The sequence below is a fragment of the Vicia villosa genome, linkage group LG2 (assembly GCF_029867415.1).
Source record: "Vicia villosa cultivar HV-30 ecotype Madison, WI linkage group LG2, Vvil1.0, whole genome shotgun sequence".
Classification (NCBI taxonomy): Eukaryota; Viridiplantae; Streptophyta; class Magnoliopsida; order Fabales; family Fabaceae; genus Vicia; species Vicia villosa.
The window spans coordinates 12,348,067-12,420,155 of NC_081181.1; the positions used below are offsets into that span (position 1 = coordinate 12,348,067).

Below are 72,089 nucleotides of genomic sequence, written 5' to 3' on the forward strand. Positions count from 1 at the left end.
CTCGACTATCAATGGTAGAACACGCTTAGGTCATGCAATTTCAATCAAAATCATCCAGAAACGATCCCCACATGATAACAAAGCATAACACACAAACAATTTCACGCAAAAACACAAGGATTAGCCTAATCGATTCAAAGTTCAGTGCGACTTACCAGGGCCTATATGGAGGTATTCTGGGGTTGTTGTTGAAGCGTGATGATCCAGATACGTTCTAAATGCTCCAGGGAAGCTTTTGAAATCTTCAAATCCCTTGGAGAAGCCCTAAATCCTTGAAACCGAAATCCACTTTTCTTGGTAATTTTTGTGCTCTTGCAAGTTCTTCTGTGGCCAGAGTTGCGTCCCCTATTCCATTGGCTTGTGTTTAGTACTTATAAAAGAACATAATTAGGTTAAAAAACAATGCCCAAGGTCCTTGAATCCAATCTTTCCAAGTTTGTGGAATTGACTTTTTCTTTGAATATAATCTTTCTATTTTGGCCAAAACCTCACTTATTCTTTCTCAATCCAATTGTCACGAAAATTTCCATATATTTTGTCATTAATATTAATTGGAAATCACCAAAATATATTTTCCAACAAAATATTTGATTTTCTTTTAATTAACTTATTTTAAATCATTAAAAAATGAAATAAAATTATATATTAATTAAATAGAAAGTAAAATTTGTGGCATGGGGTTTGGGTAACTTGTGGATCAAGTTTGAGTTGTAAAACATGGGCCCATTTGTAAAATTTCTCAATTTGAAACTTCTTTTTTCACATTTGGTCCTCAAAAATCACTCGACTTTGATCGATCACATCTCACTCAATTTTTAAGCTATGAGGGAGTTCTAATACTTTTTGGAAACCTCAAGAGGTCCTCTACAAGCAACTTTGGAACATATTTTTCATTTGGGGCTTTTATCTTGATCATATCCTCTTTGACAAAAAACTGCTTTTGGAGGATGCCTGAAAAGGACATGTAATCTTTTGCACTGTATCTCTCAAATGAATCATTTCTAGCCCTGGCTTGTGAGAGACAAATTTGTAGATAATCCAATTTCCTTCAACATAGGCTTTGAGTGGGGAATTTTTTATGTTCCATGTGAAAGTTATGCCCAGTCAAAGTTGGGTTGACTTTCTCCTAAGAAACCCTAATTTGAACCTTTGTGTATTTGTTCATCTCTGAGTTTCTATTAATGGAATCATGATCAATCTTTGATCAAATGATGGTTGTACTTCACATACTAGATGTTGACCAAAATTGGGAAGCTTTGACTATGCTCTGGTGATGGTTGACTTTTTAGGTCAAACCAGTTGACTATGGATCATCTTGGACTTTGGAGTGAGTGATCTTTGGGACTGAACCTTGAGCTTTGCATTATTGTGAATGGAATATGGGAGGGCAAATTTTGGGGTATGACACAGTGGGTGTGGGAGCGAGGAAACGGTCTCCCATCTATTTTTCGAATGTCCGTTTTTTGCAGGTATATGGTACTATGTTTCAAATTGGATGGGTATCTCAACAGCATTGCATAACGAGGGAATAGATCATCTTCATCAATTTGAAGGACTCATTGGTAGTGGAAGAGCATTCATCGAAAGGGTTAGGGTGATTTGGTTCGCTTGCATATGGTGCATTTGGAGGTCAAAAAACGAGAAGATATTCAGAAACAAGGATATCAATATGATCAATATGGTCGAAAATGTGAAACGATGGTCTTGGAATTGGTTGAAAATCAAATCAAGCAGCATACATCACAATTTTACCCTATGGTATCCAAATCCTAGAGTTGTTCTTGGCTGCCGCGATTAAACCGATATGGGCTCCCTTGAAGGAGGACTGTCTTGCAACCTGATCAGCAGTTTGCAGCAGCATTTAGTTTCATAATCAAAGCTCCCATTCTGGTGCGGTTTAGAGTATTGTACTGGGGGCTGATTCGAAAGTTGTTTCTGTTTTGAAAGCTGTGTGGAATTCTGGTGTTTCTAGTATTGGTAGTTTTTGAGTTAAAGAGTCATCTGTTTTTTGCAGCCCATTTTCCATCAGCTCAAGTGAGAGTTACGCTGAAGTGGGGTCATCTGATGTTTGATCTGGAGAGGTTGGAATGTTGTCGGCCTTCGGTAATTTTGGTGATAGCAGGCATATGGCAGCATTGGTGTTATTCTGCTAAATTTGAAACCATTTGGATGCTGTCTAATTTTGATGTCAGTAGGATAGGAGTATATTTTTCCTTGTTGTTTTGCTCTGTGGGTGGGTGGATAGTAGAATGTATTATTTTGCTGTTTCATTTGTGTATGTGCAGGGTGGGTAGGTTCAGCAAGTTCCAAAATAATACTGTATCTTGTAGCTGATGTTGGAATTCTCTTGGCATATCTTGTGCTGAGAGTTCTTTCTTTTCAATATAATTTTGCCTTTTCCAAAAAAAAAAAAAAACAAAATTATAGGGGCGCTACAAAGTCAAAATTAATAAAGGAATGTAATTTCTCATAAATAAAATATACAGTAGAATAAAATCAATTAATTCCCCTGAAATAAAATTAATTGATATATCTATAATTTTAGCAACTAAAGAGTTTGATTGAGGCATTGAAATTAAAATAATGATATAGAATTTTTTTTTATATTATTGATCTCAAAAGTAAGAGTGAAACATTACCTTAACTAGGCAAATAAGATAATGATCCCAAAATTAAGACTGAAGTCGAATCTTTAGCAACTCATGAAATTGTAAACTTTGAATTTTTAGTAGCCATGAATATTTGGTTTGAATTGTTAACTGTTGTTAATGAAATTAACAAAAGTTTGCAAAAAAAAAAAAAGACATGCGTATTGATGTGGCTATAGAACTAGTAAAAGGTTTGATCAAGTATTTGAAGAAATATAGAGAATCTGGATTTGTAAATGCTAAGGTTAGTGCTGAAAAGATTGAGAATGAAATGGAGATTGAATGTGTGTTTATTCAAGAATCTCAAATTAGTAGAAAACAACATTATGATGAAAATCCATCTTAACCCACACAACCGAATCTTGAGTCTGTTGAAGAGTCTTTTCGAAATCATTATTTCTTATATATTATAGATCAAACAATTGGCTCACTTGATAGAAGATTTTAACAGTATAGCATATATGAAAGTATTTTTGGATTCTTGTTTAATATTGAAAGGCTTAGATCGTTATCTTATAAGGGCTTAAAAGCATGTTGTAAACATCTTGAAACTTGTTTAAAACATGACGATTCTCTTGATCTTGATGGTGAAATTTTGTTTGAAGAATTGAAAGTTATTAGAGAAGTTTTAACAGTTGAATCAAAATCAAACTATATGATATTGAGTTTTTTAAAGATTTTTAATTGTTTTCTTAGTGCAGGCATAGATTATAGAGTAATATTGACTATTCCTATCAGTGTTGCATCTACTAAAATAAGTTTTTCTAAATTAAAATTATTATAATCTTATTTGAGATCAACTATGTTGCAAGATAGATTAAATAGTCTTGCGTTCATTTCAATTGAAAATAATATTTTGAAGAACCTTGATTATGAACAAACTATTAACAATTTTGCAACAAAAATGCTAAAAGGATGATATTTAAATAATTTTAAAAGTTTGGTCAATTTTTTTATATGAAAAAAGACGGGATCAAGAAGAAGAAGTCTCTTTATAGTGGTTTATGTTTTGATATAGTATAAACATTGATTTAAAGATTCATATTTCTATTATTTTTGCACAATATCAAATGAAAATGTGTTTTTTTATCCAATTATTTCATTTATCCTTATGTATTTATTGTTAAAAAAATTATAGGGGCACCACTATTTTGATTCGCCCAAGGCATCCAAATTCAAAGGACCGGCCCTGTTTACTAATAGTTAAATAATATATTATTAAAGCATGGTGAAAGTTGATAACAAAATACACAAAAGAATCTATCGGAAAAACGAGTGTCAAGTCAGCAAAACAACAAATGACAAAAAAACACCCAAAAAAAACAATCGGAAAAATGAGTGTCAGTCAGCAAAACAACAAATGACAAAAAAGCACAATAAAACTAAAAAGAAACAACTACATGCAGCCACAACAACTAACCCAACATACGAAAACAAAGAAAAAATGCTCCGCATCTACTCAAACAGCGAGACACCACCCAATCAAAACCAAGTTAAAGCTCACACAACAAAACCACCAAAAACATACCAAAATCTCAAGAAAACAACAATGATATGCTACTGAATCAGCCGCAAGATAAAGTTTTAAAGCGAAATCGTAGAAGGATAGAGAGTTTAACTACAAAACCATCAAAAGCATACCAAAATCTCAAGAAAACAACAATGATATGCTACTGAATCAGCCGCAAGATAAAGTTTTAAAGCGAAATCGTAGAAGGATAGAGAGTTTAACTACAAAACCATCAAAAGCATACCAAAATCTCAAGAAAACAACAATGATATGCTACTGAATCAGCCGCAAGATAAAGTTTTAAAGCGAAATCGTAGAAGGATAGAGAGTTTAACTACAAAACCATCAAAAGCATACCAAAATCTCAAGAAAACAACAATGATATGCTACTGAATCAGCCGCAAGATAAAGTTTTAAAGCGAAATCGTAGAAGGATAGAGAGTTTAACTACAAAACCATCAAAAGCATACCAAAATCTCAAGAAAACAACAATGATATGCTACTGAATCAGCCGCAAGATAAAGTTTTAAAGCGAAATCGTAGAAGGATAGAGAGTTTAACTACAAAACCATCAAAAGCATACCAAAATCTCAAGAAAATAACAATGATTCCTTATTGAATCAGCCACAATATAAAGTTCTAAAGTCAATTGATGAAGGATAGAGAGTTGAATTGGGCTTTGTGATGAAACCAACTTCACGCAAAAAAAAAAAAAAAACTTCTACCCTCCATCTCTTTCACATTTGATAACGAACCACTGAAAAACTTATATTTACAAACAAGCGAAAAACTTATTATTACAAACAAATTAGATAATCCACACCACAGTGTATCAAATTATAATATATTTACCCTTAATTTTAGCCTTAGGACTTAGAGAGAGGAAAAACTTAAAAACAAATCTAAAATTCTTTGGAAGAACCGATTGCACCCCTAACCACCTAAATATCCCATATCAAACACTAAAAACCAAACTACAAGTCAAGACCTCGTGAATTTAATTAAACAAATTGATATATCTCCATCACTAATACCCCAAAAAAATTGCATGTTATTACTAATAGTCACACAAAGGAATGATATTATTATGAATCAAGTAGCAAATACAATTTGTAGCGACAGTTGTACAAAAGAAGATCACAATATTGTTCTTACAAAATTTACAACGGATGAGATTAACAAACTATGTTACAATACTTCCAATACCAGTCAATCAGTGCAGTGATATACATGCTATGCTGCATATGAAAACTAACATTACCAAATTATCCTCAAATTTCTAAAGGCACACCTTAACAAGATAGTTTACAAAGGTGGATCTTTTCATCGAATCAATCTTCAAAAATAATTAAGTATCAAAGAAGAAAAGCAGGCTCACTGATGCTACCATTAAAATTAATCTTACAGCTATCAGGAAAATGGAAACCAGCCTCATCAAGGCCAGCCTTTGTAATATGTGGGCATGATCTCACATCCAAGTATTCCAGGTAACTGCATTTACTCGCGAGAATGCCCATACCAACCACGGTGATCTTCGGACAATTACTAGCTTTCAAAATCTTCAAACTCAAACCAGGTTCCTCGCTGCTTATATGATGAAAAGCAGTATCTGTCACCTCTTCACAGCAACCAATGTCCAGTGCCTCGAGGTTTCTGCATTGACTTAGAATACAGCTCAATGAAGAGTCAGAAATGTTGAGACACCAATCCATCCTCAAGTTTCTAAGGTTGTTTCTACGAGCAGTAGCCAGAAACTTTATTGCGTCGTTGGAGACATCCCGGCAACCACCAATGATCAAAGTCTCCAGATTATCACAGAATTTGGCCAATGATAATATAGTTTCATCCCCGATTTTGTAGCAATCTAACAATTTCAAAGTCTTAAGAGAAGAAGAACTAGCCCTACAAATACTGGTAACCCCAACATCACTGACATTACTGCATCTATTAATGTCTAAAAATTTGATCTTCCGGCAACCACTTGCAAGGTTTATCAGTCCATTGTCAGTGATACTTGTGCATCCTTGCAATCCCAACTCTTCTAAATTATGACAGTTTTTGGACAGTGCTTCTAGTATAGTATCCGTAACAAATCGGCACCCAGTAAGATGCAATATTCGCAAGTCACAACAGCCTTTGGCAATGGCGGACAATCCCTTATCAGTCAGCTTTCTGCAGTAGGATACATCCAATGATTGTAATAAGGAAAGACCGTCACCAATAGCTTTCATCCCAACATCCGTAATTCCTGCATATTAATATTAACACACATCAAAATGCCCCGTTAATCCCAATTTGAATTTGAATAATTAAAGCAATAATAAGAGTTAAATATAAATGGCAGCATGCAGTCCTCAATCATCACCTGTCACTCATATTAGATAACATGACAATCATACAACATGCTACCCACATAAATTTGACAACATTCTTAATTTAGTCCTCTCTCCATATTTACAAATGCAAACAAAGAGTAATGGGTTGCACTAGCGTTTTAAGGGACTCTATCCCAAAATACTAGTCCTCAAGTAGGAGAATCCCCTGGCTGATAAGCTTCATTTCTTAGGTGAAACTCTCAAATGTGGACTTATAATAACACACCACAACTTGAGAATCGATGCCATGCAGCTTTCACTCCACAACACTTCACTAGAAGACATTTCACTCAATTTTCTCATTGATATTCCATCCCTGTTCATAAACCCCTCGAATAGTCCCCTTCCGGAAAGTCAGACTATCAATGAAAGCATCAAGATTATGAGCATAAACCTAAAGGGAAAACTCATCCCAAAAATACTAGCCCATTAGTGGGGAAATACCTTGGCTAATAAGTGTATGTTTGGTTTAGCTTTTGGAAGAGCCAAAAACAATTCTAGAGGTGTAAAGTTGATTTTAGATTGATTTTGAAGTGTTTGGTTCTTCTAAAGTAGAATTGATTCTGCCTCCAAAATTTATTCTACTTGAAGCTAGAATTTGTAACTTTTGAGTTTAAATGTGACTTTTACAATGAAACTTACAATTCGACTCACTTCTAGATAAATTTATCCAAACATAAATCAATTTACTTTCCACTCACTTATAGCTAGAATCAATTTTACATAATCAATTCATTCAAAATCAATTATTTTCACCGCAGAACTAAACACACCCTAAGTTCACTTCTTAGGTGAGACTCCCCAATATGGACTCTTAACAAATAGACCCAATGAAGCAATTGCCTCAAGAAGCTAGTGAAATTCAAATCCCAATCCGAAACAATAAAACAATAAGATTTCAAATCCAACACAGTTATCAAATCAACAAACAAGCAAGAACAATAATAGAGAACACCTAAACCCCTAAAATGCACAATTACTCACAATCAGAGTTCAGAGAAATGAAAAAAAATGAAAAATGAAAACAGTTTATTCACCTTTACAGTTATGCAAATTGAGGATCCTCAAGCATCTAAAACCATTCGCAATAACAGCAAGATCCGAATCAGTAACCCCGGGATAAAACGAACGAGAAACAGACTGAGCAAGGTCCAATTCAACCAAGCGCGTGAACCTATCCGCCATTTTCCGTAGCAAATGAGGACCGGCGCGTGCGGCGAGTTTCTTCCTCTCGGTGCTCTGCAACCGAAGCCATCGCTTACATACCAAACCGAACGTTTCCTTGTCTTTGTCGTTATCGAATCTCGCCAGAATCGAACGAAGCTCGTCGTCCGTCAACGCTTCGTTTATGCATAACGCTGATACGCGATCTTCTGTTGTTGATTTGGAAGACATTGATGCAGAGTAAACCCTAATCCCGCGATTTGGGGTGGTTTTGGCGATTGGGATTACTGGCAAAACGACGCAGTTTTAGTTCAGAGATGTAATAAGCACTGAATGAATGATTCAGTGTTGGAGAAAGTGAATGATTGTCTACGGTGAAGTGTAAAGTACGCGAGTTGGAAATTTAGAGTTGAAGTTAATATTGCTCTTTCTTCGTCACACGTGTGCATTTGGTTAAGGTGTCATTTTATAATTTAAAAAATGCAAAAATTATATATTTTATTATAGATTTAAATTCTTTTTTTTATCTCTCTATTTTGTTTTATTTAAATTTTTAGCATATGTGTGATAAAAATAACCGCTAACTGATAAGTTACGTGATAGTTGATAGTTTATAGCTGATGACCGATGACTGATGATTGATAGTTTATAATTTATAGTTAATAGTTAGGACTTATAGCTATTGAAGAGTAATTCATATTTAGAAGATGAGCATCAGAAGTTATGATGTGGGCTGATCTTCTGATGGTTACTCAGAAGATAGTGTTGACCAGAAGTTCTACCTTCTGGGTCCGACTAGCTTAGCTATCTAGTTAGTAAGGGTACTTTAGTATTTGTTAGTTTTGTACTGTTTGTACCTTTAGACTTGTTCACTAAGTTTACTCTATTAGGGCTTATGTGGCAAGATTTTCTTTGTATAAATAGCCTTGTAGTAGCTATCATTTAAAAACAACACAAGTAGTAGAATATACAACTTTATTCTCTCACTCTCTTTGCGCCTTTATTCCTTTTGTTTATTCTCTTTGTTATCAGCTTTCATTCTCGTGCACCAACAATTGGTATCTAGAGCTCCGATTCCAAACACAGAGAAACACGAGTGAACGTGAGTTTGTGTGACTGTGTGATTGATTTTGTTTCCGGGAAACAAAGTTGTGTTGAATCACATTTTTCTTGGTTGTTTGTGGGTTGGGAAACATTGTGTGAGTGTGAGTGAAATCTATTTTTTCTGCACAAGTTTAAAGATGAGTGGAAGCAACTTGAATACCAAACTTCCAGTTCTTGATGGTAAAAACTGGAATAGATGGATGATTCAAATGCGTGTATTATTTGATGCTCAAGATGTTATAGATCTTGTCACTGAAGGATATGTTCCGGTTGCAGCGGATGCAACGGAAGAACAAAGAGAAGCGCAGAGAGAAACAAAGAAGAGAGATCAGAAGGTGTTGTTCTTCATCCATCAGTGTATGGATGTGAATGTGTTTGAGAAGATTGTTTATGGTATGACGTCAAAGGAGGCGTGGGATATACTGGTCAGGTGTTACGGTGGTGACGTATCAGTAAATAAGGTAAAGCTTCAATCCCTAAAAAAGCAATATGAGAATCTCAACATGAAGAACAATGAGAAAGTTTCTGAGTATATCTCTAGAGTGATTTTGATCACTAATGAGATGAAGGCTTGTGGAGAAACCCTTTCTGAACAAGTAATCATAGAGAAGTTATTGAGGTCACTTACTCCTCAATTTGATTATATTGTTGTATCTATTGAACATTCTAAAGATCTGGAAACCATGAGAATAGAAGAGTTGTAAAGCAGTTTAGAAGCACAAGAGTTGCGTCTGATTGAGAGAACTTCTAAGAGAGAAGTTGAGCAATCTCTGAAGGCTTCTTTTGTCAAGAAGGACCAAAAGCATAGACGTGGTGATATATTCCAGAAGGAAGCCTCAACTTCTGATGAGAAGAGATATCAGAAGGGAAAGGATAAGAAGAAAGTTCAATGTTACTGTTGCAAACAGTTTGGCCATTTTGCTAGAGACTGTTTGGCAAACAAAGGAAGGAAATCAGAAGAAGCAAACATAGCCAGAGATAATTTAGATGATGAACCTGTGCTATTGATGGCTTCAGAGTCTAACGGAAGATGTTTGTCAGTGTGGTGGTATATGGACACTGGGTGTTCAAATCACTTGACTGGAAACAAACAATGGCTGATAGATTTTGACTCTGAAAGGATGACAAAGATCAGATGTGCTGATGACAAGTACCTCTATGCAGAAGGTATGGGAAATGTCAAAGTCAAAGTGAAGAATGGAAAGACTGTTCTGATCAAGGATGTTTGGTATGTTCCTGGAATCAGAAGCAATCTGATGAGTGTAGGTCAGCTCATTGAGAAAGGTTTCTCAGTTGTTATGAATAACAATCTCTTGAAGTTGTATGATTCCAATCAAAAGTTGCTTATGCAATCTGAACAGGGAAGCAACAAAACATTCAAGGTGAATGTAGAAATAGCTCAAACAGAGTGTCTGAGTGCTGAAGGCTCAAAAGGTGATAGTAAGTTGTGGCACAAGAGGTTGGGGCACTTGAACTATAGAAGCCTGGGGTATCTAAGTTCTAAGAAGCTTGTACATGTCATTCCAAAGATTGTGAAGTCTGAGAAGTCATGTGAGGTATGCATGAAAGGCAAACAACCCAGATTGCCATTTCTATCAGAAGTTACTCCAAGAGCAAAGAATGCTCTTTGAATAGTGCACTCTGATGTGTGTGGACCATTTCCAGAACCTTCACTTGGAGGAAATAGGTATTTTGTGTCTTGATCCGCTGTCGCGCACGGATCAAAAATGAGTATTTTGAAAATATAGTGTAACGGTAACGACAACTCGGATATCGTTCTCACAAGGATTCTTGTTTCGTTACTAACTAATATAAATAAAATTGGGGGTTTATGGTTTTAGAATCAATTTATAAAACAGAGTAAAATAAGTGATTATCAAAATAAGCTAAACGGCTAATCCTACTTGTTCGGGTTCCGACTTATCATCGGTTATAATAACACCAATCCCTAAACGGCTTCGATCCTATTCGATTATGAGATTAATCAGACAAGCGCTTATCAAAATCATACGAGTTATGTTCCTGTTTACCGAATTAAGCAAACGGTTAAGAATATGACGAGTTAACGAATTAAGCAAACGATAACACGCAATTAAATTTAGGAACATGCATACAATCGAATTTAATCAATTCTATCCTATGAACAACAATCGAATTAAGCAAACAATTGTAATCAAATTAAGCAAATGATTTCATAGAAAAGAATTGAACAGAAATCGAATTTAAATTAGTATTAGAATAACCTCAAAGCAATGGAACCCATAAGCAGTAGGATTTGCCTTCGGGAATTAGTTCTTCATTCTAATCATGAAACCAAAAGTAAAATTTGTGGCAAAAAAAGGTTTCCTCTATTCTAGCGGCTGCCAACCCTTATAAAACAAAATAAGGTTTTCTTCTCTACTAACTCAAACTGGGTCAAAAACATAACCCAAGCCCATAAACTAATAATCCAAAACTAATTAAAACTAATGCTGCAGCTTCAAACGAAATTCTGGAAAATATACGCTCCGAATCTGACTTTGACTCCAACACGAAAGTTGTAGCTCTTTCTCTTAGCTTTCCGGCGATTATTAGAACGCCTCAATCGGGTTCACGGAGCTCCACTTATGATCATTTTAGTGCAGACTGCTAATGCTGAAAATTAAGTGCGAAAATCAAATAAAGGAAAAAATAAACTAAATTATAAAAACACATTAAAATAGAAAAATAACCAAGGTAAAGTAAAGAAATGCCTAAGTAAAAATATAGGAGAATGTGCATAAATATGCACTGATCATGTCTTTTGTGGATGAGTTCACAAGAATGACATGAATAACACTTATCAAGTTTAAGAATGAGGTGTTCACAGAATTCCAGAAGTTCAAGGTGAAGGATTAGAAGCAGAGTGGTCAGAAGATAAAGATTCTCATAATGGATGGTGGAGGTGAGTATAACTCTAAATAATTCCAGAATTTCTGTGATGATAATGGAATTGAGCATGAGGTTACTGCTCCTTATACTCCTCAACGCAATGGTCTGGCTGAACGAAGAAACCGTACTTTGCTTGATATGACGAGAAGTATGCTAAAAGAGAATAAGCTTCCTCACAATCTCTGGGGAGAAGTTGTTGCTACTGCAGCATATGTGCTCAATAGGTGTCCAACGAAGAGGCTGGAGGAAATTGTTCATTTAGAGAAGTGGACTAAAGAGAACCAAAATGTTAGTCATCTGAAGGTCTTTGGTTATGTGTGTTATAAACACGTTCCAGAAGCTAGAAGGAAGAAGCTGAGTGATAGGAGCAGAGTGATGTTATTGGTGGGGTACCACAGTACAGATGCATACAAGCTCTATTATACAGAAACTAACAAAGTTAAAGTCAGCAGAGACGTTATTGTGAAAGAATCAGAAGTTTGGGATTGGAGAGAGTCTCAACCAACTTCTGATGTAGAGACAACTTTTGAAGAAGAGATAGAGTCAGAAGATGAAGAATCTTTTGAAGATGAGTCAGATGGTGAATCTGATCCAGATTCTGATGATGATGCAGAGTCTGGTGGTAGTCATGATTTTGGAAGGGAAAACTTTCAAGATGTAGAGTCTGGAGGACAAGCTCTAGAGATGGTCATGAAGTTGGTGACTCTGGAGTAGGTGACTCTAAAGTAGCTCAAAGTCCACAAAAAGTCAGAACTATACCAAGAAGGTTTGCAGATTTTGACATGTTGCAGGACACAGAAGTTGACTCAGAGGAAGATATCATTCAGTGTGCCATGTTAGTAGACTCTGAACCAGTGGGTATTGAAGAAAAGCTCAAGAAGAAAGTCTGGTTGAATGCCATGAAAGAAGAACTTGAGGCTATAGAAAGAAACAAGACTTGGAAGCTGACAGAACTTCCAAAGAAGAAGAAATCCATCAGCGTCAGATGGGTTTTCAAGGTAAAGTTGAAGCCAGATGGATCAGTTGGTAAGCACAAAGCAAGGCTAGTGGCCAGAGGTTTTCTTCAGAAACCTGGACTAGATTACTTTGAGGTATTTGCTCCTGTAGCTATACATGAAACAATCAGACTGGTGATTGCGTTAGCTGCAAACAGAGGATGGTCCTTGATGCATCTGGATGTAAAGTCTGCATTTCTGAACGGTCCATTACAAGAAGAGGTATACGTGTCACAGCCCCCTTGGCTTTGTGAAAAAGAATCAGGAAGGGATGATGTACAAATTACACAAAGCTCTGTATGGATTAAAGCAAGCACCCAGAGCTTGGAATTTGAAAATTGATTCATTTTTCAAGAAGCAAGGGTTTCAGAAGTGTGAGATGGAATATGGAGTCTATATGCAACATTCAGGAAGCAATATGATTCGGTTGTGCCTTTATGTTGATGACATGTTGCTTACAGGGAGTTGTCCAGAAGATCTGATGAAGTTCAAAAAGGTGCTGATGAATGAGTTTGAGATAACAGACCTTGGGAAAATGTCATATTTTCTAGGGATGGAGATTCTGTACTCAGAAGATGGTATCATTCTGCATCAGCTAAAGTATGAGTTAGAACTTCTGAAGAAATTCAAGTTGGAGAATTGTAAAGATGCTGTTACACCGTCAGAAACGAATCAAAAGTTGGACTCTGACTCTGAAGGTGAAGATGTTGATGCTACGATCTTCAAACAGCTGGTTGGTTCTCTAAGGTATTTGTGTAATACTAGGCCTGATATATGCTATGCAGTTGGATTGGTTAGTAGCTTCATGAGTAAACCTAAGTGGTCCCATTACCAAGCTGATGTCAGAATCTTGAGGTATATCAAGGGAACTCTGAAGTTTGGCATATTGTTTACTTCGGGGAGAAAGGAAGAATCAGAGTTATTGATTTACTCTGACTCTGATTGGTGTGGAGACAGAGTTGATAGAAGGAATACCTCTGGATACTTGTTTATGTTTCTGGGAGGTCTTATTTCTTGGAGTTCCAAGAAGCAACCTATTGTTGCTCTATCAACCTGTGAAGCTGAGTACATCGCAGGCGTTGTAGCTGCATGTCAAGATGTGCGGCTTATAAACTTATTAGAAGATCTGAAGATTAGAGTGAAGAAGCCTCTGTAGCTGATGATTGATAACAAGTCTGCAATCAATCTTGCCAAGAATCATGTGTTACACGGAAGAAGCAAGCATATTGAGACTAAGTATCATTTCTTGAGAAGCCAAGTCCAGAATGGAACATCAGAGGTTGTGCATTGCAGCATCCAGAAGCAGCTGGCAGATGTTCTGACGAAGGCAATCAAGACGGATCAATTTCTGCTCTTAAGGAATGGAATTGGCGTTGTCAGCTTTGAATGAAGAATATGAATTAAGGGATGGTATTGAAGAGTAATTCATATTCAGAAGATGAGCATCAGAAGTTCTGATGTGAGCTGATCTTTTGATGGTTACTCAGAAGATAGTGTTGACCAGAAGTTCTACCTTCTGGGTCCTGCTAGCTTAGCTATCTAGTTAGTAAGGATACTTTAGTATTTGTTAGTTTTGTACTGTTTGTACCTTTAGACTTGTTCACTAAGTTTACTATATTATGGCTTATGTGGCAAGATTTTCTTTGTATAAATAGCCTTGTAGTAGCTATCATTTAAAAACCACACAAGTAGTAGAATATACAACTTTATTCTCTCATTCTCTTTGCGCCTTTATTCCTTTTGTTTATTCTCTTTGTTATCATCTTTCATTCTTGTGCACCAACAATAGCGGATAAACTAATTGGAGTGTTAGTTAAAATCAGCGGTTCAACTAACTTATAAATGTAAATTGACATAAAATATATTTAATACATAACTATTTTATTTTAAATTATAATAAATTATAAAAGATAAAAATAGATTTTTGTTAAAATAATAAAGATAAAATAGAAAGAAAAAATGATAAAGTATAAGTTATAAACTAAAACGCTATTTGAAATAATGTATGGAAAATAAACTATAAGCTAGTAAAATAAGTTATAAATTCGTGATGAAAAGACAATTATCAAACGGATCTAAATTGTCATATAAATTTATTAATTATAAACTATAAGCTCAAAATTGTGTCTTACCGAACAGAGGCTAAATACCTTTTTAAGTTTTTTTCAGCTTTTTTATCCCCCTATTAAACTTTAATTGATTTTTTTCCTCCTCATTTTAGACGATCTTGTAATTGAGAAACTGATGTGGCAGCCATTTATTTGAATTAAAAATTTTAAAAAACATTTATTTTAATTTTGAAATAGTATTATAATTTTGAAATAGTATTGTAATAATATAAATATTAAAATTTATTTAAAAACAAAAAATCAATCCAGTTGCCCTAATTTCGCAGCAGTAGCTCGCCCTTCACTTTCGTGTTACCACCTATGCGGTCTCACCTTTTAAAGTTCACGACGAATTTCCCCATTATTAAATCCAACCATTTTTCTTCGTTCTCAAATCCCACCATTAGTGCCTCAAATGCAACCATTTTTCTCAAATAATCATGTCCCAATTTTCCCAAGGAAGTTGCCGCAACAAATATATGTTCATCTTTGGCGAATGTAGATGTGGTTTGGATGCACCGTTGATGACATCATGGACCGATGCTAACCCAAGACGTCGTTTCTATGGGTGTGGAATGTATAAGGTGTTAAAGCTTTGTAACCCATCTATTTCAAATTTCCTTCTGTTTGATTTGAAAGTCACATTTCTTCTGTATTCTTTGTAGATTCAGGGACACAAAATGTACAATCATTTTGTTTGGTACGATGAAGAGATGACTCAAAGAGCAAAAAAGTTGATTTCTTTGTTGAATGAAAGGTTAAGTCTAGAGAAAAATAAAGTCAATGAATTTAAGCTCAAAAAGGATGAATTGATGATGAATATGAAGTTTGTGAAAATGCACTTGAAGTTTACAATTGGGATGAGAATTGTGTTGTTAACGGGACTAGTTGTAACATGTGTAATGAAGTAGGAATTATCATTGTGATATAGATTTTGAAACAACCATGTTGTGCTGTTGTTGTTTAGTTGCTTATGTTTTTGAAACATCCTTGATGTAAACAATGTAACCATAAATTATCAATGAAAAAAATTTGTTCCAAATTTGTGTCAACTATTATATGCCATGTCAGTACTGGTTCAATGTTGTTTCATGACAATGAATATAAGCAGAGCATATAAATGTTTCATGATAGTATATGCCATGTCAAGCCATTACAAGATGTGTAATGTGATACTAGTTACATTAATAAATTTCTATGGCACTGTTAAATTCTAAAGTCATTGTTACATTGCTAGATTGTTAAATTTCTATGGTACTGTTACATTGTCAAGCCATTATTTGTTTGATAAGCCATGTTAAATTCCACTAGCAGTGTGCTCTATGGAAAAATTTAAGCCACGTTAAATTTCTAGGCCATTACAGGCCATGGCAAAATACAATTCATGTTAAATTTCTAGGCCATTACAGGCCATGGAAAAATACAAGCCATGTCAAATTTCTAGGCCATGACACTAAATATAAACCATTCATGGCAGTAAAATATAAGCCATTCATGACAATAAAATATAAACCATTCGTGATTGTAAAATATAAGCATTGCGGACTATTTTTAAAATAACACATTGCAATAACAGTTTCCATTACAAGGCATTTTGGCATATGCCATTACATCAAAGTATCATTGTCATATCGTCAAAATAACATCAAACTACCTAGGGCATTACAGTTGCCATACTATTGTCATATCATCAAAATAACATCAAACTACCTAAGGCATTACAGTTGTCATACTATTATCATAAGTTAAACTATTGTTGAGATGGTTGGGTAGGGGGGGTGCTCGTGATGAACTTCCAATTTCTATTACATTTGTCTCCTTCTTTCCACCATTTTTCTTCTTGTTATTTCCATCTTTGGGATGGCCTTGTGAGCAGCCTTCTTTCCCTTACAACTTCTCTTATTGTAACTCATTGTTCCATACTTATGGCATGAGGGTTTTTAGTCTCATCATTGACTTTGTTTTGCATCTTTTTGAGACGACCAATTTCCCTTCTCATCACTGGTGGGTTGGTTGTTACTTGGTCATCAAGAGGCTACAATTGCGGCCCATTAGTAGGAAAGATTATGTGTGAGTATTTCTTCTTGAAAGTAGTCTTCCTGCACAAATAATGTTAATAATCAATACATGTGTTATGCATATGATGACAAGAAAAATTAAGACACAAATGATGTAAATGTATTAGTGATGTCACAAACCTATAATATTTGGAGACATATTCTTCTTGTTGTTTATTGTTATACCATATGCAAGATATGGTATGACCACATGGAATTCCAGTTAAATCTCATTTCCTACATGCACATGTCTCTTGTTTAAGATTGATAACATATGTTTTGTTTCCATTTGTCACACCATATATGGCCAAATCATCATCGCCATGCCACGTAGGTGTCCAATTTTCAGCAACTTTCTTGTCCTTTTCAATCACTAATTGTATTCTAGAGCAAATGCCACTATTATACTTACTTAATGCATCCTTCTGACTAGTAATCCTCTTAGTCAAATATGCTTAATCCCTTCTAACATAGTGATGATTGGTTTATCTATATATTCTAGAATTGCCCTATTAAAAGCCTCACACATGTTATTTACCTGTAGGTCACATTTATAATAAGTCTTAAACTGTGAGCTCCTCTAGTATTGTGTAGGGATATCCTTCATTCCCTTCCAAGAAACTTAATTCAAGTTTTTCATCCTTAGCATTATAGTATTATTAATAGTGATAAGTTATAAACTATATAGTAGAAATAAAAATCATCAAAATAAATGGGGTGTTGCGAGAATCGAACTCACGACCTCTCGCACCCGAAGCGAGAATCATACCACTAGACCAAACACCCATACTTTTTCATAATAGATTTAAAAATATCTAACCTAAAAAACATTTAACACAAAATATTTTTAATATATAAATAGTCACTTTAATTAGTATGGTAAGTCGGTAATGAAGGTGATTCTCAACTCTAAACTCGGTTGGCATAATGTTGGTGAGATTTCCAAAATATTTATTTGTTGAATTATCATGATTAAATTCATTTAATGGAATCAATAAACCATATTTGGTTGTATTGGTATAGTGGTTTTTGACTTATGAAAAAAATTTAGAATTATTTATTCCTTTAACTAGATAAATTTCAAAAATAATAGCCAAACAATGTGCTTGCTGGATTCTAACAGGCGACCATGGCCTCAAGGGGTGTATGAGTTTCAATAGAGTACTACTAAAACATTGCAACATTTGGTTATGTGTTTGAACACCAAAATAGATAACAGTTACAAATGACCAGTAAAATTAAAAGGTTGTTTCCCTTCACCAAGTGGCATGAATTTCTCAATAAATAGAGATAATTTTTGGACTTAAAGATATACGAAAACAATGTATTTTAAGAGCAAAAAATTATACTCCCTCCGGTCTCAATTATAAGCAAACATTTAATTTTTAGATTCATTCAACAATCAATGTATTTAGTCTAATAATAGACTAAATACATTGATTGTTGAATGAATCTAAAAATTAAATTTTTGCTTATAAATGAGACCAGAGGGAGTATCTAATTAATTTCTTTATTTTTCTAGTGCACGAGAATACATGAGAAAACTTTATTCGGTTAAATATCGTTGATCGATATGCTTAATGTGAATGTGCGATTTATGTTAAGGTTTCCAAAGTATCCTGAAGGGGATTCACCAATTAACTCATTTGCATCTAATTTTCCTAAATTGATAGGGGAGAATTGAACCTAAAGTTTAGTGTAAACACACTCTTTGAAATTTATTTTGTGCAACTTTCATCGTACCGTTTTCGTCTTCTTCTTGTCCATGTTTTGCAGCGGACCCCAACACAATATCTAACATATAACATGTCAATAAATGATACTTCACTTTTTCTTCTTGGAGTTGAATTCGTATACTAATTTCCATGACAATGATGATATGAGTCATGATAATTAAATGTAATTGGTTAGGGTAAACAAATTTGTGGGTATAATATTAGAAATCTGATGTCTGAATCAATTATCATCGAATTTCGTTTGGTTTAGTCTTTGCCCGAGCTCAAAAATTCTCAACTCAAACATTATAGTTTAGTTTGAATTTGTCCAAATCACTAAATGAGTATACTTCAAACTCAAACAAAACAAAACTTTAATGTTCATGAATCAATGATAAATATGTACTGTGGTACAGAAGTAGAGATTTCATTATAACATTAATATTTTTATACATATTCCATTCTAAAGGAATAATAATAATAATAATAATAATAGAGTATTTGATGATTATTTTTTAAAAGATGAATGCAAAATAGGGTATATATCAAGATATGATGGATTGTAATTTAATTTTAGCATAGTCATTGAAATAATTTTTCTTTAAATTTTAAGGGAGTTGCTATTTTCATCCTTAAGCGTGTTTCCCCACCATCGTGAAAAGTCACGATTGTCTTCAGGATCTGGAGATGCATATTCGGACGCACCTTTGTAAGCCATTTCTCAGATCAAATTGATAAGGCACTTAATTATGATCAAAATTGTATCCGTATATGCATCTTCGTATGCATAAAAGGTACGTCCGAATATGCATCTCCATAAATACTATTTAATAAACAATTAGTGGATGGTTTGGAGATGTATATTCAGACACTTTTGTTTCATACCCTCGCGTATAGACCCTTTCCTTTCCTCCTTCTTCATTTTCTAAAAACTTCTCAAAACAAAATATTCGAGCCCTCAAGCATTCAAACTTCTCATCCATTTATTCAAGTTTCTACCATTTGAGCTTTTTCTCCTCCTTTCCAACAACTCATACATTCAAGCTTCTATTTCTTATGAATTTGATTCGGTAAATTTTTCAAAATTCTATCTCTTTTTATATTTTGATTTGTATTTAGTGGTTTAAACTACATTAGTTGTTTTAGGTACATTATATAGCAGTGTAAACAAAATTGGTAGCCTACAACAACAACATGCATTGACATATTTTTGGAGGGTTAGGGAAGCAATGACGTTTCTGCCATAGTTGAGAATCACAACTTTCTTCGGAGATGCATCTTTGTATTTTCTCTGAATTATTTTTAGAGATGCATTTTCAAATTTGACTTTGACTGAAATTTGTTTTTTTTTTTGGATTTTGTGGATTTTTTTCATGACATGTTATTTTTCTCCATGTTTGTTAGTAACACATGTGCAATGGTTGGAAATAACACTAGTAGAATTACGCTCGGTCATGTGTCCCAAACCGCGTCGATACAATGTGAAAGGCTGCAGTCAGGACCACGAGGTCACAAGTTGATGATAACTCGTTGGATGGTTTGCAACACCGAGGTTCTAAACCATTTGATTATACTTCTCATAGCTGCCTCTCTCAGGCATCTAATTCACAGGGCCACGAGTCCTCAGATGATGCAGCACAACATGAAGTCCCCAAAACCCCTGAAGCCTAGGAGAAAGCCATTGTCGATGGCCCTTTATAGAGTCATACAGGAGGCCCATTTGTCACTTCTTTATTTCATGTCTATGCAGAATATGCTTCTAGGAATGATTGGAAATTAGAGGTATATTTATTTTCTTTTGCAATACATATTATTTTCAACTAATAAAATCATTGCTAATGGTGATATTTTATTTTTATAGGAGCGTACGAGTTTAAAATCGGTAAACCATGACATGGAGATACTAGAGTTGAAACAACACACTGTTGATTGGGTTGTTGATGTTATCCACTATTCAGATCTTGTCGATTTATGTTCTGCTGCATACATGACCATAAACCACGATATACATACGAATTTTTCAGAGAGGTGGCATTCAAAGACGTCATTTTTCCACCTGCCTATAGATAGGATGACCATCACCTTGGATGACATCTTCTTATAAGGATATGATTATTAGGCAACGGAAAGATCGATCGAGAGGAGGCCGTTGAAATGATGGTCACCCATTTAGCGGTTGACCCAGCTAAGGCCTCAAAGGAGGCAACTGACACACGAGGTACTCATGCAAGATTTAGTTTTTTGGAAAAGCTTTATAAAGAATATTTGTAGTGGCCCATGGATGTCGAAGGTGATGATGTGTAGGTTGAGTACCACCGGCAGTGTGCATTGAGGTATTACCTCTTGTTCCTGGTTGGCATGTTCATGTTTGTGGAAAAAAGTGCAACATATATCTAAGTGATCTACCTTAAGTACTTTATCGACTTAACAACGATTTATGAGTACAATTAGGGGGCGCCTATTTGGTATACATGTACTCAAAACTAGGCGATGGTTGTTTGTGAAAGACAAAGCAGATGACAGGGAGTTGCACGTTACTTACGATAATTTACGGTTACTAATATTTTCATAATTCGTTTGTTACACCTATTATTAATATTGTATATGAACTATTTTCAGGGATGAATCATCTCCCATCTCCCTCGTATCACCGGGTGGAAAATTTTGTTTTCCCACAATGAGGATTGACCACATGCTGCTTCATTTACCCCGTACAAGGGAAATAATACAGTCGAGCCATTCAAAGTGTATCTTGATTATCATGTGCCAAATGATGTTTTCTTCTGCTCATACAAGGGTCACCGCGAGACACGTTTGTTGGAATTCATCGCCTGATACTCCAGATGGCTAGTGTAATACATGTGGGCGACGGGGTGGGGAGTGGTTGATGGTGTAACACCCCTTTTCTAACCCCAAATAATTACAAATATTACACAAAGTATAATATGCATACAATAAAAGGGTGTCACATGTTATTTTCATCACGAATGAAAACCTAGAACAACCATACAAACATGCACCTGATCATTTATAACACAATTGAACTTATTGGTTTCATAAATAATGCATATCGCATGCAGAAGAATTATAACTCAAAACATTTCAATGAACATATTCCATACTATATTCATCTACCAATCTCAAACAACATTCAATTATGCTAAACTAAATCAAAATCTAGGCAACATAGCCTTTAGCAACATATCCAAATATCATATCAAATTTGAAAGGATAACTACATCCAAATAATCCAAAACATGAGTTCAAAAAGACCCTCCCAAGTGTTACATGACCAGAGCATTTGACTCTCTACCTAATCAAAGACAAAACCAATGCTCCTCAGCTATATCCTCGGACAAGCTACTACTTGTCGGGACCTGCACGATATCACGATGAACATCATTCAAACAAAAGGGTGAGAATTCAAACTATTATAGATAAACATAATAATGAGAAATGCAAAACACAACAAGAGTACATTTCACAAATTCATCACTCTTCTCAAAACATGCTTTCATTTACCATATATCAAGGTTAATATATTTAGCTCAATCAACAAGGTTCCATTATTCAAGTAATCATATCCAATTACCAAAATCATCCATTGTAATCCAATAATGAAATACACTAAAGTTTACAATATCAATTCACAAACAATCCACATATATGCATATCCACCAATAATCATTCCACACAATTATATCACATAATCACACACAACACAATTCACACCGACACGTACGACCCAAGTGTGACTTTGTGCGATATGCATGTGGATCCCTCTGTTATCCTTTTCGGAAAAACCGATTGTCATTTTCTACAAAATAGATAACCACCTCAAAGCCCCATACTAGTTAAGCTTTCAAACCTCATTCGGCGTTAGGTTAAGGACAAGCAAATAATCTTCACGAGATTACCTGACATTGCCACTTTCAAAGACTCATACTTGTGTAAGTGTGTAACAAAACAAGACTCATGCATTTAAGATGATCTCTACCTCTTAAACTACACAATCACATCTTTCCAACATTCCACAACATACACAACATGACTCCAAACCAATCATCAAAGCATCAATTAGCACTTAACAATTCAATCTCACATATCATGGTTATCATATCACATAATACATCCATGAATATTAGTCACAATTACTTCATCCATAACACACATACATAATTACATGTTATCCACATTTTTAACATCATAATTAAACCATTAAATGCCATCAATTCTATCCTATCACATAGATAATAACATTGGCTTCCAAACGCTCCAAACGGCGCATAAAAAGGAGTTACGGATAAAAAGATATAACATTTAGAAGTTTCATAAAATTTACACAACAAAGTTCACTCAGCGGCCCTCTAGCGCACAAACTAGAACTAAAAACAGAAAGTTACATTTCCAAAATCTCTCTTAGCGGACTCGCGAATTTTAAAAATTGCTCCCAGGCTTCGTTTAGCGGCCAGAGCTCACTTAGCGGGCACGCGATTATGCAGAAAAATTGCAGAGAACTCGGTTCTGCGAAATGGCACTTCCACACCTTAAAATCACTTTCATACAATGAGAAATAGCATTTACAACCAGTATTTAGCATCTATGATCAACGATCTATACTAAAAACATGTTTAATAGCACAAATCTCATGAATCTAGCATAAACCCTAACATTTTCAAATCATGAAATTGAAAGATGAAGAGATTATACACAAATAAAACATATCATTACTCAATCATATACACCTATATTAATTTGGATTCTAACCCTTACCTCAAGTCAATCTCCTCCTCTCTTCAAGAATCTCACAATCCTCTTTTGTTTCTCTTCTTTCTCTCCTCTCCTCTAGCCTCTTTTATCTTCTTTCTATCTTTCTCTCTTTTTCTTGTAATTAGGTTTTCTCTCACAAATCTCTACTCACTCTATTTTGTGATATTGGGCTTAACCCACCCAACTACTCTTTCTAATTAATAAGGCCCATTAGCTAAAATCTCATAATATTACTAATAATCCAATTTATCAACTTAGCACAAAACTCAAATTAAATAAATATCATACCAAATATTTAAATAACATGAACAATTAGTAAAATATCAAATAACACTAATTAAATAAAATAGCTAATAAAATCGGGATGTTACAACTCTCCCCCACTTAAAAGATTTTCGTCCTCGAAAATTACCTCAAACGAACACTCCGGATACGATTCCTTCATCTTATCCTCGAGTTCCCAAGTAATATTGCCATCAGCTACTCCTCCCCAAATCACTTTCACTAAAGCAATTTCCTTACCACGAAGTATCTTCACTTCTCGATCCTCAATTCGCATAGGAGATGTATCAACCGTCAAGTTATCCTTTACTTGAACATCATCTAATTGAACAACATGCGATGAATCCGTAATGTACCTCCTCAATTGAGACACATGGAATACATCATGAAGATTAGAAAGCGACAGTGGCAATGAAATCCGATAAGACACTTCACCTATCCTCTCGGAAATCTGACAAGGACCAATAAAATGCAGCGTTAACTTACGCGATTTCAAAGCCCTACCAACACCCGTTACCGGCGTAACTCGAAGAAACACATGTTCATCCTTCTCAAATTCAAGTGCCTTCCTCCTCTTATCACGGTAACTTTTTTGACGACTCTGAGAAGCCTTCATCTTCTCTTGAATCATCTTAATCTTATCCGTAGTCTGTTGAGAAGAATTAATATAAGAACTTTACCTATAATGAGAGTTGAGAACTTTTAATAATAATCATAAGATTTAAATTAATGACTCAGATTTGCTTCAGATTTTAAAATATTTATTTAATATTTAGGTGAACAAGATATTTAATATATATATATATATATATATATATATATATATATATATATATATATATATATATATATATATATATATATATATATATATATATATATATATATATATATATACAGAGAGAGAGAGAGAGATGGGGGATCAAATTACACCTGAAGAGTTACACTCGCGTGTAACTTCATTTCGAATAAATATTTTTTAAAATCAATCGTTGGATTGAAATATAATATCATATATATCATGCCTATAAAGTTTAAGATTAATCTATAATGATTTACTAAACCATCAAGATATCCAAAGATTAACATTAAAATGAACTTTCATATAACGTTGATTTTGATGTAACTCAATAACATAGTTAATCATTATAGATAAATCTCAAATTTTATAGGTATGATCTATATGATATTATGTTTCAATCCAATGATTAATTTAAATAAATATTTATTTAAAATAATGTCACTCGTGGGGTAACTCTTCGGGTTTTGATACCAGAGCAGTTAGGGCGTTAATGATAATACTAATATTAACAAAAAATTGAATAAAGGTGAACATAAAGGTAGAGATAGTGTAAAATATAAAGATCATATCAGAGATAATGATATATATATAATTAATAATAGATGTGGAAGAAGTGTTGAAAATATTGAAAGACATGATTTTATTTATGCAAAATACTTACAAAGGATGGCAAATCAAGCATTCCAAGTTCTGAGACTGAAAACTCGAATGCCTATTACAACATACAAATGATCCTTTTATAGGCAAGGATTCACACAGACTTGAAACTATTATAAACTTGAGCATAAAATTTTAAAACAGATAATGATCCACATGGCCTGAATAATTCAAATAAAACAAAAAACTTTAATAGAGTAGAGATAATAATTCAAAAGTGAGTCTGAATGGGAGATAATGGAGGCCAACAAGGGGGGCCGAAGTTGTCCTTTTGCTTTTATCTTCAATATAATTGATCTTATCTTCAAGTAATGCTGACAAGAGTAATCTCCATAATCTTATCTGGAACTTATCTTCGAAATAATTGAATGTTTTATGGAATTCGAATTATCAAAGGCCTATAATTTCATATTAGTCATCTTCACTAACATTTTTAGAAGTGCTAGAAGCACTATCACTCAGATAATACAGTCATAGCCTCGAAGCAGCAGATAAAGAGGCAAGTAATTTTGATCGATCTAACAAGAAATATGTATCTTCTGGAGAGATGGCCTTTTCTTTACAAAGACCGGGATGAGACTTGAACCAAGTATCTAATCTTGATGGAGAAAGCAATTATGGGGTAAATTTTGACCATTATTTAATAGAAAATTTCTTTACTAATTGAGTGGAAGAGGACCCTTCCCATAATGGTTAAGTAGAAAAGGTCCATGATGAAATCCACGTAATTCAAAAACAACACAGAAACATAATAAAGACTTATAATGAGAACAAATAGTTTTTTTATAATATTGTTGAAGGCCTTAGAGGCATAATTAGAAAATATTTCTAAAATTGGCGCAACAATTTGGAACCACTGAATATACCAATTAGTGAAGCTTAATGCAATATCTTTGTTAAACCATATAAACCAAGTGGGGTTAAAAGGTTCAACAGACAAAAAATTAAACCAAGCATCCATGTAATCAAAGTAAGAAGAGTACTGTGAATTAAAAGTTCTAGAAAAAGATTTTAATTCTAATGGAGGTTGTTTCCAATCAGAAGGAGATAAAACCTTATTAATTTTGAATTTAGAGAACTTAATTTTAGATTTATCAACCTGGTATGTCTGATGGGTAAAAGTAATAGACTCAAAATCAACCTTATTAATTTTTGTTTTATTTGAATTATTCAAGCCATGTGGGCCATTATCTGTTGTAAAATTTTATGCTTAAATTTATAATAGTTTCAAGTCCGTGTGAATCATTGCCTATAAAAGGATCATTTATGTGTTGTAATACACATTCGAGTTTTCAGTCTCAGAACTTGGAATGCTTGATTTGTCATCCTTTGTAAGTATTTTGTATAAATAAAATCATATCTTTCAATATTTTCAACACTTCTTCCGCATCTAATATTAATTTTATATATATCCTTATCGTTGATATTATCTTTATGTTTTACACTATCTAATATTAATTTTATATATATCCTTATCGTTGATATTATCTTTATGTTTTACACTATCTTTACTTTTACGTTCACCTTTATTCAATTTTTTTGTTTAATATATATAGAGGAGAGATATATTTACTCCAAGAATAAGTTATTATAACTTACTCCACATCTTGACCATTTATTCTTTTCAATCTAATGGTTAAAAATAATAAGTAATCAAATGTGGAGAGAGAAAATTATTCCTTATTATTTTAACCATTAGATTGAAAAGAATTAATGGTTAAGATTTGGAGTAAGTTATAATAACTTACTAGTAATTAATATTAACCATACGATTTAAAATCAAATGTCTCAGATTTCACTCAAATTTTAAGAGACAGTAATTAATAGATAGATTTTAGTTTAAATACATATCACATAAATGCATATCTGAACATTGATTTAAAATTGTATAGTTGTTATTAAAAGTTTTCTTTTGATACGTCTCTTTATATATACTCCAACCAAAGGAAGTATATATTCAACATTACAATATTAAAATTGAAATAGTATGTAAACATATTATAGCATATTCTAGCATATTAAGTAGATTATTCTTTAATATAATAATCCAATATAATTAATATTCTTTATTTAGCATATTAAGTAGATTATTCCTTAGAATAATCCTTTATAATTAATATCTTTACTGCATCTTTTTTTTAACGGAGTTCTTTATTGTATCATTGCCTTATACAACAGAATTTTTAAGGTACATTCACTCAACACACAAATTTGCAACAGAGATATACCGAATGTAACATTATTTACAAAAGAAATTTGCAATTTGCAATGCCTTTCATTTGCACTATGAATGAATTGGTGATAACTTGTCAGTGAACAATTATATGATCCCTTAAAGGGGTGGACTTTTGAAAATCCTAACCATCATCAATGAATGGGAGTGACTAATCTAAAAAATAATATAAAAAAAAATCAAAACCTATATGCTTTATGAGTGAGCCAAGCAATGAATTAGTGAGTTTTACTATGGTCATCAACACACTCCTCTAAAAACTGATTGAGCTGAGAAGTATACAATTTCGGGTCATTTCGAAAGTGGTCAACATGAGGTGAAGAGACAAAATTGCAAGCCCTCACATCATGTCCAGCCTTACGCTGTGCATCGACAAACGACTCCACTGAATCGGCCGGAATAACTCTGTCCGCAGAACTATACATGTATAATTGTGGACAACCTGGTTGCTTTGTAGATAACATGCTCAAAACATCAGAAAGCCTCCTGCATTTGGACAAGATTATCATAGTTAGGACCATTACTATTCATATGAGAAATTTCTACATAATGATTTGTTTTTCAATAGCTAATGCAAGATTTAGGAGTCATTACCTATTCACTGCAGGAAGATGCAGAACGACCTCGAAAAATTTCTTTAGTATTAAAAGCAAAGCTGCTTCTGTTGGTGCAGGTTTTAGAAAATCTTCATTGCTGCCGATTGATACTTTAATGCCAGTCTCATCGGTGGATACACGTCCTTTTGTAGCTACGCTATTCTTCTTGAGAAATGCGGCAGAGAAACCCGAGGCCCAGACCTGAAAAGATAATCAATAATCAAATAATTAACATCAGAATCTAGCATAAAAGTTTACCATTTTTCACAAAACCGGTTAACATTACGAGCTCTAGAGAATAAAATAAACAGCATTAGACACTATATGCACAACAAATGACAGTGTTCACCAAGTCTGAAAATCGCTAAAGCCTTTACCTGTGGATCGGGATTTGCAACAGGTGCAGAATCTACAATGCAGCCCCGAATCTTTCCCATCAAAGAAGGGTCTTGCTTTTGAAAACGTTCTAAAATAACACCATACCTGAAAACATGCAAACCAAAACACTCAAGCAACAGAAAAACGAAACCAAGGATAAACAAAAACACAAACAAAATTGTACTCACGTTAACCATCCGGTGTTACTGAAAGTATGAAAAACAAGATTCTTTTCATTCTCCTCTTCTAACCAATCGGCCAAGTGATCCACAAGCATGTGAACGTTTTGCTCCGCTTTTCCTCCAGGCTGATAACTCATTACTTCAGCCATCGGAAACGTAAAGGTAATGACATGATATCCCTTCGAAGTATACCATTCTGCATACTTCTTTAAATGTTTCTGCTTCGCACCTAACCATCCAAGCAAAACCACCACCGTCTTCGATTTCGCAGATAAACCACCAATAGTATTGGGTTCAGGCAAATGCCATTTATACATGAAATCATTAGTCAAACCAGACGCACCATTCGAGCAAGCGGACGACGACCTCAAAAACCTAGGTAATTCAGCCGAACGATACAAACTCTGAACAACCGGCGATGAACCAACCGAAGAAGAATTACACAAACTCAACCCCGAAACCGGAGCACGAAACCTCACATTCGGAACCGGAACCCGAATTTTGTTGACAAAATACAACTGAGCAAGTTTTGAATCAGAAATACTATTAACCAACAACAAATGTGATTCCTGCAAAGAGCTATAACTTGAAGAACATTCCAAATTGGAAGTGGAACAATCCCGAGACGACGATCCAAGGAACGAAAACTTATCAGACGCATCAGTAGAGAAAGATGCAACAGCAACCGCAGCAGCAGCCACAAGAGGTCTCTGAATTGGTCCAGAAAAATAACTCATTGCAGAAACCTTCAACCCTTAACCCTTAACAATATCACAACTATCAACAAACAAAAAACCGCTCCCTTATCTACAGAGAATAAAATTGGCAAGACCCAGAATGAAAATCAAGTGCAAAAACGAAAATTGCTTGCAAAGTTGAATGCTTTAAGGGTAAAGAAAAAGAAGCCAATACAGAAAAAATAAAGGGTTGATGAGGGTATAATTGGAATCCAAAAAATTAGGAGAAACGCAACAATTGATAAATAAAACGCAAAGGAAAGAATAATGATAAGAATATTCTATTGAATTGGTACCTGAATGTGAATGGGGGCTGTCAACGAAAACGACACAAGGACGATGTCGTTTTGAGAAGACAGCCCTGTTGGAAAAGCGTGTGAAGAAACAAACAAAGGAACAAACGAGGAATGCTTCACCAACCCAGAAACAAATTTGTTTTCTTTCTTTGTTTATGGATGGTTGGAATAAAAGGGAAGAGTTTAGGAATAGGTATTTTTCAAATTAAAAAAGGTAGTTATTTGGTTTTTTTTTTTTAACGTAAAAAATTGCGAGAATTTAGAAATTATTATTCCTATTATATGATAATAATATTTGGAATTTTGTTTATTTTTTGATTTATTTATTGTGATAAAGTGAATGGGGCAATTAATTTGATACACGCGTCTTTTGAACCGTCCAACGTGACGAATGTGAAGTCTGCTGTTGAGGTCCACCGAGTAACCGAAAAGTGTAAGGTTCCGAATAAATGGGGTACTGGAAAGACGATTTTACCCTTATAAAACATGCTAGTGGTAATTGATCCATAAATTTTTCAAAAGATGGACATTGCACCTTCTGGTCGGTGTTATGATTAATTTTTATTTTTATTTTTATTTATTGATTTATTAATTGAATACAATTTAAAGTCTTAAATATGAAGTTTGATCATTAATCGTTAGTTGGTTTAGTGGTGATTGATCTTGAATTTGGTAGGGAGTACTATGGTTTGATCCCTCTCAAAATTTAGTGGTAATATATTTTATGTATTTTTGGTTTTTATTTTTATTTTTCTACTCAAAATTCAGGAAAAAAAAACTCAGTTTTGATAATGTTATTAGTGTTAAAAAGCCTGATCAACTCTTAATAATTTATATATGATATTAATAAAAGGGTAAATTAGAAATATATTTTTAGGCTTGGGAACAACTTCTCTACCCATCATAAAAAGTTGGGTAATGTATCTTCAACCAATTACAAGTTTTCATTTAATTTTAACACATTTAATTAATTATAAAATAGTATAATTTTTTGTTGTTTCCAAAAAAATTTACATTAAGGTAACTTTACCCAACTTTTAAAGTTGGGTAGATAAGAATTCACCTTGAATAAAATAAGTACCTACCTCTCAAATTAATTATTTTCAAAATTCAGAATTAAAAAAAAGCCCTGAGAAAATAAAAGGTAGCATTGAATTCAAATTTCAAAATCACTTAAAAGATAAAAGATGGAGACTAAGATGACGTTTTTCCATTCTTTTGCATATTGCATAGGTTGCCATGTCTGACCTTGTAATACAAAAATAGAAATAAAAACCAATAATATATATTAGTCAAACTACAAAGCGTCAAAGCCTCCTCTCCAACGTGTTCGGACTAAAAAACTTCCCACACAAAAAAGATGGTCCACGAAGTCACAAAGGCCCAAAGATAAGGGTATTTGTGTCCAAAGTGACATTAGGATGACGAAGAGTATAAGTAAGACCTAGCAAGCAGACTTGGGCCCTCCTTAAAGAAGAATCCTAATATGAACACACACACAAAAAGATGAAGAGAAAAGAATGATCGTTAGATAACAAAATAAATTATATCTTGTCGCTGGACAATATGAACATTCTTGATAAAGGCCAAAGAGAGAGAAACCCTAAGAGAATTTTTGTAAAAAAAAGGCTACATGCATCAAATCAGGTATATACAAAAATTCTCTTAATAGCTTTATACATGTTATCTTTAATGATCACTAACTTGAGCATTAAAGTATATCAAGTACCCCCTAGCATACCAAGACGCGCAGAAGACCACTCATCCATATGATCAAAATCAAACCATTATATGAAGAGACTTCATAACCGGAAGGAACATTGGCGGCGTTTGTGTGAATGTGAATAATTCGAACACCTTATCAAAACCTTCATGGAATGATGAAATCTGGGAAGAGACCAACTCGTATCCTCAACCGTCCCCGGTCCATGTCAACGGCGGTCGTAAGAGCTAACCCTTATCAAGAAGAGGGACTCATTGTTTCCTTTATGTTTTGAAGAATAAAATCTAACAACCTCAAAGACTCGAGATCCCTGCACCTCTCCTGAGTAAAAGAGAGGTTTTATCCCCTAATGTCACCTAGATAAATCCACCTAGGGAAGGCAATAAAATGGTTCTTAACAAACCCCTTGAAGGTTAGTTAGCCGATAGTGAAACGAACATGTTGTTGAGAAGTTTATTTGTGACAATAATAGACAATCAAAAATTTAGAAACCTGTAGAACGAAAAATTTTAAGATGTGTAACTTATTTGTTCTTACCATAAAGGATGAAGTCATGGCTTGGTTTAAAAGGCTTAGGAATGAATTTATCTAGTCATTGGGGGAACTTTATAGTCGTTGTTCACCATACTTTACAACTTCTAGGAGGCATCTTAAATCAGTGGATGGTTTGGGATCCATCATACAAGAAAAAGAAGATACGTTGAGATCCTAGATAGAGAGGACTAACAAAGAACTCATACTAATTAAAGGAAATAGTGATAAAATGAAGAATATTTGCTTAGTCTTAGACTGCAACCGATATCCAAATTTACTGAAAGTGTCATAATAAGTGACATATTTACGTTAAATTCGTTGGCACTTATTGACTTATTTTACTAAAAATCGAAACAAAATTCCCCAAATTTATCTATAAAAAGTAAGAAAATACATGTTTGGACTTTTCTTGTATGCGTTGATAAAAAAACAGATGGAAAAAATACCGGAAAACTACGATTCAGCAAGCAGAAATCAGGCCAAAGTAAAACCCCGAAGAAACAAGGCTTGTTAGGCCCAACATAGGCATGGTAGGCGCTGACATATTCATATGGCACAACCAGTTGTAACTATTTCATGGAAAAGCAAGAGTTAGCTCGCTAGTCGAAAGAGGTGATGCGTTGGGCGAGCAAATGCAGCCAAAGCCACGTGACAAACATGCAAGCATTTCTTGTTGAGGAAGAAAAGATGGCTGGGCAAAGTAGGTCAGAGCAAGGTAGGCATTCTAGTAGAGAAGGTGATGCGCCTATCAAGACGTAACCTTTTTTCCTATAAATAAGAGTTTTTAGTTTGATGTAAAGATTTTAGTGGATTGAGGTAGTACATGATTAGACTAGGTTCACTTTGGTGTACAATAAGATTATAAGAGAGGGAGTTTGAAGGAGGAAGCACTACTCAAGTGACAGGGCATATCTCACTTCCAAGACCGACTTCTCGAAGTTACTCGCGATTACTCTAACCATGAGAAAGCGTGGTTAAAATCTCTTTGTTGGGAATTATATGCAGTCATTATATTCATATACTAAATAGGCCACGATGCTCTATGTAATTCTACTCATGCTTTAGTATTGATGACAATTTAATCTTAATGATTTTTTAAGCTTTGCTATCTAAAATGTGTTTTCATGGTGTGACATAATATCAAAAGGTGCTTGTCATTACTAGATCCAAGATAATCATCTATTAGATACTAATGCCTAGAGATATGGTTAGGTTCAATATTCACACGTACTATAGTATGGATTGATGTGAAATCTTGCTGCTTTATAACAGTTGAAACTTAATATTATGTGTTGGTTAATAGTCTGATATATCAGCTATTGCGTAATGCACTGATCTCACAATGTTGAGACTGAAAGGAGATACGAATGAGAGCAACATGCGGTAATATTAGTAGCTAGGTAGATGGGCATATTAATGGCATATGGATGTGCATGATAAATACGTAATGAGAAAATCTATCCCTAGCAATTTTTCTCACTTTTAACATCGAAATATCCATTTTACTTTATGTTATATATAAAAGTTAATAAACTTAAATTATTAACATTTAACTTGTCAAAAACATGCGTTTCATAAATAAGAACATTACACCTTCTGGTCGGTGTTATAACTAATTTTTATTTATTTATTTAATTACTGATCATTTATACTGATATCTTTAAAAATTGATTTTTTATTTAGCCTAAATATCCTTTTTCGTCCCTTATCTTGTGTTCGGGGTCCAGTTTGATTCCTTAACATTTAAAAATACCGTTTTGATCCCTCAACTTTTCAAAATCTATCACGTTAGTCCTTTCCGTCCATTCTGTTAGTCAAAGTCAATTTATAAGACTATGCGGCACTAACATCCACTGCCACGTGGCTCAGGCGAATTTTGTCATTGATTAGTGACGGAAAAAACCGTCACTAAATTTTTTTCTGGGTTTTAATTATGTTCTTCATCTTCATTCCTAATTTTGGTCAAATTAAAAATGTTAGTAAAACTTAATCAAACAACACAATGTGAGCATATGAACGGGTGTACTAAGATACTGCAACCAGAGACCATTATATTGTCAAAATTAGAATCACATATAAAAAACAAAACATAAATTCTTAAGGATCTAAGAAATTACTAACTATAAATTTGTCTTTAAAAAATGTAGCAGTGATGTAGATCTTTCATCTTGAACAAGAAGAAACATCTTGAATATCACAAAATCACACACTAAAAAATAGAAAAAGTAAGAAGAAGTAGAAACATCTGGATGCATATCCATGGCGTTGCAAATCCATGGCGTTCATAATCAAATTTAACTTGATGCAGAAATTTTGGTTGAGGCTTTTGAAACTTTATAATAACAAGCATCATAGTGACTGTGCGGTGAGAGAAATTTTGGATTTGAGAAATTTTAGGGTTTTTTTTAGATTTATAAATTTATGGGTTATAAGAACATGTACCGTATTATTCTTTGTGTAATTTTAATCAGATTGAGACAATTAGGTGGGTGTTATCTTGAACTGATGGGTGTGAAGGATCTCACATTAGCTGATGTAAAAATTCATATGCAGGTTTGGATTTATTTTGTATCTATCTTGGTGAATGAAATTGTGAGACGGTAACCAATGAAGATGAAACAAAAGAAAAAGTAGTGAATGAATAAATGAGATTTTGAATGAAGATGAAAGAAAACGAAAATTGTCTATGAAGATGAGTGAATGAAATTTTGACACTCATCTACAATTTGAAAAATAATTTCAGATTTGAGATATTGAGAATTTTTGGGTTTGATGAAGGAGATGAATAACGATAATAAAAGATTCAAAAAATAGTTGTAATGGCCGATTTTTCGGAAGCTAAAATGGTAAAAAAAATTAAAGGTTATTCCTCAACACTAAATTGACGCCGTTAGTGAAATTTGAACGGAAAGGACTAATGTGATTCGTTTTGAAAAGTTAAGAGATCAAAACGGTCTTTTTAAAAGTTAAGGGATCAAACTGGACCCCGAATATAAGATATGAGACGAAAAGGGTATTTAGCCTTTTATTTATGATATAGTCTTATTTATATTTAATTTGACCAATAAAATAACGTTTTATTATTTGACTCGGGAAATTAAATTAATGCAATATAATTTACAATTTGCAACCATTTCAATTAAAATAAGATGGTACTCCACTATATTATTTTAATTAATTGCACTATTCATTGAACAACTCTTTAAAATATTTATATTGTATTAAATAAATTAAAATTCAATTGAATATAATTTAAAGTCTTAAATATGAAGTTTGATGTTATTATCTATAAAATATTTTACATATTTTTGGTTTAAAACCCTATGGTATTAAACTACATATTAGTAATGTATAAAGACCTTAGTAATATATAAAAGATGTTGGATTTGGTTGAAAATATATATGTTGAAGAAATCTCACATTGTTTAGTTTTGTGAAGGAAGAGAGAGTCTAAGGTTATATGTAAGATTCAAGTTCTTCGTTATAAGATGCAACAGTCAAAAACACTTTAACCTTGTATTTGATTTTCTTTATTCTCTTATGTTTTTGGAGGGTGTGTGTGTACTGGAGGCCTGGGTATTTGAGGGTATATTATGTGTTGTAACAATTTTCACATAGTGTTATTCTCTGGTTGTCTATTGACAACAGTCCTGGTTTTTTCTCCGATTTTGAAGTTTTCACGTTAATCTCCTATGTTGTTATTTTGTTCATCTTTTTTCTCTATGTTTGTTATTTTTTCCAACAATTGGTATCAGAGCTTCTGATTTGATATGGGGATAGGAGTTCTGAGTATGCTCTGTGGTTGCGGCTTTATTTGATCTTTTACATCAGAAAAGAAGGGTGGTGCTATGAAAGATTTGTCGAGTTGCAGTCATAAGTTTCGCTATGCAGTTTTTGGATTAGAGAAAATTGATGGAAGAATTATTTTTTTACTTGTGGAAAGTTCAAGTCAAAGATGCGTTGATAAAATTAAGAGTACACAAGGTGCAAGATTATGTCGGTGGTTGAAGAGCTTCTTACATCATAAGTTTTAGTTTTTAAAACTATGATTGTCGGTTAAGACAATGTGAAAATTCTTGAAGTGGTGTAGCTTCAAGTGACTATACTTTTTATGGTGGAGTATTATACCCATAATCTTCGAACTAAGGACACTTTAATTAAGGAAAAGCTTGTTGTACCACTAGGCCAGGCTCGGTTTTGTTGACTTAGTTTCCTTCTATAACTACTTATTTAAAGACTACAACCATTTTATATCGATCACCTTACAAAATCTTGACTATTATTTTTATTATTATTATTATTATTATTATTATTAGAATTTTGGAATAATAATAAAGAGTTAAAAGGTAGTGCACTGACAATGTAAAACTATTTTACACTGTCATCCAATAGGGAGTCATGAATGTCCCATGTCATTAAAGTTTTTTTAAAATAAAATAATATTTTAATTAGATGCATGGTGGTGATTGGTTGACAGTGTAAAAATATTTTACACTGTCAGTGCATAACCCCTTTTCTCAATAATAAATGGCTGCAATATTATTACTATTATTATTATTATTATTATTATTATTATTATTATTAGTATTATTACTTTTATTATTATTATTAATATCATTAGAATTGTGGAATAATAATAAATGGTTGTAGTATTATTAATATTATTATTAGTATTAGGCTAAATTACAGTCCCCCTATTTTAGTCAAGTCACGAAATCAATCCTCCTATTTTATTTTTAAACAGTTTTGGTCCCTCTTTTTTATTTTTGGTCAAAAAAAAGATGACATGTAATTTTTTTAAAAAATTGGCACGTTTTAAATGATGTGGACACTACCAACTCATTTACCCCATTTTACAAGTCATTTTCTTTTTCTTATATTTATTGATTTAACTTATAATAATTAAAAAACTAATAAATAATAAAATCAAAATCAAAAATCAAAATAATTAAAATAATAATTATTATAATATAATAATAATAATAAAAACAAAATATCATAATTTTAAGGAAAATTAATTGAAAGTAAAAATAATATTGTGTAATTGTTTTATTTTGGCAATCTATATAGGCCCACAACCTAAATTGACATTTATTCAGAATCTCAAATCATATATCACTATTAACCTCATATTAATTTTATTATTAACATATTATATTACGTTAATAATTATTTTTTCATATGATCACCATATGGAACTTAAAAACAAATCAAAATTGATAACTTCATACAGAAAATTATTTTTTCCAGTAGAGATGATAAGATCTCTGCACTACGTTTCAATCAAATTTCATTGTCAATGAATGGACACTCTTGTCAATATAGGTTTCTTCAATGATTTTTTTGGAAGTCTTGAATCCAAGATCAAATAATTTGCAGAAGCGATTTTCAAAGGTCTCTTTCTCTCTGCAGATTTCTTCGAGCATCCTTCAATGGCTTCATTGGAATCAAATCATTTACATAAGCAATTTCTGCATGCCCCTTTTCCTTTGCCAGATTTCTCGAGCATAAAAACACTTTGAGTTGCTTCGGATAAGTTTTCTCAGTTTATTCAACCATGGTAGAATCCAGGTCTGAATCTGAATCCCTAAATCTCAAATGCTTATTCCAAATCCAAATTCTTTATGCATAAAACTTAAATCTGAAACTCTAAATCTCAAATTCTAATTCCAATTTCAAATCCCTAAAACCCAAATCAAAATCTGAGATATATAAAGAATTACTTTAAAAAAAAGGAGATAATGGAAATAGAAAAGATAGTTAAAACAGAAAAGAATTGTTGAAGAAGAAGATAAAAAAAATTTCAGTGATGAGAGAGAGAATAAAGGTTGATGAGGAGTTTATCTTTTGCTTATCGCGTTCATGTTCTGTCTCCAGAAAACTTTTCACTTTAATTTTTAAATTTGATAAACATATTATTAATAAGTTTTAATTTATTTAATAAATAAACAAATTAATAAAATATCATGGAAAATGATTATTAATATTTATTATGCCAAGTCATCAACATATATGCCAAGTATTTAAAAAAACATTACACATCAGCATTTTTTAGTGAAAAATAAGTATGAAGGACTAAAAGTGTTAAAAAAATAAATGAGGGGACTGATTTCGTGAGTTGGACAAAATAGAGGGACCAAAACAGTAATTTAGCCTTAGTATTATTACTTTTATTATTATTATTATTATTATTATTATTATTATTATTATTATTATTATTATTAGTCTTATTATTTCTATTATAATTACTATTTTAATAATTAATAATAATAATAATAATAATTATTATTATTATTATTATTATTATTATTATTATTACTATTATTATTATTACTATTATTATTATTATTACTATTATTAACATTATTATTATTACTATTATTATTATTAGTATTACTAGAATTTGGAATAATAATAAATCGCTGCCGTATTATTACTATTATTATTATTAGTATTATTATTAGTATTATTACAATTATTATTATTAGTATTATTACTATTGTTATTTTTATTGTTATTTTTAGTATTATTATTATTATAGTATTATTATTATTAATATTATTACTATTTCTATTATTATTATTATTATTATTATAAGTATTATTGTTAGTAGTAGTATTATTAGAATTGTGGAATAATAATAAATGGCTACATTATTATTATTATTATTATTATTATTATTATTATTATTATTATTATTATTATTATTATTGAAGTAGTTAAATAAATAGCTGCAGAAGGAATGAAATTCAACAAAAATAAGCATGGCCTAGTGGTATTGCAAGTTTTTCTTTAACAAAGGTGTCCTTAGTTTGAATCTTGGTGATGAAAAAGGGTATTTTCTTCCTTTTTTCACTATATTATTTTTTCTCCGATTTTAGAATTTCCACATTAATATCTTGTGTTGTTATTTTATTCCTTTTTTCACTATATTATTTTAATTAATTATACTATTTATTGAACTGAACAACTAAAAGTATTTATATTGTATTAAATAAATTAAAAATTCAATTGAATATAATTTAAAGTCTTAAATATGAAGTTTGATCCGATATTAGCTATAAAATACTTTACATATTTTTGGTTAAAAACCCTATGGTATTAAACTTCATAGTAGTAATGTATTAAAACCTTAGTAATATATAAAAGCACCCTACAACTAAATGCAAACTCAAACCTAAAATGTAACATTAATATTGGTCTAAACTTGGGGTTTTGTTTCTTCTTCATCCTCCTCTATTTTAGGCGCCAAATAGAATCTCACATAACCCATCTCAGCAATCTTGTACTCAACAACAACTGGCATCTCATTTGACAGACTGATGGTAACCGAGCTTGATAGAGGGGTTGCCTTTGTAAAAGAGTTCATGTATCTCAGACCAAACCGCAACGCAACAGGCTCATTCATCTCTATCACCGTAGCTTCTTCAGGCTTGTCCACATTAGTATTCCCCCTGCAAACAATATTTGCACTTCCAATATCTCCTTTAGTGGAAAACTTAACACCCTCTTTAGAAACCGTAATCACAACAGTATCACCAATGGTGCTTAGATCTTTGCAAACCCTAGCGAACTCAGCAGATGGCATTCTAACAATGGCATGATATTCAGCCTCCGGAATTCCTAGGTGTTCGCCATCAATGTCCATCAGCTTCATCGTGAAGTCAGAAATCTTATCTTGCTTAGGGCTTTCAAACATGAAGGTCACGGTGTCGGTGTCGGTGTCACTGCCATCATCAGCCTTGATGGTAATGATATCATCATTCCCTGCGAACTTCAATATCTTAGCCATGTTGTTGAGATTCATTCCCATAGAGAGGTTACGGTCACATCGATAATGCTCAAAACCCTCCGGTTTTAGAAGAAGCGACACCAAAGCGACATGGCTAGAATCCATGGCTTGAAGGGAGAAACCAGTAGAAGAACAGTCGAAGTTTGCATCGTTCACCAACTCCTTGATCGATTCTAGAACTTTCTTGAGAAGTGAACCTTGGACTAGACGGAGTTCCAACATCTTGATGGCGGATATGAATGAATAGGGTTTTGACTTTTGACGGTTATGGTTTTGAAGGGAAAACCAAAATATATAGGTTTTCAAGTCAAGTGGCGCCTCAAACAAGTCTCAATGTAAATTGTAAACTATACAATAATGAAATATTATTACTTCATAATCTTGTCTTGAAATAATAATGGTATTTAACCGTTTATTTTAGTATTTAACAGTTTTTATTTTAAATTTCAGCTAATAATACAATCTTATTTAAAGATTTTTCAAATCAAAATTCTAATAATTTAAATCTTATTTAAATTTTACCAAAAATTAAATATTTTAAATTATTTAAAAGTATGTAAAATTAAATTAATAAGATTTAACAAGTCAAAAACATTTGTCTCGTATCAAAATTTTGTATTGTTCATAGGTGTGCCCAAATCCACACCGGTTCAAATAAAAATCACATATCGATATAAAAAAAATCGAAAACCGTAAAAATTATTTGATTCAGATTGACTTTTTAAAACCGAACAACGTGTATATAATTTTATACTAATTTATTTATTTTTAATATGATATGTTATTTAATTTTTTATTTGCCGCATAAAATTAGATCGGATCAGATTGAATTTCTTAATCAAATATACAAAATTGAACCGATAAATGAATCATTTTTTTTTAGATTGGATGACTTTTTAACTCAAAATCAATCCAAATCAAACTGTGAACACCCTAAATGTTTATATGATTTTTTATTTTACACTTTTAAATTAGTATCAAATTAAATTTATTTATTATTTAATAATTAATATATTTAATTTATATTTATTAAATACAAAAATGATTTGTCGAATTAAAAATATTTTTTTTAATAATAGTGATATCTTACCAATATTCATGTATTTTATAAGTAAATTTTATGTAAATAAAAATTAACGTGATTAATAAAAATATAATAATGTAACAATAAAATTTTAGGGTTAAATATATTTGTGTTACTCAAAAATATTTTATATTTCACATTTAGTTCCTCCAAAAAATTTATTCAAAAGTTTATCTTTCTAAAACTTTACATCCACACTTTTGGTTAGGGGTGGCAAAACGGGTCCGTCGGACCAATTTGCTCACCCGCCAAAAAATAGTGAATTGGTTTGGGATTTTGGGTCCGCCGCCCGCTAATGCATGTCTCGCCAAAACCCGCCGCCCGTCTAAGCTCGTCTCGCCAAAACCCGTCGCCTGCTAAAGTCTGTCTCACCTATTCGTTAAGTTCGTCTCGCCTTAAATCCGCTCTTTTTCAGTTAATTCCAGTAATTTAAATTCTTGATGGTTTTATTTTATACATTTATTTGTAAATATATGCAATATTTTTTAGGTAAAATTTGTTTAAAAAATGCTTTATAAAAAATTGTTCTAAAAAATAAGTGAACAGTTTAATTGATCGGTAAAAAAAACTATTAATCTATTAAAAAACTGAAAGAAAAATAAATAAAAAAATAGGCGGGAAGGACTTTTATGCCCATTTTACTTGGCGGACTTAAGGCGGAGGAAGCAGTCCGTTTTGCCACCCCTACTTTTGGTCCCTTACGTTATAATTGTCGTTAATTCAGTTGATATGTTGTAAACTGTTGATAATTCTATCGTTAAATTGTAAAAATTGTTGTTAAGTTACAAAAGGACCAAAAACATATTATCTATTTAGAACGAACACAAACATATTTAACCCAATTTTTTAATATAAAAAAGTGTATTTTATTATATTATTTAAAATAAAAGATAATTTACAGTTTATTTTTAACAGTCATAAATATTTTAAAATTTAGTTAAAAAATAGTTATTATTGAACTTTGTCCATTTGAAAATTTGATACTATCCACGTTGGTCATAAAGTGTATTAGAGATTGAATTTTCTCTCTCAAGGCGATTACCGGCTAGGCTCGATGTTTTTCGATTATGGTTACGATCAGTCTTTTTGGGAGGCCGTTTTCTTTGGCAAAGACTCAATCTAAGATGGTTTAAACTCCTAATCTTCGAATTAAGGACGTGATTGGATTGTTTTGAGCTAGATTTTGCTTTGTAGGGCTATGGCGCGGGGGCGAGGTAGGCCAAAGAACAAGCTGACTTCGCCATGGATTCTAGCTACTGTTTTTCAACAGAGTTCCAAGAAACACACACTTCAAGTCTTTTTAAAACCTCCTTTTAACTAACAAAACACATAAAATTGTTTTCAAGCCTTAGACAGTTGATTAAAAATCTATTAGCTTCATTAAAAGAAATTGTTTAACTATCTAATTGATTATATCTTAAAGCTAATCAACTAGAAGAAGAAAAATAGATTATTAAATTGATTATGATAGTGTCTTAATGGTTGATAATAATTCTCTATCCAAACTTTCCTAAATGGGCATAAATAATCAATTATTTGAGGTATGTAATAGATTAGATGAGTCAACTGGCCCATGAGGCATTTTCTTTTTGAGTCAATTCTTCTCATATATAAAGGAGGCGTCTCTCCTCTTCATTTTACACCAGAATTCGATTTTTCTCTAACTCTTATCATTTTATCTCTCTTCTCTCTCTCTCTCTCTCCAAAAAATATTTTTACCAATGTTGCCTTAGTGTCCTGTGAGTAAAAACTACTTTTGAGTTAGAACTTGTATTGGTGTCATGCCATTGTTGATACCTTCAAGAGTGTTATACTCTTGAAGAATAGAGTTTGGTTCTTAACATTAGTCTGAAAAAATTTAGTTCGCTTATTGAGATGAGTCTGTAAAATCTCTAATTGTTAGCTTAACCTGTAAAAAGGCTTTATTTTGGTTGGAGATAAGCAATTGTAAAATCTCTAGATATGATTGTATTAGAGGTTCGTTGGTATAACTTATGAAAGATCTCAAAAAGATCTCTTGCGGACATGAGTAGACCAACGTTCGACTGAACATGGATAAAGCATTATGGCATCTCTCTAACCATTGTCTTTTATTTTCTATCATTTACTATAGCGTCTTTACTTTCCACTACTTTTCACTTTAATCCTAATACTAATGCAATTTGTTGTTTAAATAATAATGTTAAGAGAAATGATAGGGATACTCTTTGATGATAGAGTAATTATAGGAGATATCAGTTTTATATAGCTTTATTATAGCTTTATTATAGGAGATTTACATACCCAAATTAACTAGGGTTGAGTTGTATATATTCCCATACTGTATTCTTGAAATCACAGCAAATACAATTAACGATACACTATTTTCCAATTCCCACCTCTGTTAAATACCTTCTGTTAATATGGTATACAAAGCATAGGTCATCGATCCCATTTTTTTTTTTGCAACAGCATACCTGCTTGTCTATCTGTCCCTGCTCTGTACAAACTCAGTCCTACATTACCCTGTTCATCTCTGCATCATGGAGCAAACTCAGATTGTTAAACCCATTACAACCACCTTGACCGGACCAAACTACAATCTTTGGGTTCAAGGAATGAAAAGCTTTCTGATCGGACGCAAGCTTTGGCGCATCGTCACCGGAGATGTCGTCAAGCCAACTCTAGAAAAAGATGAATCTGCTACAAAATTTGCTGAGCGCCTTGAGGATTGGGACAGTAAAAATCACCAGATCATCACGTGGATGCGCAACACATCTGTACCGGCTATTCACATTCAGTTTCATAACTATGATTCTGCAAAAGAAATTTGGGAGTTCTTGAAAAATCGCTATCAAACCACTGGACTTGCACACTATTATCAGTTATGGACCACACTTCACAATACCAAGCAAGAAAAAGGTCAATCAGTGAATGATTTTCTTGCTCAAGTCCAACCAATTTGGCACCAAATATCTCTGGCCAAAATCAGTGAAGACCATCTTCATCTCATTCAAGTCCTTATGGCTCTTCGGCCCGAATATGAAGCCGTACGAGCCTCACTGTTGCATCGAAATCCGCTTCCATCGTTGGACACTGCTATTCAAGAAATCATTTTTGAAGAAACACGTCTGAATCTAGACAAAACTCCTCAAATGGATGTTGCCCTTGCAACTACTCGATTCACACACCAGAAATCGAATCATCATCCTTGTAAGAATTTCCATCGCATCGGTCATATATTTGCTAACTGCCCTACTATAAAGTGTAGGTACTGCCATGGTATTGGTCACATTCTTGAACACTGTCCCACACGACCTCCAAAACAAAATCGTGGCTTCACCAAATCCAAGAATGTTCCAAATTCTGGATCTTCCTCCATCTCTGCTGCTGCCACTGAGGGTTCGACTGTCATTACTATGAGTGATATTGAAGCTTTAATCAAACAGGTTATGTCTTCCAACACCTCTTCTGCCATGTCTGCTACTCACGGTAATTCTCGTTGGTTTTTTGGTTCTGCATGTAGTAATCATATGACTACTGATATTAAATTATTGCCTTCTGCGACACTAGTCTCATCTCTGCCACCAATCCACACAGCCAGTGGCAATACAATGAACATCAGTCATACCGGTCGTGTATCCACCTCAAATCTCACCCTTCCTGATACATACTACATTCCTAACTTGAAACTTAATCTTATTTCTATTGGTCAATTGTGTGAACAAGAACTTAATGTCTATTTTTCTCCCTCTGGTGTTCAGGTACAGGATCCACAAACGAAGCAGATCATTGGGACGGGTCGCAGGGTGGGTCGGTTATTTGAGCTACAATCTCTTCACCTTCCTAAAGATCACATCTCTGCTGCTACTATGAATACTCCAATTCATCAGTGGCATTTTCGACTCGGTCACGCCTCCGCAAGCAAAATTCAACCTCTAATATCTCGTGGGTTATTAGGATCCACAAAGTTTGAGTCTTTTGATTGTTTACATTGTAAACTTGCAAAACAACCTGCTTTATCCTTTAATCATAATTTTTCTATTTCAGACAGTCCTTTTGATTTGATCCATTCAGATATTTGGGGGCCTTCTCCCATTTCTTCAATAAATGGTTTTCGTTATTTTGTATTGTTTATTGACGATTTTTCTCGCTTTACATGGATATATTTTTTGAAAAATCGCTCTGAATTACCTCAAATTTACATTTCTTTTGCTCATATGGTAAAAACACAATTTTCTTGTGATATTAAGATTCTTCGCACAGATAATGCGATGGAATATCGTGAATCTTCCTTACTTCAGTTTCTCAGTCAGCAAGGCATTATGGTTCAACGTTCATGTCCTCACACCTCCCAACAAAATGGTCGGGCTGAACGAAAACACCGTCACATCCTTGACTCTGTTCGTGCTCTTCTCCTCTCAGCCTCATGTTCGGAGAAGTTTTCGGGGGAAGCAACTCTTAATGTTGTCTATACAATTAATCGACTTCCCACCATAAATCTTCAAAACTTATCCCCCTTTGAAAAATTGTTTGGTAAGTCTCCTGAATATTCCATTCTTAAACCTTTTGGATGTGCTTGTTTTGTTCTCTTGCAGCCTCATGAGCGCACCAAATTACAACCGCGTGCTCGCTTGTGTTGCTTTCTTGGTTATGGCACAGAACACAAAGGATATCGCTGTTGGGATCCAATCTCCAACAGATTGCGCATCTCACGTCATGTTACCTTTTGGGAAAACACCATGTTCTCCTCTTTTTCTACATTTCATCATTCTATTAGCACTGATTCATTTTATTTCACCGATCCCTCAGTTGAGTTGTTTCCAAACTCTAATGCAAATAACTCTAATGACCTTAATACTCGTCAGTCCTCACCTGCTCCTACTGAAATTGTTCCAGAGGTTGAGCTCAATACTAGTCCGCCCTCACCTGCTCCTACTGAACCTGTTCCGGATGTTGATATTGTACCTGCATCTCGTCATTCCACCCGAGTAAGTAATCCACCTTCTCGTCTTAATGATTACCATTGTTACTCTGCTATTAAAACTCTTCATGAGCCTTGTTCTTATCGAGAGGCAAGTACTAACCCCATTTGGCAGCAAGCTATGGCTGAAGAAATTCAAGCTTTAGAAAAGACACATACTTGGGAATTAGTTGATCTTCCTCCAGATAAGATTCCTATTGGATGCAAATGGATCTACAAAATTAAAACTCGCTCTGATGGAACTGTAGAACGCTATAAAGCTCGCCTAGTAGCCAAAGGGTACACTCAAGAGTATGGGATAGACTATGAAGAGACATTTGCTCCAGTAGCTCGAATAACATATGTCCGTAGCCTCTTGGCCATTGCTGCAGTTCGCAAATGGAAGTTGTTTCAGATGGATGTCAAAAATGCCTTCCTTCACGGTGATTTGACTGAGGAAGTATATATGCACCCTCCTCCAGGTTATCATTCTCCTCATAAGGTCTGTAAGCTTCAAAAAGCCTTATATGGGTTGAAACAAGCTCCTAGAGCTTGGTTTGCCAAGTTCAGTTCTACTCTAACACAGTTTGGTTTTATCTCTAGTCCACATGATTCTGCTTTATTCACTCGAAGAAGTGATAGTGGTATTGTAATTCTGCTTCTTTACGTAGATGATATGATCATAACCGGAGATGACAAGACTGGAATCTCAGCATTACAACAATATCTCAGTCAACATTTTGAAATGAAAGACCTTGGTTCCCTTAGTTATTTTTTGGGGCTTGAAGTTTCCCAAGACTCAGAAGGCTATTATCTTTCCCAGGCCAAGTATGCCTCTGACTTGCTTTCTCGAGCAGGCATCACAGACTGCAAGACTGAATTGACACCATTGGAAGTCAACTGCAAACTCACACCACTTGATGGTTCTCCTCTTGAAGATGCCACCCTGTATCGATAACTTGTTGGTAGTCTTGTTTACCTGACTGTCACTCGCCCTGACATTGCATATGCTGTTCATAAAGTCAGTCAATTTATGGCTGCTCCTCGGTCATCTCATTTCTCTGCAGTTCTTCGTATTATTCGCTATGTTAAAGGTACTCTTTTTCATGGCTTACGCTTCTCTGCCAATTCATCATTGGTCCTATTTGGATACTCTGATGCAGATTAGGCAGGTGACCCCATCGATCGTCGCTCAACAACAGGGTATTGTTTCTTCTTAGGAAGCTCTCTTCTTTCCTGGCGTAGCAAAAAGCAAATAGTTGTTGCCCGATCAAGCACAGAATCTGAATATCGTGCTCTTGCTGATGCTACTTCTGAGTTACTTTGGTTACGATGGTTGTTAAATGATATGGGCGTTACACAATCTTCTGCTATTATGCTTCATTGTGATAATAGAAGTGCTATCCAAATTTCCCATAATGATGTTTTTCATGAACGCACAAAACACATTGAAATTGATTGTCACCTTGTACGCCATCATATTACTAATGGTACCATACGGTTGATTTCTATTCCTTCTGTGGATCAACCGGCTGATATTTTCACCAAAAGACATAATCCGAAGCGCTTCAAAGATTTATCAAGCAAACTCCAGTTGGCATCCACCATACCAACTAGAGTTTGAGGGAGGGTGTTAAGAGAAATTATAGGGATACTCTTTGATGATAGAGTAATTATAGGAGATATCAGTTTTATATAGCTTTATTATAGCTTTATTATAGGAGATTTACATACCCAAATTAACTAGGGTTGAGTTGTATATATTCCCATACTGTATTCTTGAAATCACAGCAAATACAATTAACGATACACTATTTTCCAATTCCCACCTCTGTTAAATACCTTCTGTTAATAGTTGTTTAAATAATAATAATAACTTAAATTTAATCACAAAATTTCAATATGACAACTCAACTCCTCTTCTTGTGTTTGAAGAACATATGATAGTCAAATGGTCTAGAAGATAGTTGAATAGACCATTCCCTAAAGACCAATTTCAAAAAACGTTTATGTATCATGCATCAAAAATGTCGTGTTTTAAGTTTTCTAACTTGTAATTCAAGGCACACATATTTTAACTCTTAACTAACTTATGCATGATCAAAACACAATGAAATGAATCAAATCTTACTTATTGAATGTAAGGAGTGACACAAGGTACAATCTATAACGAATGATCAAATTACAACCAAATTAATCAAAGCAATAACTTAAATTACAACAAATCAAAAAATGTTTTAAGAACATCAAAACACAGATGAAAACGAGCGAGCATAACATTTTTACAATTCACAATTTCAACAAGAGCCCAAAGATAAGAATATTTGTGTCCAAAGTGGCGTTAGGATGATGATGTTAAGGGGGGCTTTGAAAAATAAGAAGAATTTGGTGAAAAGGATAAAAAGATTTTGGGTAGGAGGGTTTTGGAGGGTTTGAGTTTATTTATAATACCAAAAACCCCATAAAATGGGGAAACTCAAAAATTGTATTGAAGGAGGGTTTTGAAGGGCTTACATAAATTTTCCAAATATCTTTTAGGTTGTTATAGTATTCTGAAAATTAAAAATTTAGTAATGATAATGACTCTTTTATCATTCTAAACAAAATCAATTTTTCAAAAAATGTCATATATTTTTCTATATTTTTTTAAAATTTCATTTTTGGAAGCCCTCCCCTCCCCTCTAAACTCCCAAACATAGCCTTAAGGAGTGGAAAACCGTGGGAAAAGACCAACTTGTAACCTTAATCGTCGTCGATCCATAGGAAGTGCACTCGTAAGAGCAAATCCGCATGAAGTAGAGAGTCTCACTACCTCTTCCTCAGTTTGAAGAATAAGTACATACTTGTAACCTCAATCGTCGTCGATCCATAGGAAGTGCACTCGTAAAAGCAAATCCGCATGAAGTAGAGAGCCTCACTACTTCTTCCTCAATTCTGGAGAATCATATCCAACAACCCCACGAAGAGTAGGATATATGGACCAAGGTCTGTAAACAACCCGTTTAACCCACGACCCACACGATTTTTGGACCATTTTTTAGCCATTTAAATTGTCTCGTGTAGGTTTGACCGTGGATTATGAGAGTTTAATCCACATATTTATGGATTTCTTCGTAACAGTTTAATTGTCACTAATTCAATAGTTCGTGAATTAATCAGTTTCAAGGTTGGATACCAAACAACAACAACAACAACAATCAAACTTTATCCCACATTGAGATGGGCTATGGAAACCAATTTTTTTTTTTTAAAAGTAGAATTGAACTCAAACTTCAACATCACTTAAAAAATGGAGATTAGAGTGGATAGACTATATAACAAAGGGCCATCAGCAAGAATCATTATATATTTATATTTTAATAAAAAAAATAGATTGGATGATAGGGTCATATATATATGAACTATACAAATTAAAATGATATTAAAAAGTTGAAGAGATTGACCTGAAAACATCTTCATGCAGCCATGCTTGTTAGGTAAAAGTAAAATAGATAAAAGGCTAATTTACCAGACATAGTTCCTCCAAAGTAAGCACAATTACTTTCAGAGAGTAACCTAAGATTAATACATCTCAATTATTAATAAGAAAATCAATATCTGATATTTTAATCCATTCATAGTTTGTCATGCATGTAGAGGTAACATCAACTATTGATTTATTTGCAAACAATTGATCTCATTATACCATTAAAGTTCTAAATCTAATAGCTAAATAAATCCTAATTTAAAGTGATAATGTAACCGGAAGCAATCAAACTATACCATGGTTTACCTGAAATTTGACTGAATTTGGTGGTACAAGTAAAAGACCAGATATCAAATTATGCTTCATTAAGCCTGCTCCAGAAATGATGCACCCACATTCAAGGAATAACATTCTTGATGTGTTCCTATCAATCGGACAGAATGCTTCAAAACCATTATTGTCCCCATGAATAATCCCCACTTTTTCCACCGGATTTATGTTTCAGTCTTATATCCGTAATTGTTATACCTTTTGAAGCAGCTTTGCACATATCATAAACCGTTAAGCCAGCAATTGACACTGCTGTCATTGCTTCCATCTCAACCCCAGTTTTTCCCATTGAAGCAGCTTCCCCTTCTATTGTTACACTAAAGTCCTCATGATTCAATCTCAAATCAACTTGCACGTGCGAAAGACCTATGTTATGGCACAACGGAATCAAGTTACTAGTTTGTTTTGCAGCAGTTATGCCAGCAATCTTCGCTACCGTAAGCACGTCTCCTTTTGCCATCTGATTGGCTGATACCAAATCAAACACCTTCTTTCCAAGAACTACTTTGCAAACAGCAGTGGCGGTTCTCTTACTACTTTCTTTCGGAGACACATCCACCATTTGAGCTTCTCCTGAATTTCCAGTATGAGTCAATTCAAAAGAACTTTTAGTTTCACCTATGCTTCGAGATGGCACATGAGGTTCGCTACTCGCAGGACTATTGCTTACAGAGGTAGGTAGTTCATCTGGTGGAAGTTCCCCAAATACAGATTCCATTTCCTGAAACAAAATAAGCAATTTAACATTGATTACGATAATTTTACTAGAATATCTTAGCACAAATAAGTTAGTAATAGTGAACTTCAAAATAAAAAATCACACCAAAATTTGGTTAGATATTACTCACTTCACGAATACTTAACTATGAAGTCCAGACACTAGAAACAAATGACATCGACACTGACACGTGGACATCAGTAATAATTTTAAAAAATTAATTAATTAAACGCAATCAAGTGTTGATGTCAGTTTTGGACACGACACTCACACGGACACACTGCTTAGTGTACCTTATTGAGTTCTTGAATGGAACTTGCATAGTCATGGATAACAGAAGAGCTGAGGAACCTTTTCGATAGAGGAAATGCAGCACCAATTCTTCTAAGAAACATTCTGTTAATTGTTCTATAAATGTAAGAAAAGGAAAATTAATCAAAATGCAATTGCTGATATTCAATTCAATTTCCACAATACATCCTTGGAAACTGAATTGTAAACAAATTCTGAAATCATAAAACAAAAGTTATACAAATTGGATAAAAAAAAATTCAGCAAGTAAACAATGCTGGCAGTGGAAACTATGGTTTTAGATTACAAATCAGAAAGAATTGCATAATCGGAAGAACAAAAAGAAGAAGAAAACGTTACCTGGTGGTTGCAACGGTGTTTCGCCGGTGTTGAACGGAGGTGGTTGTGTTTTGCCCCTTCTCTTGTCGTTGCGGTAAAATTTGAGTGAGTTAACTCAACTGGATAGGCAAAGACGCTCGGAGGTCAATTAAGTAAAAAAAAAAATGGATACTTTGTTTTCTATTTACACCCCCTGCATCCCACTTGCACCATATGGCGCAAATTATTTAAATTTTAAATACACTTATGACCTAACTCAGATTATTAAATTTTCATTTGCTATAACTCAGAAGATTTAAATTTTTATTTGCTACTTTGTGAAAATCTAACTTATGTTATATATACAAACTATTAATAATACAAACAAGTATTTTAAAGGTATTGTTTAGAAAATTCAAAGAATTTTTTTATTAAAACTTGTGTTTTTATTACATTGAAAAGAAATTATTTAACTTTTATGATTAATTCACTTGTTTGAAAATCTTAATAATATACTTAAGATACTTGTTATCGAGATTTTATTTTTCAAAACTTTTTTTTAGTCTAATCCGAAATTAGATATTATAAAGTTGACAATATGGGACACAACAAAACTAGGTTGTACAAGAACACGTTAGTGTTGACTGCAAACTCTAACTCGGTTCCTAAATTGTTGTTGGAATTTTATTCATCTCTTGGGATTTTACCGTACTTACAAAAGAATTGCTGCAAATTTGTTTTGATTTGGAATGAAGAAACAAATTGTGCTATTTGTTCAAGCTTGTGATGTTTGCCAAATCTGAAGGTTATGAAGCAGTGATGGTAGCAGTTGATAAGTTGTCCCAATATAGCATTTGTATTCAGCTAAAACTTTTGTTGAGGTGTTTGGTAAGGAAATCATAAGATTGCATAGAATTCCAATGTCAATTGTGCCAACTGAAATATCATTTGATCGTGCTGGTAACATGCATGAAAAATCAAGTCCATCGCCATCGAACCGATAGTGAGTTTGCTGTGGGTGATTAGGTATTTTCGAAGCTCTGACCACATGTGTAGGCGAGTGTGGAGGTGAGAATTAATTCAAAACTCGCTCCATGCTATTATGGCCCATACCAAGTGATTGAGAGAATTGTAGTTGTTGCTTATAAGCTCAAACTGCCAAACGCTGCACAAATCCATCCAGTTTTTGATTACTCTCTACTTAAGAAAGCTATTGGGAATTATGAAGTTGAAAAAGATTTGCTTACTGGTTTGGAAGGGGAGTCAGGAGGATTGCGGGAACCTGTTGAGGTGCTTGCTGACAGGAAAATTACCAAGGCAAGGGATATTGTGAAACAACTTCTGTTACGTTGAACAGTAAACCAGTTGATGAAGCAACTTGGGAAGACGAGTTCGTTATGCGAAGCCAATTTCCTATGTTTCGACTTGAGGACAAGTATGTTTCTCCATAAGGAGTATTGATAGAATCACAAGACCGAAAGATAAGAATTTCATTCATCCATAAGGTATAATTTATAATCACTTATATCAGCTCTAAGACTTAGAATTTCTATATGGGACAGATAAGATAAGAATCATCTGTAATTAAGTAGATTAAGAATTTAAATAGAAACATGATCTAAACTGAATCAAGTGCTTGAATCGCCAAATTCAATATGCAAGTACTGCAAATTGTGAGTACCAAAAATATCACTCTGACCTCCGTAATCTGTTTCTATATGCACAAACTTGCTGTCAATAATTACCCTACATAGCATAACATTTTCTTGACCAAGTAAAAGTGAACACTTCTCATATAAACCTTCCTTTGGTGCTAGATTCAATAAGCATGATTTAGGAGCAGACACCTTATACTGGCCAAAGCTGAACTTTTCTCGGTCAGTGCTTAGTAATACGAGACGATGCGGTCTACCCAAAAGCTCCGAGACATACCTCACATCTCCTACAGCAAGGGCTTCGCGGACGCGAGTAGATGAGACCTGTCCCCTCTCTTTGGAACCAGTACTGGAATTTATATTTGCAGAGTATTGGTTCTTGTCCATGACAGATTTTATTATGTAAGCTTCCATTCCATACTCCTCACACAGCTTTACTAACTCCAATGCATCTCCAGCGGCTTTATATCCAAATCGGTAGTTCTCGCCTGCAAGAATTTCCAGTAAACATCTATTACTGTTTATATGAGATGAAATTGGTAATAGAATAAACCATGCTAATGTTCCTATTCCGGAAAAATAGAAAATACCAACAGATTATGATGATGTAAACGGGTATGGTGTAACTTGAGAAGATAAAAGGAAAACCGGTGCAACTTATTTACCTGCAACAACTCCGCGCACTTTAAGTTCTTTGGATAACTTCTCAACAAACTGCTGTGGACTGAGATGCCTAACACTTGAAAACTCTATCTGAAACTCTTCTGGGACTGTGTTACTACAATGTGGAATCCAAGATGATAGAACACGTTTTCGGTCACATTTAGCAACTATTGGAGCTCTGTTTGGGAAACATTTGACAAAGTACAAGGTGAATAAGAAAAAGATGATGGTGCCACAAAATCTTCAGCAACATAGAGAATCAAAATGAGTTAAGAGTTCATATATTTGCTAGAATTATGCCAATTCAAAAAGCTATTTTATCAACTATAAGATGGGAAAATGGTGCATATTAATATATAATCAATTACCCAAAAAACGATGACCAAATTTTTTTAAAAACATTATTCAATACTCGTAATCATAATTGTATTTCTTGAAGTAGATTGTTAGTAAAATATTGATTGCATAGGTACTCTTCCTGGAGTAAATTATATTGCAATACAACGGCGAATTTCCAATGAACTTCAGTTTTCAGGATTGTATAATAGATGTCTTAGTAACTCAACCTTAATGTGAGATTAAATTTACCCCTTCATACTCAATAGAGTGAAGGTGTTGGAGACTACATTGAAGGCAACTCAAATGCCACAGTTAGGCGGGAGGGGCAGACCGCAGTGAAAGCGGAACTTCCAACATACACCCTCATGCTCAAGCCCAATGAGCCTGAAGTGTGGATGCTACAATGAAGACAGACCAGCTACCGCTATTAGGAGGCTAGGGACGGACTGCAATAAAGACACAAACCCCTACCTTGTGGCAAAAGACCGTAGAGTTTCTTGCTATGATATCATAATAACAGGCTCCATCTAAGTTTATATTTAATCAATATTTTCCTACCATATGTTTATGAAGTGGCGTAATAATAAATGAAGGGTTACTAATCTGAAGCTCAAATTACAAAAGAAGAGTTACTAATCCTTTTAATAATGTGTATACATGTGATCTACACTTTATTACATTCTATTAATGATATCATACAGCAAAATGAGGAGCATTAGCATGAGCTCAGTGCATAGCAGTGGCTCAGTGCATCAGGGGCAGGGCAAATCTACAAATTTTAGTCTCAAAAGAAAACTTTTCTCATATTCATAAACGAAAGCAAGAGTCAAACACATTTTCCAGGCATATGAAAAAATAGTATAATAAACCTCATAATGGGCTTGATAATGGCATATACTGTGTCATACCTATTTTCCCAACCAAGTACCTTTGCCATGCCAACAAATGATAAAAGAAATGGAGGTCCAGCCCTTGATGCTTGAATTGCAAGTTCTCGATGACCTATGTGCAGAGCATCAAACTTTCCCAATGCTACAACTCCACCTGGCAGTAACATTATAGCATCAGTATTAGAACTATATAACATACAATGATAACTTCCAAAGTAAAAATACACCATTTTGCAAATGTTATTCTGTACTAGTTCCCTGAACCACACAAGCAAGTGATACAAGCAAGTGATACTAGTTTCACAAATAAAGCAAAAAATCTGCATACATTAAGTTGAGAGTAAAAATAGACCATAAACAACAAACAACAACCAAGCCTTATTCCACTAAATGTGGTCGGATACATGGATCAATTTTCGCCATAATATTCTATCCAGGATCATGTTACTATCCAAATCATTAATCTCGAGATCTTTCTTAATAACCTCTCTTATATTCTTTCTAGGTCTTCCTCTTCCTCTAGTTGTTTGACTTATCTCCATCTCGTCTACTCTCCTTACTACAAAATCTAGAGGTCTTCTCTCTACATGCCTAAACCACCTAAGTTTATTTTCCACCATCTTCTCTACTATAGGCGCTACCGCTACCCTAACACTCTCTCTAATATTTTCATTTCCAATGTTATTCTGTCTAGTCTTACCATACATCCAACCCAACATCCTCATCTCTACTACACTATTGCACAAAAAATCAAGGAACAAAGAAGACACTCAGCTAAAAAAGAAAAGAAATCAAACAACACGCCCTCCTCCTATGAGAAACTACAATGACAAACTTGATCAAAAATCAGTTCAGCAATATAATCACATTTCCCTCCAACCAAAATCGATACTCTTAAAATTGTCAATTGGCCGTTACATAATTGTACATAGATATAAATCATATGATAAAAAGGCAAAAGGTGAAAGAGAAAACAAACCTGCCACTGCAGATACTCCATCTGAAAGAATCTCACGTTCATCTTCTTGTTGGCTACAACAACAAAAATGAAACAGAATCAAAATTCAAAACCATAAACAGTATATCATATTCTTAACTTCTTATTTCTTCCACAATTTTCAAACACATCTTAAATTTCATCTGAATCATCATTATCAATTCTTATGAACCAAAGCTTGTGTTAGAAAATCACTTCAATTTTACTAAGGAAGCATATTAAGTACCTGAAACAATCGAACAGGAGAGGAATTTCTCCGGAAGACTTAGATGGAGTACTGGAAGAGTAGCATTTGTTGGACGGGATTCTGCTCCGGTTGCCGGCGGTTGTGGCGGCGATGCCATTAGTGAGGAAACAAGGTTTTGTAGGGCGTGGAGGGAAAGAGAGATGGAAAGTGTGAAATCTGAAGGCAACACCGAAGGGGTGAAAATGGAGTTCGCAATCTCGAAAATGATGCGAAATACGAGTTGCGCCAAACATTGCTCTGCATCTTCTGTGATTTTCTGGTTACTGGAACAAGGTAAAGGGATAATGGTAATTGGACCCAATTTATGGGTCGGGTCGGGTTACTGATAGAATAAATGGGACTATATTATTAGTAAAATGAAGTTTGCCATAAGTGAAAAACAAGTTTTTTTTTTACTGAAATTAAAAACAAGTTATTTCATGTCAAATCTAACTTATGTTTTGATAGATTTTCCTTTAATGCATTTTTTTTTCGGCACCCTAATAAATAATAATTTCATAGTTAAAGAGGTTTGACTTGAAGTAGTATTTGGATGAGTGATCTTCTGGGAAATTTCTCGGATACGTGTGAGTGAGGATAAAGCATGTTGAAAAGACTCATGTTGGTTTGTGGAGCTAGTAATCCTAAAAGCAATATGGAGTGTTACAATCTTCGTCACCACCAACGACACCACCTTCACTCTCAACAATCTCCTCACCGTTCCATTATTTAAAGTGTTTTAGGGTTGTTACAAATAGATGTAAAACGATGTTTTTGAATTTGGATCCAACGCCTTCCATTCATTCATCATCATCATCTTCTTCTTCTCTTTGCTCTTTTCTGTTGTTCTCGATTCACCATAATGGCCAAAGAAGCTAAGGGAGAGACTAAGCACACCGAAGATTCCAAACTTGATTCCGAACTTGCTAAAACTACATGATCATCGCAAGAAAACGAGAACGAAAAACCTAAATAAGCATAGTTTCTCCAAAGAAAAATGTGTCAAAACCTCAAATCTAATCTAATCTAATCTCGGTTGTTTGAATAAATTATACTTAATTGAGAATTTGTTTTATTTTTTTAAATTAATTTTGTAGGTTGGCTTATAGGTTGAAACATTTTCAGTTGGAACTGAGGTTTGTTGATTTTTTAATTTTTATTTATTGTTTTATAAGATGATATTTGGTTGGTGTTTTTTTGTTTTTCGGAATGCATTTTGTTGTGATTGCAGTGGGATGAATTGGATTTCTTGTATGATGTCAAATGAAATTTCTCTAATTTAGAAGTCAGTATTCGGCTCGCTTAGATTTATGTTGATAAGCAGTATATGAGTTTGAATGAAGTCAAGTGATTTTTTTGATGGAATTGCTAATAATATTTGTGGTTTGTGTGTATTTTTTTTGTCTTTAAAATGCATTTGAAGATGGTGGCTTGTTGTCTGGATAGTTTTATAGTCATGCAAGGCCCAAAGGAAAGAAAGGGAAGAAATCTCAAGTAAAGAAGGAGTGGAAATCCAAGAAAACTGCCACTTGTCTTAATCTCATACATCATAGAGTTTCCTCAAAGGAAGAATGGTATTTTGATAATGGATGTTCCGGACACATAATTGGAGAAAAGACATGTCTTAAAGAGTTCAAACACTACTCAAATAGCTATGTTACTTTTGGTGATGGAGCTAAAGGAAGAATCAAGGGGATATGCAAATTGGTCAGTCCAGGTTTCCCCTGCCTTGAGGATGTGCTTTTGGTAGAAGGTTTGACTGCAAATTTTATCAGCACCAGTCAATTATGTGATCAAGGTCTTAATGAGAAATTAAACAAGTCTGAATGTATTTTGGTGTTTTTATGTGAGTCTCTATGATTATTCATGATGTTTTGATGAATGTGATGTTTATGTGAGTTATTGTGAAGCATTTGATATAGATGATGTTTTAGTGATTTTTGGGGAAGTATTTGAATTATGTGATGTTTTGATGATTCATGTGATGTTGTGGTGATTTGTGATGACTTGATGAAGATGAGGTGTAATATGATGTTTTGGTGATTTATTTGATGATGTTGATGTGTTGGAGAATTATAGAGTACTTTAGATGATATATAATAATTAAGATAATTAGTTAATATTATATTAATTAGTAAAATAGAATAATATTGGTGTTAGAGATGATAAGGGTGAAATAGTAAATTGTAAGAGGTTAAGTTAGGGCAAAAAGAGAAAAGTCATATTAGGGGTCCTAGGGGTAAAAAGAGAAAAGAGGGAAGAGAGATTCATTTTGTACGGTCAAAGTTTAGAGAAGAGGCAAAGGGAGAGAGCTAGGGCACGAAGAACACGGAGGGATTCGTAGGGAGAACGCGACGAGAATCAAAGCTAACTACAATCAAAGGTAAGTGGAGTTTTTGTAAGAACAAGCATACACTCACAAATGAGTTTTTGATTCATGGCAAACATCACAAGCAACCAAATACAAAAGCATAAATGAATGACTCAAGACAATGGAAGATTATGAAGCTCAAATCACTCAGAAAATGGTATTGCATCTGTTAGGTCGACCAAGCAAAGCCCTATGTCGACTCAAAACCAGAGCAAACTCAGCAAAACTGACAAGGTCACTGTTAGGTCGGCCTACCCACACTCCCAGGTCGACCTAAACTGAAGGGATTTACACATGTCACTGTTAGGTCGACCTACCCACACTCCTAGGTCGACCTAAACTGAAGAAAAGTCACAAAAATGCATTTCAACTGACTTTAGGTCGACCTAAACCTTCAACAGGTCGACCTAACTGGAAACAACAGACTTTAGGTCGACCTAAACCTTCAACAGGTCAACCTAACTGACTTTAGGTCGACCTAAACCTTCAGCAAGTCAACCTAACAGATTTTAGGCCAACCTAACAGGTCAACCTAACTGGGACAATTTCAACTCTGCTTCTGTTAGGTCGACCTAAGCACTAAAGTAGGTCAACCTATTTGCTGAAAACTTCCCAAATTATGTGTTTTCTCTGCTCCAACATACCAGCAACTATATATATCATTTCATGTTAATTATTCATCAACACCAACAACTGAAAGATACACAAAGGCTTCTCATCTTCGTTCTTCGTCATTTCCAACACAATTAGACATAATCATTCTTGTGTTGAGGGTTAGTGATCGAGTTCGATAACGTCCATGGAACGGAATTGAAGATTCCTAGTGGGTGAAGATTTGTGGGGTTTTTGGTGAATAAAATCTGAGGGTTTTGTCCTCCAAGATAGGTGAATTTTGGGGGTTTTTATCAAGAAGGTTCATCAAGGATCCAGCTGAGTGTGAAGATTGAAGAACAAGTGTTCGAGCAATTCAAGACACTGCAGAAAGGGATCAAAGTGAAGCTCTTGGAAGACCTTAATCTGACTCAAGATTAAGGGGGAAGAAGATTCAAAGAATCGACAAATTTGGTTTATTGTTTATCGCTTTGTGTAAACTCGATTTTTTGAGGCGAACTGACTCCTTGCTATTTTTTGTTTTTTTGATTTTTTCTTATTTTTGCAAGAGTCGCCACCGACTTTTATTTTATCCAATTATATTAGGAAAGGCATAAAAGAACAGAAAAAAGACCTTTTGACAGATTTTGGGTTCGGGGGGTTGGTTATACAAAGGGAAGGTTTTAAGCACCCTTTGTATCCATGGTTATCCATGGGCTCTTAATTGCTTAGCTCACTTTTTAAATGCTTTATTGATTTGAAAATAGAAGAAGTGAAGATGGACAATAAGTCACATAGGTCTCTGAAGAGTTTCACCGGGAATAATGTCCTTCAAATACCAGATGAAAGTTTTGAAAATAGATGAGAAGTTTTGAAAATACGTTGTTTGAAAATGAAAGATGTTTGAGCAAGCAATTAGGAGTTACTTACTCTCAATTTATAAGATCCTTCCTATGCATTTAATACTTTTCTTAAATGATGGTATGATTAAAAAAAAGTAATAAGAGGGAAAACCATAGAGGTGCAAGTGTGCAAAGTGCTTTTTTTTTAAGTTTTATCTTGATTATTAATGTTTTAGCTCAAAGGTAAAAATATGGTCCAAGTGGACAAAAAGAAGACGACGGAAACATAAACAGTGCGTCCAAATGGACAAAGAAAAAATAGCGGAAGCATAAATAATATGTCCAAATGGACAAAGAGAAAATAGCGGAAACATAAATAATGTGTCCAAATGGACAAAGAAAAATAGCGGAAACATAAATAATATGTCCAAATGGACAAAGAGAAAATAGCGGAAACATAAATAATATGTCCAAATGGACAAAGAGAAAATAGCGGAAACATAAATAATATGTCCAAATGGACAAAGAAAAATAGCGGAAACATAAATAATATGTCCAAATGGACAAAGAAAAATAGCGGAAACATAAATAATATGTCCAAATGGACAAAGAAAAAATAGCGGAAACATAAATAATATGTCCAAATGGACAAAGAAAAAATAGCAGAAACATAAATAATATGTCTAAATGGACAAAGTGAAAATAGCATAAACATAAATAATAAATAATAAAATAAAGCATAAAGCAAGAAATATAAAGAACAATATAATAAAATGCGGAAATTAAAGTCAATTGTTAGTATGTTAGCACGTGAATCATCTTGAAGCTAGTCAAGTATATTCACGATGTTAGTGAAGATCGATGGTGAGTGAATGATGATCTCGGATTTAAAGTTAATGAAAATTTATCAGAAGCTTGATAGAATCATAGCGACTACACGATAAATTTCCAAAAGTCTTAAATCAACTGCATACAATCTCTGCCATATTTGATCTTTTATTCTGATTCGGGACAAAGGAAAAAGATAAGAAATAATATCAAATAATATACAAAAATAAATATAAAACAAATTAAACTTAATTCATTCTTTTTGTGATTTTTTGGAATTGATTTTAAGTTAATTAACAAGCTAATTAAACAAATAATTATACAAATAATTAAACTTAACAAGAAAAATATTATTTTATATGTCAAAAATTAGATTATAAAAAATATAAACCTAAATCTAGAAGGAAAATATTTTTGGAGTTTTTTGATTGGTTGAAAATAATTTAAAAAAGCAATATTTACATAATTACTAATTAATTAAGCAAAATAAATTAATTATGAAAAGAAATAAAATATTTTTATGTTAAAAATTAAATAAACATTTTATCAACTTAAAACTAAAATTAAAACATTTTTTTTTTGAGAAATTGAAAATATGCATAAATATGGAGTTTTTAATTCATGAACTCCTAACACTACTACATATTAAAAATTACATTGTACTTACTCTATGATGTCCCAAGAGTGCAATAGAGTAATTGAAATTGATTGAAGGTGGCTATTTGAATGAGTCTTGATTTTTACAAGTTTATTGAAACTTTTGAAAAATATAAAACTCTTAAGCTATGGCTTTGTTGTTGTTGTTATGCTCTCCCCTTTTTTTTCTCCTCTTGAATGAAGAAAATGAAGCTCTATTTATAGGCAAATGATTTGATCTTGAACCCTTGTAAGTTGGATTTTTCATGATTGATTTTGTGGAAAAAATATGATAATGGAATATTTTCAATGAGTGCATTTCTTAACCATGGTTAAAACACTCAAGTATTATTCTCTTCAATCTTGCAATAATATATTTAAGCATCTTGAATGGTCATTGTTTGCATCACATGAGCATCTTGGATAATATCTTTGAATTATCTCACTTTAATTAAACTTTAAATGAATAAAATTTAATTAAAATGAAATAAAAGTGTCATGAATCATGGATAGGTCGTGGATGCCCTTTAGACATATGGGAATCAAGATTGAATCACAAAAGAATTGGCCTTTTTGAAAAAGAATCAAGTTTTGGTCATTACTTATTTTATGCATAACTTGCTCATGACTTGAATCACATTAGTTTCCCCTTTTTCATTTGTACAATTTTCATATCATTCATTCTTTTTGCAAAACTTGCTCATGACTTGAATCACATTAGTTTCCCCTTTTTACCATAAATGTGAGGTGGCTTTCCATTGTGTGTATATATGTGAGTGACCGACATTTCTTGTTTTAACTGGATATTATTATGTTTAATCTTTCGTCTGTATTGATTTTGTGAATGCACGAAAGTGATCAAGGCACTTGTTTGATTTTGAGCGCAACTACCATAGCCAAATATCAATTCACCTTGTGAGTGTGTGACCATTAGTAACCCCCTTTGAGCCTTTTTGTCAATATCCATATTGTTTTTGCTTAATTCTTGTCTATGAGCGTTTGGTTTTCATTTGTGTATGGATGTTGGTTCTTTGTTTTCTTGAACCCTCAACTATGATTTATAGTTTGAATTTTTACCTTGCCTTAGAAAGTAGGGAGTATTCTTATTATGATGATAGTTGTATTCAAGTTGGGGAGAGGATGTTTGCTTACTTATATTGTGGTTGCTGTGAGGTTGTGAAAAGAAAAAAAGAAAAAAGAAGAAAAAAAATTGTGAAAAAGAAAGAAAAGAAAGAAAAGAAAAAGAAAGAAAAAAGAAAAAAAAATTGGAAAAAGAAAAGAACAAAAAGAGTTTGGAATAAGATTTGTGTTAATAAGTATTGTGTTTGGTGTGAAACATGTGGTTAAGGAAGAAGTTTGATTGAAATTCTTTTGTTTGAAACTTTGTGGAAGTAATTACTCCCTTAGGTTTATGCAAGTTTTTATTTTGATTAGCTTTAGGAATTATCACTTGTTTGTTAACCGAGCCACATTACAACCTTTAAAGCCCTTGTGATTCGTGTCGTTGCGTTTTCGATACTATTTTTGGATAAACACATAATTTTGTCTATTGTTTGCAAGTTTGTCGGTTGTGTGTCAAAGTCCTCACCTTTGGGTGTTTTTCATCTACCGATGAATTTTTGCTAGGCGTGATTCGTGATTGAGCTTGTTTTGTTTTAGAATGTTTTGTATGATTTTTGTACTTAGGATCCGTTTCATTTTCATGTTGTCGTTGTAGGATTGTGGTAAGTATTTACTTTGTTGGTACGTTTTTGTTTGAATCGTACAATTGTTTTGTTTTTCCAAATCTTGTTGATTCTTGATTCTTTGATTTTTACTTTTGCGATTTGAGTGTTTGGCCTTGTTTGAGGACAAACAAATTCAAGTTGGGGAGAGTTGTTAAGTGCCAAATTGTAGTTATTTTGTGTATGTAAATAGTGGCACTTATCGATACTTTTTGTTAATACCGTTTGAATAATTCCCCGTTTTGTGTATATTTGTATCGTTTATGTTTTGTTACGTTTTCATGTAAATATATACCGTTTGATAGTTTTGTTGTCTTTTTGTAGGTATTTATGCGTGTTCGAAGCTTTGAGGAATAAAGTGTCTAAGACACGGCGGCGAGCACGCGATTTTACCAATTCTTCGACAGACAAAGCTCAAAATAAGGATGATAAAAATCATCAATTTGGTTTCAATTTGTTCATTGTTAGATAGAGCATGGAATAAGCTTTCCAACGCTTCGAACCGGGCGCAAATCGGAGTTACGGTTCTCAAGATATGGCCAAAACAAGATTTCAATTTTCTGTTGAGCGGGCTAAGCGGGCTTGACCGCGCTAAGCGCGGTCTGTGAGCATTTTTGACAAGTTTGGCAGAAAGTTGGGCGCTTAGCGCGGATTTTTGGCGCTAAGCGCGGTCTGGCGGCTTAAGACCAATAAAAAACAGCCCGCTTAGCGCGGTGGGCGCGCTTAGCGCGGTCTGCGACTTCAGTTTTTGTATATATGTTGTAAAAACACATTTTTTAGGTTTTTTATCATCTCTTCTTGACAAGTTGAGCTCTGATCCATTTTTGGTAGTTTAGAGCTTGAGGAAACACCATTGGATGTTACACCATGTGGATTGATCATGGATTTGTCTCGATTCCATTGTACCGATGAGATCTTTCCGGATCATCTTCTCTCTTCCCTTTGTTTCATTCCAATGGTGGGTGTTGTATGTATATTTCTACTCTTATTGTATGTATATTTTTGGATCTTGGGATCGTTTATATATTTGCTTTACAAATCATCATTGTTGTTGTTCTTGATCTTTTTGCTTAAATGCTCTGGATTTATGTTGTTGCAGACATGGGCATCATAGATCTTGATTAGGAATGATAACTGTTAGTTTCTGGATTGCAGACATGGATTTAGGGCTAACAATCGTAGTGGGTATCGAGTTTAATGCCTCCGTGTTGTTTGTGTCGGTGGAGAAATCGCTGATGTGAATAGTGTGGTTGAGCTTTCGTCGGTGTTGCAGACATGGGCACCGATGTGGCGTCTCGATTGATGCCTAGTGATGTTGATGCGTATTGTGAATGTCGAGCGATAGATCTTTGGATTTAAGTATTAGACGGGTAGAACGAAATACAATTCCATAACTCTTTCTCTTAGACTATTGAGAATGTTTATCTGCTTTTATTTAATTTTCCCGCATTTACTTTCTGCACCCCAAATCATGAAACTTAGAACGCGAGATAGTCGAACGGCAGTTTTTCTCACCAATTTCTATGGACACGATAATTCCCGGATAAATATTTCCAAATCTTTTGTTGCTTGCCCTCTACCGCTTCAACAATTGTTATATAGGGAAAATATGAGGAATTATGATGATTTTGAGGCTGTACGTTGTTGGATTCGAGTGGAATAGAGTCTGTTTAGGTGCAGGAATTCGCAGCAGAAAATTCAGCACAAAACAGCTATACGTCGACTCGAAGAACACGGGGGGTCGACCTAAGCATATCCGAGGGAGACAGCCTCCACATTTGTCAGCGACGAGTCGGCCTAAGCAGGTTTTGCATCGACTCATCAATGCCAAAAACTTTGTATGCGTCGACCGGAGGGCCGACCTGAGCAGTCCCGACTGATATCCATTTTTTGGACAAATTTTTGTAAAGGCCATAACTTGAGTTTCCGGACTCCGATTGATGCTCCGTTCGAAGTTTTGGAAAGCTAACGCAATGAACTATGCCCTAATAGAATAAAATGATTCATAGGATGTAGCCCCCTAGTACTAGTATTAGTATTGAGTGATGAGACGATGTAGTGACAACATAGTAAGTAAGCTCTTTGCTATGAATTGACGTAACCACGTCATGATATAACTTTTTGTGTGATTTCTTATGATGATATGATTTTATCGTGATGATGATGTGTGTCTTCCTTATGACAATATGATGGGACCATGTGGTGATATACCAATATGTAATGCTTTCAATTTGTGAATTGATTTAACTATGCCTTGCCGTGACTTGATGTATGATCTATGATGAATTAATGATGTTATGATGATGTGTGTAATATGAAACACACAATGATGTACGATGATTTGATGATGTTATGATGATGCGTGTAATATGAAACATGTGATGATGTATGATCAATTGATGATGTTACGATGATGTGTGTAATATGAAGCTTGTGATGAAGTATGATGAATATGGTGAATTGATGATGTTATGATGATGTGTGTAATATGAAGTATGCAATTATTTATGATGAATGATAACGCGTTTTGACAAGTCGTGGTCGTATTTTATGTGGTGTTGTGCATCATGCATTCATAGCATTTGTAGGACTTTTGTCCAGTGAAGTTTGCATAGTATTTATCTAGTGATGTTGATACATTTTGATCCAAGGATGGCCTTAATCCCATAGTGTGGATTGATTGCAACTTGTGATGTGCTCCGGTTCCAAGTGAGAATCATTCCTATTGGTAGGGATCTTTAGAGATAATGATGACTAAGTCATCAGTGAAGTTTTGGTACCACATGCATGAGTCTTATGATGTTGTAGTTCATCATTTGTGGCATTGCATAATACTTGGAGTAAGTGATGTCTTTGATTTATTCTTGGAGTATGATTTTGTGTATGTTTTAAGTGATGCATTTGATTGATTCTTGGATTATGATGCTTTGACGTGAAGAACTGTCGAATGTTGTTACGTTATAGAATGTAGTAAATGATGTTATATTGTTGTTGTTCCTTGATATAAATATTATATTTATTCCTTATGTCTTTTATAATGATTATGATTTACTCACCCTTTCTGCTTGAAAATGTTGCCTCAAAACATGGGTAACTTGCAGGTGATCAAGTTTAGTGCAGAAAGCATAAGAGGTAGCTTCAGAGTGCGCTATTTAATTTTTTGTTGAATCTAGTGGGTCTTGCTCTAATATGTAACATTGGGGTTGGGATCGACTGATTGTGAACCTTGAGCATTTTGTTATTTTGAAGATTTTGTATTACTTATATAATCATGAAGTTATAAACATGAAGTTATAAACACGAAGTGTGATGCTTTTGTCGATGTTTGAACTACCTTTCATGATAATGATTAAATTATTAAGAAGTTTCTAAGAGATATGTATTCCGCTGCGAAGCTTGGAGTAATTTGATTAATTGCACTAAAGATGCTATTTATGTTTAAATGTTTCATAACCCGTGTTACGGATCAGGATTAATTGTTATATGAAATTATATGAAGATGTGACATCCTTGCTTTTGTTTTACGTTTATTTATTTATTAAAAATATTCGTGAAAATCGTGGAGTTTTAGCAGGGTGTTACATAAAACCCGATAATAGAACTCTGCAAGAAGCTACTAGAGTCATGTTGCATGTCAAGAATCTTCCTTACCATTTATGGGGTGAAGCTATGAACATTTCTTATTACATTCACAATAGAGTGGCCATCAGATCTGGAACCAAAGCTACTTTGTATGAACTTTGAAAAGGAATTCAGTACTACGTAAAACCCCATTCACAATAGTTGAAAAAGGGATATTATCACCGGATATATTCCTGGTTAAGAACCCATCACGTTCCTCTTAGGAGCAGACAATGTAGGTATGTTGTGTAAGTAGAGTACCACGCACCAGATTTGCTCACGGGGAATGTTCAAAGGTGTGAAGCTCTTTATTGCCTTACCTACCCTTTTGAATGATGACTTGTCCTTGTTGGAACAAGTTTGGTTCTACATCTATCTTTGAGTTTTGATGTTAAGAAAGTTTATTTTGTATGGAGAATATCAAAAGAAATCAAATTCTAATTATGGAGACGTCAAGCAATGATGAACTAGACTCTAAATAAAGCGCATATGAAATCTGATCTTGGCATAATTTGAAGATTTGCAAAATCTGAAGATGGGCAAAATCTGAAGAATTGCATAATCTAAAGATTAGCAAAATCTGAAGCAAGCAAACTTTGAACTGAAAACCCGCAAGTAAAACTAACGTCTAATCTCCATGTAACTGAAAAAATTAAAAAATATATATAGGAGGCGCCATTATAAATGGGGCCTCCTCTTTAATTTTATTTTTTTTAAACATGATTAGTTTGAAAAATATGGTGAAAGATCGGTTAGTTTGGTATTAAAATTCAAAAAAATTGGTTAGCTGAAAAAAATTCATGAATTTTGTTCCATCTTATTAATTTATTACTTAACTAATAAACAGTATGATTGTATGTTAAACCGATTTAACCTTAAAATCGGATATCTCGCCGATTCGTATATTAAACCAATTTTTAAAATATTCATATTACATGATAGCCCATTATAATGAATTTGCACTAAAATAATAGGAAAACAGTTTAAATTAAATATTCATCCAAATCCTATTGGAATAAAAAAACAAGTAGAACAAACAGGTATACTTCTTTTAAGCCATGAAAATTTTAGACCATAATTAATAATTAACATGCAATCCCTCGATCATAAAAGGCGAGGTGATAATATACACGAATTACAAGCCCCACTGTTGTGCAGAAATTTCAAATTTCTGATAAATAGAATAGCTAGCAGCAGCTAGCCTAATTACAATAAATAACTCATTCATCTTTGGACACTTACACTTCCTACTGCTATCTCATTCTTCTTTTTTTTTACTCTTGTATTTTCTTCATTTTTGATATATAGTTAGCAATGCCCTTAATACAGTGCATGGATCAAAGCCAAACCCAATAGTAAAAAAAAATCAACTCATCCTAGTACTGTTCCTTCTTCCCCACCACTTCTTCTTAGCTTTTTCTATTGATGAACCATCTTCACTTCCAAGTTTATTTAAAATAACCTTCGTTTCACGCAATCTGGTTGCATAGTCCTTTTTCCAACCTTCAAACATTTGTTTTAACCTTCTAAGCTCTCTGTCTGGGTTTAGGCTTGCTTCAATTTGACCAGATTTTACCTCAACCAAGAACTTGGCATCATCACCAAACACTTGACTCCTTTGCTCAAATTCTTCAGCCAACCGACTTATAACACTCAAACCAGCACTCATAGATCTTGTTCCACCACTGCTTTCCTGGCGTCTGTGGTTATTTCCAATATCCCAGCTGTATTCCCTGTCCTCACTTGCATTAACAGAAGCGTCTGAATTTCTATCGGAATCATCCATAGCAAGACTCTTCTTTGCAATGGAGAGGCTTGATTGTAAGGATCTCATTTGCTTCTGCCATACTTCTTCCATGGATTTCATTTTTAGTTCATATTCAGACCATCTGCTCTCGTACTGTTGAAGCCGTTGATGAAGGATGTCATTTTCCTCTTCTTTCTCTCTCAGGCCGGCTTCCGCCTTAAGCACCCTGCGCTGTAATTCAGCTAGGAAAGACGCCTTCACCAGAACCTCATCTGCCTCGTTAGTCTGTTTTAGAGTTCTTAATTTGTCAGTATCACAAAGATGTTGTATTTTTACTAGCAATCAGCAACAATAATTGTTTTGAAATATGGCTTCTGAATTAGAAAAGAAAATACCTTCATGCCTCCGGGTTTTAAAAATCCTATATCTCCTGAGCATCTTCTGACTAACCATCCCCGAATAACTGCAAAATATAGCAAAAAATATACATATAATTATGAATACTTGCCTATGAAAAACTTTGGGTCCAGGTGCAGCACCTATGCTAATTCATGGCCGACAATGATTTTCACATTTATAAAAGGACTTTAATTACATTTTCTCAAAGGAGGACAAACAACTTTTCAACATAATTTTGTGTGTACAGTCTTTAGAGAACAAACTAATCAGTGTTTAGAGAATTAAAAGCCCGTACATGATTGTATGACAACTGCAGCACCAGTGGTCATTTTCATTCTGTTTGTTGCATATCTTGTTTTCACGTGCTTCTGTATAATAACTGCCGCTCTGTGTCTCTGAAGCGAAGTTGCGAACCCTCTTCTGCTTTTCTCTCCTCTAATAACTGCATGGAAGGGCAAATAAGAAAAGCTCCCAGTGTGTTGCACTTCCCAAGGAATATGACAAGTCAAGAATTAGGTGGAGTAAAGAAAATACATGACTGAAGAGTAGTGATTCCTCTCCAAAGCTCCTTGCGAAGACAACGAGCTTGATAACCCCTGAAGCAACTTTGTACACGTAAAATGCCATGGAGGGTACGATTTCTAGTATCTTCGAGCACTCCAATCTGCAATCATGATCAATTTGAGCATAATAAATACACAGCTGAAGAGAGGAGTAATAAAAATTCAAGATTGGGCTAGGTGAATAAACTACTTGTACAGTTAAAAAGATACAGCGTGAAAGCATTTTCAACACTGGAAAGACATGGACCAGCTTATCAAACAAAAGAGGAGGCAAAGATGTGCCAAATAATTCTGTTGACTAGGCCGATGGTCTAAAAATATACTGAATAGTTCATTACAGTATCTTCATAAAGGAATCACAGGATCAAAACAGAACTAGAAGACTAATTCATTTGAAGCCTAAATCACTAAAGGCAGAAATTCTGTAACTTATTCAGTAAAAACTAATTCTCAAATCATAACCCTAACCAAAAATAATTTCAATTTCAACTTTATCGTTCCTTTTTAAACTTCCATACACTAATTTTCTTCACTGCACCAAACCTATGTAAGCTGAATAAAATGCCTAAAATAAATGTACAAGGAGATAGCCAGAGATTTTAGATCTAAAATAATTGATTCAATACACATTTAAATGGAAAACTGCAGGTACATAAGATCAGTACAACCGTGTTTATCATCACCACCACATCAATTTGAATTAAATAAAAAATAACTTGTAAGTAACACCATATAAACTTCTTATTACCTGCCCAGTTCGGAAGAATAATTTGGTGTAGCCAACTTGATACATCTCAGGCAAAATGTTAAACTGATGAAGAATAGCAACAGAAACACTAAGTGGATCCTGAGACGCATCATTTTCAAGGAGAAGAAAACCATATCTGATTCACCATTCCCAATACAATAAAGAGAGGTCAGAAACGTGCGAAAAAATGGGACTGGCTTGGAGAAGGGGAGGCTGAAAACAGATTAATCACTGTAGTTATTTCTTTGTTATACCTTTTCGCAAACTTTTGGTGAGACATTCTAGTGGGAAAGCCTGATCGGGATATTCTAACCACTTCTAGGACCCCACAACATCTCAACTGCTGCAGGACAAGTCCTTGCTCATATGATCCTGGTGATTGGAGATTATTGGGCTTAATGCAGCGAATAAAATGAGGTGTGGTACTCTCTAAACGCTGCATCAGTTGAAACAATTGTCCCTGGGTGCCATGCCAACAGAAAGATCTTATTAGGGCCAATCACAGAAATATATTATCAGTGTTAAAAACTTTAAATTTAGAGTTCATTAATTTAAATTCAACCATATTATATCAATATAATTAATAAACAGGAGAGTCTTGACACAATGGTGGGAGTTACTACTCATTGTTAGAATTATATATTCATAGATTGATAGAGAGAATTCTCAACTGAATCCTCTATTTTCTGTTTTGTATTTTTCTGATATGAATTACAAGTGGTGTGGTCTATTTATGGACTCACAGCTAACTAAATATGTCAGTTTCCTTGGAGTTAGTTTCCTAGATTCTAGGGATTAGTTAGAAACAGTTAGGCAAGGCAAGTAGCTAGTGCAGTAGTTACAGTAGGAATTATATTATATTAGTTTCTTTAATATCTCTTGCAAATCCAAGGTAAGACAGTCATGGTGGGAGCTTTATATCAAAAGCGCTCAATTAATTCATTTTAATGATTTTCTTCAAAGCTAAAAGAGTTGCATTTGGACAATTTATACCTCCTTTATGATTTAAAATATTTCATCTCATTAATATTTTTCACTTTAAAATACCTAGCAATGCTTCGACCTTCTAGTTTGTAGCAATTAAATTAAAAGAACTAATGGCTGAAAGGCCATCTCACACCTATCATTAGCGCCATTGATATTCAGACAAGGCCGTATTTATTTCTCCTAAAGAAGTTGCAAAAATTGCAAGGCTTGATGTGAGAGAATAATCTACTTAACCCTAATTCATGGTAGTATTAGTCAGCTAGTTGTAGCTATTAAGTTAACTATTTTTCAGTTACAACTGAATAACTAACTCTTAGCTGTCACTTCTGCATCTGTAATGAGGTCATTTGTCAACAAATGAGTGCTCTTTGACTTTGTAAAGTCACTAATCAGAAAATACATTTTCTCAGAACCAGAGGTTTTTCTTTTTCATTTTCTCTCAGTTTCTGTTTTGGAATACATGATTAAAGATGAATACTGTCAATAGCATACTAACAAACTTACACATTGAATGGTAAGACCAAAACATCAATTATCCAACTACTAGACCATTTCATGATAAGTTTTTGGAGAAAACTAAGGCTGTGGGTTTGTACCTTGAATTTTGTGGCAACACTAAGCTTTTGGGAATCTGCCCCACCTAACTTGTGCAAGGGACCAACTGCAGGCTTCTCAGACTGAGTAAGCATATAGGATGCAAATATCTGAGGAAGATGACATTTGCTTGAGGATAGAAGTTGGATGGAATCCACGTGCAATAGGTCCCTGTTCTTTTCTAAGAATGCAGTTGTATCATAAGTGACCTGATGGGAAGAACAAGTGAAACTATCCAATTGTCAGGTAACAAGCAAATTTAAATCAACAGGAAATAAGTAAACCTTAGTTTTTAAGAAAAACTATTGTATCTGGAGTTCAAAAATATCATGTATGAAAGCACAATCAAACTCAGTTATTACTAGCTTATAGTAAAAAAAAAAAATCACCGTTCGCATGTTAACTAAAATGGATCAAATATGAAATAATTTAGAGTTTTCTAACTCTAAATACTTAGTTCTACCACATTATAAAGCTCATGCCAGAATGAAACTTGAAATCCATTGTAATGTGAATCTTAGAACTGTTTACATCTTCAGGCAATTAACAAGCCCTACGAATAAATAGAAAGAAATGTATATCATAAAACCTTGATCAGCTTCATACCTCTCCTGCATAATGACGAACAGTAAAGGCTTTTTCCCGTTCTCCTTTGAAGCATGAATTAGAATTCAAATGCTGCTTAAGTTTGTTGGCAAATGTTAAATCCGTACCATTTGGAAAAGTGGATTCTTCGTCTAATAAGGATAGTAGCCCCAGTGGTTTCTGCACAATTTTCAAAAGTGAAGCCTCTAAGAAAATAATTTCAAATTTCTTATAGGATTTGGCATTTTCCCACAGCAAGGAAATAGTTAGTTCTAAAACCAATCACACAATATTAGGATTGAGGAGCCCAGCGAAAAAAGAAAAAGGAAAGAAATAGCTCCAGAGGAAGTTTTGCCAAGACATTTA

The 72,089-nt window shown here is 33.8% G+C and overlaps 6 protein-coding genes, 1 long non-coding RNA gene and 1 other non-coding gene across 10 annotated transcripts in view; 1 reads left to right on the plus strand and 7 right to left on the minus strand.

Annotated features, from left to right (window-relative positions):
- Window positions 1-5,219: 5,219 nt before the first annotated feature.
- Window positions 5,220-8,121, minus strand: LOC131649198 (EIN3-binding F-box protein 1-like). The gene is made up of 2 exons (XM_058918954.1): window positions 7,571-8,121; window positions 5,220-6,406 (listed from the first exon to the last, which is right to left on the minus strand). The coding sequence occupies exons 1-2, from the start codon at window positions 7,926-7,928 to the stop codon at window positions 5,514-5,516; spliced, it is 1,251 nt and encodes a 416-aa protein (XP_058774937.1). The 5' UTR covers window positions 7,929-8,121; the 3' UTR covers window positions 5,220-5,513.
- A 9,464-nt stretch (window positions 8,122-17,585) lies between these two features.
- Window positions 17,586-17,657, minus strand: TRNAP-CGG (transfer RNA proline (anticodon CGG)). Its single transcript has one exon. It is a non-coding gene; the product is annotated as a tRNA-Pro (tRNA).
- Window positions 17,658-19,297: 1,640 nt separating this feature from the next.
- On the plus strand, window positions 19,298-21,433 carry LOC131645902 (uncharacterized). The gene is made up of 4 exons (XR_009297225.1): window positions 19,298-19,656; window positions 19,733-19,868; window positions 19,991-20,368; window positions 20,448-21,433. It is a non-coding gene; the product is annotated as an uncharacterized LOC131645902 (long non-coding RNA).
- A 5,867-nt stretch (window positions 21,434-27,300) lies between these two features.
- LOC131645903 (uncharacterized) lies at window positions 27,301-29,730 on the minus strand. The gene is made up of 5 exons (XM_058916095.1): window positions 29,520-29,730; window positions 28,493-29,293; window positions 28,304-28,409; window positions 27,925-28,127; window positions 27,301-27,816 (listed from the first exon to the last, which is right to left on the minus strand). Exons 2-5 carry the CDS (start codon window positions 29,221-29,223, stop codon window positions 27,549-27,551), a joined length of 1,308 nt encoding a protein of 435 aa, XP_058772078.1. The 5' UTR covers window positions 29,224-29,293; window positions 29,520-29,730; the 3' UTR covers window positions 27,301-27,548.
- An 8,829-nt stretch (window positions 29,731-38,559) lies between these two features.
- LOC131645904 (proliferating cell nuclear antigen-like) lies at window positions 38,560-40,419 on the minus strand. Its single transcript, XM_058916097.1, has one exon. The coding sequence runs from the start codon at window positions 39,788-39,790 to the stop codon at window positions 38,978-38,980; it is 813 nt and encodes a 270-aa protein (XP_058772080.1). The 5' UTR covers window positions 39,791-40,419; the 3' UTR covers window positions 38,560-38,977.
- Window positions 40,420-46,346: 5,927 nt separating this feature from the next.
- Window positions 46,347-50,879, minus strand: LOC131649201 (cyclic pyranopterin monophosphate synthase, mitochondrial-like). 3 transcript variants are annotated; one of them, XR_009298198.1, is made up of 4 exons: window positions 50,760-50,879; window positions 50,402-50,516; window positions 49,367-50,111; window positions 46,347-49,149 (listed from the first exon to the last, which is right to left on the minus strand). XR_009298198.1 is itself a non-coding variant. In XM_058918957.1 (3 exons), the coding sequence occupies exons 2-3, from the start codon at window positions 50,501-50,503 to the stop codon at window positions 49,515-49,517; spliced, it is 699 nt and encodes a 232-aa protein (XP_058774940.1). In that variant the 5' UTR covers window positions 50,504-50,516; window positions 50,760-50,879; the 3' UTR covers window positions 49,170-49,514. The 3 variants fall into 3 exon arrangements, 2 of the variants coding, with proteins under 2 accessions (XP_058774940.1, XP_058774941.1); XM_058918957.1 differs by lacking the exon at window positions 46,347-49,149 and having other exon boundaries at window positions 49,170-50,111; XM_058918958.1 differs by lacking the exon at window positions 46,347-49,149 and having other exon boundaries at window positions 49,170-50,111; window positions 50,402-50,504; window positions 50,760-50,862.
- A 1,403-nt stretch (window positions 50,880-52,282) lies between these two features.
- Window positions 52,283-55,779, minus strand: LOC131649203 (FAD synthetase 1, chloroplastic-like). Its single transcript, XM_058918960.1, has 5 exons — window positions 55,488-55,779; window positions 55,244-55,296; window positions 54,283-54,418; window positions 53,038-53,213; window positions 52,283-52,860 (listed from the first exon to the last, which is right to left on the minus strand). Exons 1-5 carry the CDS (start codon window positions 55,739-55,741, stop codon window positions 52,346-52,348), a joined length of 1,134 nt encoding a protein of 377 aa, XP_058774943.1. The 5' UTR covers window positions 55,742-55,779; the 3' UTR covers window positions 52,283-52,345.
- Window positions 55,780-67,143: 11,364 nt separating this feature from the next.
- Window positions 67,144-72,089, minus strand: part of LOC131649204 (myosin-1-like) — a 12,259-nt gene continuing 7,313 nt past the window's right edge. The window contains exons 17-24 of the mRNA XM_058918961.1: window positions 71,745-71,903; window positions 71,141-71,347; window positions 69,812-70,017; window positions 69,558-69,693; window positions 68,781-68,910; window positions 68,542-68,688; window positions 68,243-68,310; window positions 67,144-68,132 (exon numbers count right to left, since the gene is read on the minus strand). Coding sequence (XP_058774944.1) covers window positions 67,467-68,132; window positions 68,243-68,310; window positions 68,542-68,688; window positions 68,781-68,910; window positions 69,558-69,693; window positions 69,812-70,017; window positions 71,141-71,347; window positions 71,745-71,903 — 1,719 coding nt within the window. The 3' untranslated portion in view covers window positions 67,144-67,466. The remainder of the gene's footprint in view (window positions 68,133-68,242; window positions 68,311-68,541; window positions 68,689-68,780; window positions 68,911-69,557; window positions 69,694-69,811; window positions 70,018-71,140; window positions 71,348-71,744; window positions 71,904-72,089) is intronic.

Bases quoted from the DNA above. Each gene is read 5' to 3' on its own strand.
- LOC131649198 (XM_058918954.1), bottom strand. From the start codon at position 7,928: ATGTCTTCCAAATCAACAACAGAAGATCGCGTATCAGCGTTATGCATA. The intron at 6,407-7,570 runs GTGAATAAACTG...ATTAATATGCAG, and splicing joins CAATTTGCATAACTGTAAAG to GAATTACGGATGTTGGGATG.
- LOC131645903 (XM_058916095.1), bottom strand. From the start codon at position 29,223: ATGAGTTATTTTTCTGGACCAATTCAGAGACCTCTTGTGGCTGCTGCT. The intron at 28,410-28,492 runs GTGAGTACAATT...GCATGTTTTCAG, and splicing joins AGTAACACCGGATGGTTAAC to GTATGGTGTTATTTTAGAAC. The intron at 27,817-27,924 runs GTAATGACTCCT...GTCCAAATGCAG, and splicing joins CATCTTCCTGCAGTGAATAG to GAGGCTTTCTGATGTTTTGA.
- LOC131645904 (XM_058916097.1), bottom strand. From the start codon at position 39,790: ATGTTGGAACTCCGTCTAGTCCAAGGTTCACTTCTCAAGAAAGTTCTA.
- LOC131649201 (XM_058918957.1), bottom strand. From the start codon at position 50,503: ATGTTTCTTAGAAGAATTGGTGCTGCATTTCCTCTATCGAAAAGGTTC. The intron at 50,112-50,401 runs GTACACTAAGCA...ATTTTGTTTCAG, and splicing joins CCATTCAAGAACTCAATAAG to GAAATGGAATCTGTATTTGG.
- LOC131649203 (XM_058918960.1), bottom strand. From the start codon at position 55,741: ATGTTTGGCGCAACTCGTATTTCGCATCATTTTCGAGATTGCGAACTC. The intron at 55,297-55,487 runs GTACTTAATATG...TTGTTGTTGTAG, and splicing joins CTCCTGTTCGATTGTTTCAG to CCAACAAGAAGATGAACGTG. The intron at 53,214-54,282 runs GTATGACACAGT...TTTCCCAAACAG, and splicing joins GTACTTGGTTGGGAAAATAG to AGCTCCAATAGTTGCTAAAT.